At 43.4% G+C, this 72,089-nt stretch overlaps 1 protein-coding gene across 4 annotated transcripts; it reads right to left on the reverse strand.

The window, feature by feature from the left end:
• Window positions 1-29,319: 29,319 nt before the first annotated feature.
• On the reverse strand, window positions 29,320-57,300 carry LOC135504255 (neurofascin-like). 4 transcript variants are annotated; one of them, XM_064922639.1, is made up of 28 exons: window positions 57,151-57,300; window positions 47,978-48,161; window positions 47,298-47,432; window positions 47,062-47,167; window positions 46,752-46,942; window positions 46,362-46,484; window positions 45,916-46,134; window positions 44,623-44,734; window positions 43,026-43,210; window positions 42,604-42,735; window positions 42,297-42,440; window positions 41,120-41,231; window positions 40,882-41,045; window positions 40,613-40,760; window positions 39,759-39,883; window positions 39,469-39,570; window positions 39,112-39,309; window positions 38,872-38,942; window positions 38,521-38,743; window positions 38,264-38,379; window positions 37,824-38,034; window positions 37,578-37,700; window positions 37,276-37,449; window positions 37,035-37,166; window positions 33,551-33,620; window positions 33,102-33,113; window positions 32,767-32,805; window positions 29,320-32,663 (listed from the first exon to the last, which is right to left on the reverse strand). In XM_064922639.1, the coding sequence occupies exons 3-28, from the start codon at window positions 47,371-47,373 to the stop codon at window positions 32,408-32,410; spliced, it is 3,564 nt and encodes a 1,187-aa protein (XP_064778711.1). In that variant the 5' UTR covers window positions 47,374-47,432; window positions 47,978-48,161; window positions 57,151-57,300; the 3' UTR covers window positions 29,320-32,407. The 4 variants fall into 4 exon arrangements, with proteins under 4 accessions (XP_064778711.1, XP_064778712.1, XP_064778714.1 ...); XM_064922640.1 differs by lacking the exon at window positions 33,102-33,113; XM_064922642.1 differs by lacking the exons at window positions 47,978-48,161; window positions 57,151-57,300 and having other exon boundaries at window positions 47,062-47,163; window positions 47,298-47,373.
• Between the last annotated feature and the right edge of the window lie 14,789 nt (window positions 57,301-72,089).

The following is a 72,089-nucleotide window of genomic DNA, read 5'->3' on the forward strand; positions in this document are numbered from 1 at the left end:
ATTGCTGCTCAGATAGCTAATGTTTAAAGTTAGTGAGGGAAATATAATTCTCCAGCTTCGGCGATTTTTGCAATTCGTTCCAGTCACTGGCAGCAAAGTACTGGAAGGAAAGGCGGCCAAGGCAGGTGTTGGCTTTGGGTGAGCTATACCTGCTGGAGCGCGTGCTATGGGTGGGTGTTACCGTGACCAGTGAGCTGAGATAAGGCAGAGCTTTACCTAGCATAGACTTAGATGACCTGGAGCCAGTGGGTCTGGTGACGAATATGTAGCGAGGGACAGCCGACTAAAGCATACAGTTTGCAGTGGTGGGTGGTATAAGGGACTTTGGTAACAAAACGGATGGCACTGTAAACTGCATCCAGTTCGCTGAGTAGAGTATTGGAAGCTATTTTGTAGATGACATCGAAGTCGAGGATCGGTAGGATAGTCAGTTTTACTAGGGTAAGTTTGGTGGCGTGAGTGAAGGAGGCTTTGTTGCGAAATAGAAAGCCGACTATATTTTATTTTGGATTGGAGATGTTTAATATGAGTCTGGAAGGAGAGTTTACAGTCTAGCCAGACACCTATGTATTTGTAGTTGTCCACATATTCTAGGTCAGAACCATCCAGGGTAGTGATGATAGTCAGGAGGGCAGCGAACGGTTGAAAAGCATGCATTTGGTTTTACTAGCGTTTTAAGAGCAGTTGGAGGCCACGGAAGGAGTGTTGTATGGCATTGAAGCTCGTTTGGAGGTTAGTTTACACAGTGTCCAAAGAAGGGCCAAATGTATACAGATTGGTGTCATCTGCGTAGAGGTGGATCAGGGAACCACCCGCAGCAAGAGCGACATCGTTGATATATACAGAGAAAAGAGTCGGCCCGAGAATTGAACCCTGTGTTACCCCCATAGACTGCCAGAGGTCCGGACAACAAGCCCTCCAATTTGACACACTGAACTCTGTCTGTGAAGTAGTTGGTGAACCAGGGGGGGGCTGTTGGCCAGGGTTGGGGTAGCCAGGAGGAAAGCATGGCTAGCTGAAGAGAGGAGGTGCTCTTGTTCTCCATGGACTTTACAGTGTCCCAAAAGCTTTTGGAGTTAGAGCTACAGGATGCAAATTTCTGTTTGATAAAGCTAGCCTTTGCTCTCCTGACTGACCGTGTATTGGTTCCTGACTTCCCTGAATAGTTGCATATCGCGGGGACTATTTGACGCTATTACAGTCCACCACAGGATGTTTTTGAGCTGGTCAAGGGCGGTCACGGCTGGAGTGAACCAAGGGCTATATCTGTTCTTAGTTCCACATTTTTTGAAAGGGGCATGCTTATTTAAGATGGTGAGGAAATTACTTTTAAAGAACGACCAGGCATCCTCGACTGACGGGATGAGGTCAATATCCTTCCAGGATACCCGGGCCAGGTCGATTAGAAAGGCCTGCTCGCCAGAAGTGTTATAGGGGAGCGTTTGACAGTGATGAGCGGTGGTTGTTTGACCTCGGACCCATAGCGGATGCAGGCAGTGATCGCTGAGATCCTGATTGAAAACAGCAGTGGTGCATTTGGAGGGCAAGTTGGTCAGGATAATATCTATGAGTGTGCCCATGTTTACGAATTTAGGGTTGTACCTGGTGGGTTCCTTGAAGACATCTAGCTTAGATTGTAGGACTGCCGGGGTGTTAAGCATATCCCAGTTTAGGTCACCCAACAGAACCAACTCTGAAGATATGTGAATTGATTGCCCCTCATCCATGGTGTCCAGGGCACAGCTGGGAGCTGAGGGGGTCTATAACAGGTGGCAACAGTGAGACTTATTTCTGGGGAGATTCATTTTTTAAATTAGAAACTTGAACTGTTTTGGCATAGACCTGGAAAGTATGACAGAACTTTGCAAGCTATCTCTGCAGTAGATTGCAAATCCTCCCCCTTTGGCAGTTCTATCCTGATGGAAAATGTTGTAGTTGGGTATGGAAATCTCTGAATTTTTGGTGGCCTTCCTAAGCCACGGCAAGGACATCAGTGTTCAACGGGGTGTGCTAAAGCAGTGAGTAAAACAGACTTAGGGAGGAGGCTTCTGATGTTGACATGCATGAAACCAATGCTTTTTCGATTACAGAAGTCAACAAATGCGAGTGCCTGGGGACACGCATGGCCTGGGTTAACCTCCACATCACCCGAGGAACAGAGGAGGAGTAGGATGAGGGTACGGCTAAAGGCTATCAAAACCGGTCGTATAGTGCGTTGGGGACAGAGAATAAAAGGAGCAGATTTCTGAGCATGGTAGAATAGATTCAGGGCATAATGTGCAGATGGGTATGGTGGGGTGCAGGTACAGTGGAGGTAAGCCCAGGTGCTGAGTGATAAGAGGTTGCATCTCTGGACGTGCTGGTTATACTGGGGGTGTGACAAAGGAGGACTCTAAGGCATGTAGAGTGGGACTAGGGGCTCTGCAGTAAACTAAAACAATGATAATTATCCCAAACAGTATACAAGGCATATTGACATTTGAGAGAGACATAAAGCGAGACATAAAGCAATCAGGTGTTGATTGGGAGAGCTAGCTAAGACAACAACAACAGGTAAAATGGCGATGAATGGGCAGAGAGGGTCGGTTAACTCCACACGGCCTGAGTTTGGGGCTAGGGCCGACACAAACGAGCAAACAATAAACAAAATGGATTACCATGATAAATGAACAGTCTAGCAGGCATCAGCTATGTCGCCAAGTGATCATAGGGTCCAGTGAACAGCAATCGATGGAACAGGGAAGCCGCGGGGTAGTCGTTAGCACGTGGTGGTGAAGGTAGGAAACAACACCTCCACTTCACTGATCCTCAACACAGGGGCCCCACAAGGGTGCTTGCTCAGCCCCCTCATGTTCACCCATGACTGCGTGGCCACGCATGTCTCCAACTCAATCATCAAGTTTGCAGACAATACTAGTAGGCCTGATTACCAACAATGACGAGACAGCCTAGGGGAGGAGATGAGGGCCCTGGGAATGTGGTGCCAGGAAAATAACCTGTCACTTAACCCAGTCTGTGTGGGTGGACCATTTCAGTTTGTCAGTGATGTCTGTCTCCACTGTGGTCCTGTCGATGTGGATAGGGGGCTGCTCCCTCTGCAGTTTCCTGAAGTCCACGATCAGCTCCTTTGTTTTGTTGACGGCTTACCTCCATTTGTGGATTACCACATTAAACCGATAGTTGAGAATCTCCCATCTTATGTCAAAGACAATAGTCATATGATCTCATTGATAGAGGGCTTAAGAAGTATACCAGAGGGCACCCTGCTGGCCACTTTTGATGTGGAGAGCTTGTACACTAACATCCCAACACTGGAGGCTTGCAGGCGCTACAATACTTCCTTCAGCAGAGAGACTCTACCCTTGCTCCATCCAATGATTGCATCTTACAACTTACTGAACTGGTATTATCCCATAACTACTTTGTCTTTGAGTCAGACTTTTTCCATAAAATTTGCGGTGTAGCCATGTGCTCCCCTTTTTCCCCAACTATGCAAACCTGTATGTGGGACAATTTGAAGAAGCATTCCTTTTTAAAACAGAAACACAACCCTTACTTTCTAAAGTATTTCTATGGAAGAGATACATAGATTATGTCTTTGTGCTCTGGGAAGGAAGTCAGCAGGAACTAAATTAATTCTAAACTCTACTAAACGAGAGCTCTGAATACCTCATTCACCATGCAGACTGATGAGAGAGAAATAAATTACCTGGATTTATGGATTATCAAAGAGAATGATGCATTACACACAGACTTATACACAAAGCCCACAGATCTCAATACCTTGCTATTTGCTGATAGTATGCATCCCCTTCCCCTCAAGAATGATCTATCATATAGCCAGTATTGCAGGGTTAAATCGAATCTGTGCCCACCAGTCAGATTTTGACAGCAACGCTAAAAAAAAATGACAGATCAATTCAAAATGAGAGGCTACAAGGACGAAACTTGATTGATGCTGCAATGAAAATATCTCAAAAACCAAGAGCGGAATTACTAAACTCAAATCAAAGAAGAAAAACAACACAACTGTCTTTTACACCAAAGGTTCAGAGAAATTTAAAGCAATCCTCAAAAAGCACTGGCATATTCTGCAATCAGACAAAAATAATAATAATAATGGCACACCTCTTCAAGGAAACCCACTGGTGGTCTATAAGCGTGGTCACAATATTGGAGATAGTTTGGTGAGATCTGACATGCCCCCTGAGCCCACTCAGACACTCTTGACACCTATCCCAAATGGAAACTACAAATGTGGCTCATGTGCACAGTGCAATAGTACTATAAAAACGTCTTTCTTCAGACACCCACATACAGGTGGAAAGATCCCTGTTAGGGGTATCATCTCATGCAAGACCAAGGGAGTAATCTATCTCATCACCTGTTCATGTGGAAAAGCTTATGTAGGACAAATGAAAAAAGACAATTAAAACAACGCATAGCTGAACACTGCAGCTCAATCAGGTGTAAGAACATTGACTATCCAGTAGCAGCTCACTTTGTTGAAGCCAACCATCCCATCTCCTCCCTCAAATACACAGGCATTGAGCATGTTGCTCTACCAAGGAGAGGAGGTAACATGGAGATCCTACTACAACAACAGGAGGGTTACTGGATATCCTGTCTAAAAACATTGACCCCTTGTGGTCTGAATATTGACTTTGATCTCTGGCCCTTCTTATGAACACATTTTCCTTTATGAACAAGTCTTATAAATTGATATATTCTTTCTACAGCTTATTAGCATACACCTAATATGTTCCCTCTGTTGATGATGTTCATTATATATTCAGGTTGAACCAAAAGATTACATATTACAAAAATGAAATGTGAAATTGAATGAAACAATAATGTTGATGCTAATATGATATACAATATTCCATTATGTTTCTATATGATAACAATAGTGTAATATATTTAATATTCCATATACTATTTTTTAACAGTTTCACTAATTCATTTTAATTAACTTAATAATTATGCCACGCCCCTCACTATTGTCATTGGTTACACTAATTGCACTGTGAGTCTACATAACCTGGTTCAAGTATTCATGACATTACCCTGAGGAAAGCACAGTGATGCCGAAACGTTGGTAAATACCCATTAAATTGCTGGGAGACTATACATGGAGTGTGCGACTTTATTTTGATAGTTTATCCGCCGTTAGTCAGCACCTCCACACAAACTATTATTCTGGGTGTGCGCCAGCTCATGTTTCTTTTATCCATGAAATAATATCATGACAATGTTGTGCTGGATCAGTTAAGTTTGAACGTAATCATTATGGAGGACCCATTAAATACTGCTACTCAGGATACAAATATAATGCTTTCCAGATATTTGTGATTATTACTACTGTGGCTCTGAATGCCAAACTGACCCCGCACAGCAATGTGAACCTATTCTTGTCCTCTGGGCGGCTCCCTCGTGCTCCAGGGTATAACAGTAGATTATTAAGAAATGTTCTCTTTCTTTCCTACTGCTGTAACATCTCCTAAAACATGTCAAACTTAATCATTGCTTTCTGACAACAATACTTACTGAGTGGTTCCAACTGCCAATAATGTCTTCAGAGCAGGATTTCTGTCCAAGACAAGAGAGATTAATTAATTAGCACACCCAATGTCATGCATTTAAATAAATTAAAGAGAAATGTGACTGTATGTAACACTTATTGTAAATGCAAGGATTGCTGTTGGAGGCCCTAAGAGATCATAGACATATAGCTCAGCATGTAAAACTCCCTGGGTCTTGAGCCCATTGAAAGATGTGTAGAGAACATTATTTTTCCACTCATAGGTGACCAGCTGGTTGTTGTGGCTGAGGATTGAGAAGGCGTAGATCAGATGAGTGCAGAGGTTGGGGTCCACGTTAGCAGGCAGGTATTTCCCAGAGCCTGGTCTGTACCGAGACCAGGCACTGGGAAATTGCACACCAGTTTTGTTGATGACACTGTTGAGGAATTAAAATACTGGTATCGGGCGTTCTGTCAGAACAAGGTTAAAGAATACATGTATGATTGTACTGGGCCATGTTATTCAAACTATGAATGTAACCAACAAACAGCATATTTTTGGTATAGCTATTGTACAGACAAGGTTTGAATTGACATTCAATAGTATAATAAGCACAATTCTTACCCATTTGAAGGTACATCAATAGAGACAGGCCTAAAACAGGAACAAAACATTTGTTCACTAGAAAAACCAAACAAGCTTCATTGTATGCAGTCATTGAGGAATCTAAACTATGGTGTCATAGTAACACCATACACGATTCTGTTAAATTGATCACAATATTTCATTGTCAGAATTTGACTTACCAGCAAGGAGTGTTAGTTTGACGATGATGAGTTGCACAGCCTCTCCTTTCAAAATCAAAGTTGATCATGGAAAAATTAATACTTTTTTTCATTAAACAAAGCATGGTGGTAAAAATGTGTTTGTATATTGTGGCTAAAGTTTTTCTGATTGCACTTCAAATCAGTGGAGCATAGGCAATATATATTTTGCTATGATAGTACCAAAAATGTTATAGTTTAGAATTGTAAACCTAGCTGAATGAATGGTAATAGTATAACTATATTGTAATGATAAAAACATAGAGCCCAAGTCCTACCTCTTCCTCTGTGAAAAGCTAGATCCGTGTCTGGAGGAGAACACATCTCACCCTTTATACCGCTCTGATAAGCCTGGGCCAAAGGCTAAATACCATTTTTGTCAGGTCATAGCCTTAAGTGACATATCTGAACTGTACCAGAGATTGAGACACATCTTTATGGTCTACCTACCTTGGATGATTAGTATCTAAAATAAACCGTCTCTACCCTCTGTATCAGCAATGTAGAATTGGGACTTTCAGTTGTTCAAATATTGTACAACAGCCGCAAGGCCAGCTCCAGGCATAAGCGGTCGCTTAGGATCCCAGGCCGCTAGGGAGCCCCTGAACTAAGTCATTGTGTCAATTTACTTTTGAGAGTTAGAATAGTTGAATACACAAGGTTGGAAATTTGGTTTTGCATCAGCAATTTTTCTGTTTTGTCAATCAATTAAGACACATGTCAGTTGTACAACTGACTAGTGTGACGTCCGTTGTTAGAAGGAAACCAAGGTGCAGCGTGGTAGGCGTACATTATACTTTTATTTTAAATGACACCAACAAAATGCAAAACAAATGTAAAGCTATATGCAGTGCAGAAAGCAACTACACACACAAGATTCCACAACTGAAGGTGGGACAAAGGGCTGCCCAAGTATGATCCCCAATCAGATACGATAGACAGCTGCCTCTGATTGGGAACCATACCTGGCCAACAAAGAAATAGACAAACTAGAATGCCCACCCAAACCACACCCTGACCTAACCAAATAGAGAAATAAAAAGGCTCTCTAAGGCCAGGGAGTGACAACTAGGTATTCCTTTTCCATGTCAGCTAAACATTTTCAGATTGGGAAGTTAGTCTAGCCAGCAATCTAAACTTGTAGTAATTATGGCCGAATACTGACTGGACATGCAGGGCACGTGCACAGGGCCCTGACCACTAGGGGCCCCCATTAATTTTGTTAGTCACTCAGATATCCTTAAAATAAGTCATGGCAACATTTTTAGAATTGCAGGCAATTAGCTGTGAAACTGAAAACTTTTCTCTCCACTCCATGGCAAAATGGGTAGAATGGCAGGGAATTAGCTGTGAAATTGCACACACACAAAAATTCTTGGCCCCATGGCAAAATTGCTAAGTGTTCGCTACACTCCATGGAAAAATTTGTAGAACGGCAGAAAAGGTGCTTTGAAAGTGCTAAATTTTCTCTTCACCCGATGTCAAAATGTGCAGAATTTGGGGGGCCCCCAAAAGGCTAGAGCCGGCCTTGAACAGTCGTCTTGAACTAGTTAAGAAATACAATTTGTCCAGGATCTGGACCCTATTGTAGTATTCCTCATTCATTCACACATAACAGCTACTATAGGCCCAGAGTGTGAGTTAAGGAAGAGCCGTGAGACCCATGAGACATGAGCTCCTCTAAAGGCAACAAAAGTCCAACTTTGGTGGGGTCTCAATATTGATAATTTGACAGAGACGCCAACAGCAAGACGCATCAAACTCGTCAGAGAAATCTTTAACTCTGAGCGATGTGGATGCTTACTACGGTGAGATAGATTCAGCCTCTTGTGAAATGATGGAAAATTATGAAATATTATTATCTTCTTTATTGTTCACATTTTTGGGGAAGCATGGCTTCCCCGTTATATTCATCAAATGTCATGTTTGGACATTGGAATTATTTTGGAGTGGATGTACATGCACAGCCGCAGGTAGTCTACTTTTTGAAGTGATTTGTATATACCAAATCAAATCAAATCAAATTTTATTGTCACATACACATGGTTAGCAGATGTTAATGCGAGTGTAGCGAAATGCTTGTGCTTCTAGTTCCGACAATGCAGTAATAACCAACAAGTAATCTAACTAACAATTCCTAAACTACTGTCTTATACACAGTGTAAGGGGATAAAGAATATGTACATAAGGATATATGAATGAGTGATGGTACAGAGCAGCATAGGCAAGATACAGTAGATGGTATCGAGTACAGTATATACATATGAGATGAGTTTGTAAACAAAGTGGCATAGTTAAAGTGGCTAGTGATACATGTATTACATAAGGATGCAGTCGATGATATAGAGTACAGTATATACGTATGCATATGAGATGAATAATGTAGGGTAAGTAACATTATATAAGGTAGCACTGTTTAAAGTGGCTAGTGATATATTTACATAATTTCCCATCAATTCCCATTATTAAAGTGGCTGGAGTTGAGTCAGTGTCAGTGTGTTGGCAGCAGCCACTCAATGTTAGTGGTGGCTGTTTAACAGTCTGATGGCCTTGAGATAGAAGCTGTTTTTCAGTCTCTCGGTCCCAGCTTTGATGCACCTGTACTGACCTCACCTTCTGGATGATAGCGGGGTGAACAGGCAGTGGCTCGGGTGGTTGATGTCCTTGATGATCTTTATGGCCTTCCTGTAACATCGGGTGGTGTAGGTGTCCTGGAGGGCAGGTAGTTTGCCCCCGGTGATGCGTTGTGCAGACCTCACTACCCTCTGGAGAGCCTTACGGTTGAGGGCGGAGCAGTTGCCGTACCAGGCGGTGATACAGCCCGCCAGGATGCTCTCGATTGTGCATCTGTAGAAGTTTGTGAGTGCTTTTGGTGACAAGCCAAATTTCTTCAGCCTCCTGAGGTTGAAGAGGCGCTGCTGCGCCTTCTTCACGATGCTGTCTGTGTGAGTGGACCAATTCAGTTTGTCTGTGATGTGTATGCCGAGGAACTTAAAACTTGCTACTCTCTCCACTACTGTTCCATCGACGTGGATAGGGGGGTGTTCCCTCTGCTGTTTCCTGAAGTCCACAATCATCTCCTTAGTTTTGTTGACATGGGGTGTGAGGTTATTTTCCTGACACCACACTCCGAGGGCCCTCACCTCCTCCCTGTAGGCCGTCTCGTCGTTGTTGGTAATCAAGCCTACCACTGTTGTGTCGGCCGCAAACTTGATGATTGAGTTGGAGGCGTGCGTGGCCACGCAGTCGTGGGTGAACAGGGAGTACAGGAGAGGGCTCAGAACGCACCCTTGTGGGGCCCCAGTGTTGAGGATCAGCGGGGAGGAGATGTTGTTACCTACCCTCACCACCTGTGGGCGGCCCGTCAGGAAGTCCAGTACCCAGTTGCACAGGGCGGGGTCGAGACCCAGGGTCTCGAGCTTGATGACGAGCTTGGAGGGTACTATGGTGTTGAATGCCGAGCTGTAGTCGATGAACAGCATTCTCACATAGGTATTCCTCTTGTCCAGATGGGTTAGGGCAGTGTGCAGTGTGGTTGACATTGCATCGTCTGTGGACCTATTTGGGCGGTAAGCAAATTGGAGTGGGTCTAGGGTGTCAGGTAGGGTGGAGGTGATATGGTCCTTGACTAGTCTCTCAAAGCACTTCATGATGACGGAAGTGAGTGCTACGGGGCGGTAGTCGTTTAGCTCAGTTACCTTAGCTTTCTTGGGAAAAAGAACAATGATGGCCCTCTTGAAGCATGTGGGAACAGCAGACTGGTATAGGGATTGATTGAATATGTCCGTAAACACACCAGCCAGCTGGTCTGCGCATGCTCTGAGGGCGCGGCTGGGGATGCCGTCTGGGCCTGCAGCCTTGTGAGGGTTAACACGTTTAAATGTTTTACTCACCTCGGCTGCAGTGAAGGAGAGACCACATGTTTCCGTTGCAGGCCGTGTCAGTGGCACTGTATTGTCCTCAAAGCGGGCAAAAAAGTTATTTAGTCTGCCTGGGAGCAAGACATCCTGGTCCGTGACTGGGCTGGATTTCTTCCTGTAGTCCGTGATTGACTGTAGACCCTGCCACATGCCTCTTGTGTCTGAGCCGTTGAATTGAGATTCTACTTTGTCTCTGTACTGACGCTTAGCTTGCTTGATAGCCTTACGGAGGGAATAGCTGCACTGTTTGTATTCAGTCATGTTACCAGACACCTTGCCCTGATTAAAAGCAGTGGTTCGCGCTTTCAGTTTCACGCGAATGCTGCCATTAATCCACGGTTTCTGGTTAGGGAATGTTTTAATCGTTGCTATGGGAACGACATCTTCAACGCACGTTCTAATGAACTCGCACACCGAATCAGCGTATTCGTCAATGTTGTTATCTGACGCAATACGAAACATGTCCCAGTCCACGTGATGGAAGCAGTCTTGGAGTGTGGAGTCAGCTTGGTCGGACCAGCGTTGGACAGACCTCAGCGTGGGAGCTTCTTGTTTTAGTTTTTGTCTGTAGGCAGGTATCAGCAAAATGGAGTCGTGGTCAGCTTTTCCGAAAGGGGGCGGGGCAGGGCCTTATATGCGTCGCGGAAGTTAGAGTAACAGTGATCCAAGGTTTTTCCACCCCTGGTTGCGCAATCGATATGCTGATAAAATTTAGGGAGTCTTGTTTTCAGATTAGCCTTGTTAATATCCCCAGCAACAATGAATGCAGCCTCCGGATAAATGGTTTCCAGTTTGCAAAGAGTTAAATAAAGTTTGTTCAGAGCCATCGATGTGTCTGCTTGGGGGGGGTATATACGGCTGTGATTATAATTGAAGAGAATTCTCTTGGTAGATAATGCGGTCTACATTTGATTGTGAGGAATTCTAAATCAGGTGAACAGAAGGATTTGAGTTCCTGTATGTTTCTTTCATCGCACCTTGCCTCGTTAGCCATAAGGCATACGCCCCCACCCCTCTTCTTACCAGAAAGGTGTTTGTTTCTGTCGGCGCGATGCGTGGAGAAACCCGTTGGCTGCACCGCTTCGGATAGCGTCTCTCCAGTGATCCATGTTTCCGTGAAGCACAGAACATTACAGTCTCTGATGTCCCTCTGGAATGCTACCCTTGCTCGGATTTCATCAACCTTGTTGTCAAGAGACTGGACATTGGCAAGAAGAATGCTAGGGAGTGGTGCACGGTGTGCCCGTCTCCGGAGTCTGACCAGAAGACCGCCTCGTTTCCCTCTTTTTCGGAGTCGTTTTTTTGGGTTGCTGCATGCGATCCATTCCGTTGTCCTGTTTGTAAGGCAGAACACAGGATCCGCGTCGCGAAAAACATATTCTTGGTCGTACTGATGGTGAGTTGACGCTGATCTTATATACAGTAGTTCTTTTCGACTGTATGTAATGAAACCTAAGATGACCTGGGGTACTAATGTAAGAAATAACACGTAAAAAAAAAAACAAAAAACTGCATAGTTTCCTAGGAACGCGAAGCGAGGCGGCCATCTCTGTCGGCGCCGGAAGTTTGATCAAATATACAGTATATATATCACAGTAGGTTGGTGGCACCTTAATTGGGGAGGACCGGCTCATGGTAATGGCTGGAGCGTATTTCCATGTGTTTGATGCCACTCCATTCACTCTGTTTCAGCCATTATTATGAGCCATCCTCCCCTCAGCAGCCTCCAATGATATATATACACTGCTCAAAAAAATAAAGGGAACACTAAAATAACACATCCTAGATCTGAATGAATGAAATATTCTTATTAAATACTTTTTTATTTACATAGTTGAATGTGCTGACAACAAAATCACACAAAAATTATCACTGGAAATCAAATTTATCAACCCATGGAGGTCTGGATTTGGAGTGACACTCAAAATTAAAGTGGAAAACCACACTACAGGCTGATCCAACTTTGATGTAATGTCCTTAAAACAAGTCAAAATGAGGCTCAGTAGTGTGTGTGGCCTCCACGTGCCTGTATGACCTCCCTACACGCCTGGGCATGCTCCTGATGAGGTGGCGGATGGTCTCCTGAGGGATCTCCGCCCAGACCGGGACTAAAGCATCCGCCAACTCCTGGACAGTCTGTGGTGCAACGTGTCGTTGGTGGATGGACCGAGACATGATGTCCCAGATGTGCTCAATTGGATTCAGGTCTGGGGAACGAACGGGCGGGCCAGTCCATAGCATCAATGCCTTCCTCTTGCAGGAACTGCTGACACACTCCAGCCACATGAGGTCTAACATTGTCTTGCATTAGGAGGAACCCAGGGCCAACTGCATCAGCATATGGTCTCACAAGGGGTCTGATGATCTCATCACGGTACCTAATGGCAGTCAGGCTACCTCTGGTGAGCACATGGAGGGCTGTGTGGCCCCCCAAAGAAATGCCACCCCACACCAGGACTGACCCACCGCCAAACCGGTCATGCTGGAGGATGTTGCAGGCAGCAGAACGTTCTCCATGGTGTCTCCAGACTGTCACGTCTGTCACATGTGCTCAGTGTGAACCTGCTTTCATCTTTGAAGAGCACAGGGCACCAGTGGCGAATTTGCCAATCTTGGTGTTCTCTGGCAAATGCCAAACGTCCTGCATGGTGTTGGGCTGTAAGCACAACCCCCACCTGTGGACGTCGGGCCCTCATACCACCCTCATGGAGTCTGTTTCTGACCATTTGAGCAGACACATGCACATTTGTGGCCTGCTGGATGTCATTTTGCAGGGCTCTGGCAGTGCTCCTCCTGCTCCTCCTTGCACAAAGGCGGAGGTAGCGGTCCTGCTTCTGGGTTGTTGCCCTCCTACGGCCTCCTCCACGTCTCCTGCTGTACTGGCCTGTCTCCTGGTAGCGCCTCCATGCTCTGAACACTACGCTGACAGACACAGCAAACCTTCTTGCCACAGCTCACATTGATGTGCCATCCTGGATGAGCTGCGCTACCTGAGCCACTTGTGTGGGTTGTAGACTCCGTCTCATGCTACCACGAGAGTGAAAGCACCGCCAGCATTCAAAAGTGACCAAAACATCAGCCAGGAAGCATAAGAACTGAGAAGTGGTCTGTGGTTACCACCTGCTGAACCACTCCTTTGTTGGGGGTGTCTTGCTAATTGCCTATAATTTCCACCTGTTGTCTATTCCATTTGCACAACAGCATGTGAAATTTATTGTCAATCAGTGTTGCTTCCAAAGTGGATAGTTTGATTTCACAGAAGTGTGATTGACTTGGAGTTACATTGTGTTGTTTAAGTGTTCCCTTTATTTTTTTGAGCAGTGTATATATATATATATATAGTGCCTTGCAAAAGTATTCGGCCCCCCTATTCGGCCCCTTTCTTTCCACAGATTCTCGATTGGATTCAGGTCTGGACTTGGCCATTCTAACACCTGGATATGTTTATTTTTGAACCATTCCATTGTAGATTTTGCTTTATGTTTCGGATCATTGTCTTGTTGGAAGACAAATCTCCGTCCCAGTCTCAGGTCTTTTGCAGACTCCATCAGGTTTTCTTCCAGAATGTTCCTGTATTTGGCTCCATCCATCTTCCCATCAATTTTAACCATCTTCCCTGTCCCTGCTGAAGAAAAGCAGGCCCAAACCATGATGCTGCCACCACCATGTTTGACAGTGGGGATGGTGTGTGTTCAGCGTGATGAGCTGTGTTGCTTTTACGCCAAACATGACGTTTTGCATTGTTGACAAAAAGTTCAATTTTGGTTTCATCTGACCAGAGCACCTTCTTCCACATGTTTGGTGTGTCTCCCAGGTGGCTTGCAGTAAACTTTAAACGACACTTTTTATGGATATCTTTAAGAAATGGCTTTCTTCTTGCCACTCTTCCATAAAGGCCAGATTTGTGCAATATACGACTGATTGTTGTCCTATGGACAGAGTCTCACACCTCAGCTGTAGATCTCTGCAGTTCATCCAGAGTGATCATGGGCCTCTTGGCTGCATCTCTGATCAGTCTTCTCCTTGTATGAGCTGAAAGTTTAGAGGGATGGCCAGGTCTTGGTAGATTTGCAGTGGTCTGATACTCCTTCCATTTCAATATTATCGCTTGCACAGTGCTCCTTGGGATGTTTAAAGCTTGTGAAATATTTTTGTATCCAAATCCGGCTTTAAACTTTTCACAACAGTATCTCGGACCTGCCTGGTGTGTTCCTTGTTCTTCATGATGCTCTCTGCGCTTTTAACGGACCTCTGAGACTATCACAGTGCAGGTGCATTTATACGGAGACTTGATTACACACAGGTGGATTGTATTATCATCATTAGTCATTTAGGTCAACATTGGATCATTCAGAGATCCTCACTGAACTTCTGGAGAGAGTTTGCTGCACTGAAAGTAAAGGGGCTGAATAATTTTGCACGCCCAATTTTTCAGTTTTTGATTTGTTAAAAAAGTTTGAAATATCCAATAAATGTTCTTCCACTTCATGATTGTGTCCCACTTGTTGTTGATTCTTCACAAAACAATACAGTTTTATATCTCTATGTTTGAAGCCTGAAATGGTCAAAAGGTCGCAAAGTTCAAGGGGGCCGAATACTTTCGCAAGGCACTGTGTATATATATATATATATATATATATATATATATATATATATATATATATATATATATATATATACACAAAAATCGAATCTATCTCAAATTTTGTGCACGAATGTGTTTACATCCCTGTTAGTGAGCATTTTTCCTTGGCCAAGGTAATCCATCCACCTGACAGGTGTGGCATATTAAGAAGCTGATTAAACAGCGTGATTGACACAAAGGTGCACCTTGAGCTGGGGACAATACAAGGCCACTCTACAATGTGCAGTTTAGTCACACAACACAATGCCACAGATGTCTCAAGTTCACGCTAATCTGTGTGCTCGTTGTCCTCACCAGGGTCTTGACCTGACTGCAGTCCGGCATCGTAACAGACTACAGTGGGCAAATGCTCACCTTTGATGGCCACTGGTACGCTGGAGAAGTGTGCTCTTCACAGATGAATCCCAGTTTCAACTGTACTGAGCAGATGGCAGACAGCATGCATGGAGTCGTGTGGGCAAGCGGTGTGCTTATGTCAACGTTGTGAACAGAGTGCCCCATGTTGGCAGTGGGGTTTTGGTATGAGCAGGCATAAGCTACGGACAACATTATGAGATCCTGAGGCCCATTGTTGTGTTATTCATCTGCCTCATGTTTCAGCATAATAATGCACTCTCTCTTGTTGCTAAAAATGTCCCAGTTCTTCCATGGTCTGCATACTCACCAGACATATCACCCGGTGAGCATGTTTGGGATGCTCTGGATTGACGTAGTTCCAGCAACTTTGCACAACCATTAAAGTGGAGTGGGACAACATTCCACAGGCTGCAATCAACAGCCTGATCAACTCTATGAGAAGGAGATGTGTCGCACTGCACGAGGCAAATGGTGGTCATACCAGATACTGACTGGTTTTCTGATCCACGCCCCCTAAAAAATATATCTCTGACCAACAGATGCATATCAGTATTCCCAGTCTTGAAATCCGTAGATTAGGACCTAACAAATGTATTTCAATTTCCTTATATGAACTGTAACACAGTCAAATCCTTTAAATTGTTGCATGTTGCGTTTATATTTTTGTTTATACACTGTCACAGGAGGTTGCTGAGGGGAGGAAGGCTCATAATAATGGCTGGAACGGTGGGAATGGAATGGGATCAAACACATGGAAACCATGTGTTTGACTTATTTGATACCCTTCCACTCCAGCCATTACCACGAGCCCATCCTCCCCAATGAATTGTGTCGCCAACCTCCTGTACTGAGTGTACAAAACATTAAGGACACCTGCTCTTTCCATGACATAGACTGACCAGGTGAATCCAGGTGAAAGCTATGATCCCTTATTGATGTCACTTGTTAAATCCACTTCAATCAGTGTAGATGAAGTGGAGAAGCTTTGAGACAGCTGAGATGGATTGTGTATATGTGCCATTGAGAGGGTGAATGGGCAAGACAATAGATTTAAGTGCCGGTTTGTGGCAAGAACTGCAACGCTGCTGGGTTTTTCATGCTCACCAATTTATTATGTGTATCAAGAATGGTCCGCCACTTAAAGGACATCCAGCCAACTTAACACAACTGCGGGAAGCATTGGTGTCAACATGGACCAACATCCCTGTGGAATGCTTTCGGCACCTTGTAGAATCCATTCTCTGACGAATTGAGGCTGTTCTGAGGGCAAAAGGGTGGGGTGCAACTCAATATTGGGAAGGTGTCCTTAATGTTTTTCACACTCAGTGTACATGTATATCTATATCTATATATATTTGTTTTCCCAATAAAGGCTCTGCTGAATATCACAGTTTAATTCGCACTCTGTGTATGCCTATCTGTTGGATATCTTTGATGTGAAGTTTACGCCATAAACAAAGAAAACTGAAAAAGAAATTGCAAAAGGTCATCATAGTAGAACAAACATTATGCAAGATCCAGGCCGTTAACTAAGAGACATGTCATGACTTTACTTTAATTAATCTGATGACTGTTATTTTTTTAATCAACTAAATATGTTTAATTGTTACCCGATTAAATGAATCATGTAACAATTAGGTTTTGGGGCACCACAGAAGAGGTTGTTAAAGAGTTCCCATCTCCATATTTAAACTCTAAAGGTCTTTACCGATCACATCCATAAAACAGTCAACGTATTAATCCTTACCTCGTATCATATCATCATTCTGAGCAGTTGTAATCTCATGCATCTTCAAAAACCCCAGCCTTACTCATGATTCAGTACTACACAAATTAGTTTTAATTATTTATTTACTAGCTAACTAAATTATAACACAGTCCCTAGTGGACTCACAAAATATGGTGGCTTGTACACAACGAATGAAGAAGGGTGGGGAGAGAGAGAAAAATGGACACTTATCTTGGTGTAATGGGTTCGTGTCGGTGGCAGGGAAGTTAGGCGCAGTCGTTTAATAAGTGCTCATACAACTCCAAAAACCAAAATATACAAAAAAATACATATTTGGCTACGAAACCCATCTCACACTGACACATGACTTGCACAAACATACAATAAAACAATCTCCGACAAAACATGAAGGGAAGCAGAGGGTTAAATACATAACATGTAATTGATGAGATTGGAACCAGGTGTGAAGGAAGACAAGACAAAACCAATGGAAAAGGAAAAATGGATCAATGATGGCTAGAAGCCCCCCCCCCTTGACGCAGCGCGGCGGCACCGACCTCGGGGACAACCTGTAGGGCGAGGCGCAGGGCGATCCGGATGGAGACGGTGGAAATCTCGCAGTATAGAAAGATCCAACACGTCCTCCACCGGAACCCAGCATCTCTCCTCCGGACCATACCCCTCTCAGTCCACGAGGTACTGAAGGCCCCTCGCCCGACATCTCAAATCCAGTATGGAACGAATGGAGTAAGTTGGGACCCCCTCGATGTCCAGAGGGGGCGGAGGAACCTCCCGTACCTCAGACTCCTGGAGCGGACCAGCCACCACCGGCCTGAGGAGAGCCAGACCCGGTCCCCCGGTGCGAACACAGGGGCCTCACTGCGGTGGCGGTCTGCGCACACTTTCTGGCGCAGTACGGCGCACTGAAGGTGGACATGGGCGGCCTCCCATGAGCACTGGAACCAGTCGTCCACCGCAGGAGCCTCGGTCTGACTCTGATGCCAAAGAGCCAGAACCAGTTGATACCCCAATACACACTGGAAGGGAGTCAGGTTAGTGGAGGGGTGGCGGAGCGAGTTCTGCGCCATCTCTGCTCAAGGCACGAACACTGCCCACTCCCCCGGCAATAAGACATCAGAAACCTACCCACATCCTGATTAACTCTCTCCACCTGCTCGTTACTCTTGGGGTGAAAACCTGAGGTAAGGCTGACTGAGACCCCCAAACGTTCCATGAATGCCCTCCAGACCCTCGACGTGAACTGGGGACCCCAATCAGACACTATATCCTCAGGCACCCCGTAGTGCCGGAAGACGTGTGTAAATAGAGCCTCCGCAGTCCGTAGGGAGACTGGGCAATGGGAGGAGACGACAGGACTTAGAGAAACGATCCACAACGACCAGAATCGTGTTGTTACCCTGTGAAGGAGGAAGATCAGTCAGGAAATCCACCGACAGGTGCGACCATGGCCGTTGTGGAACGGGTAAGGGTTGTAACTTACCTCTGGTCAGGGGTCTAGGAGCCTTGCACTGGGCGCACACCGAGCAGGAGGAAACCTAAACCCTCACGTCCTTAGCTAAAGTGTGCCACCAGTACTTCCCACTAAGACAGCGCACCGTCCGACCGATACCAGGATGACCAGAGGAGTGTGATGTATGGGCCCAATAGATCAGCCGGTCACGGACAGCAGACATAACGTACAGATGCCCAGCCGGACACTGGAGGGGAGCGGGCTCTGTACGCAACGCCTGCTCAATGTCCGCGTCCAGCTCCCACACTACCGGTGCCACCAGGCAAGAGGCCGGGAGTATGGGAGTGGGATCCATGGGCCACTCCTCTGTGTCATACAGTCGGGACAATGCTTCTGCCTTAACGTTCTGAGAGCCTGGTCGGTAGGAAAGGGTAAACACAAAACTGGTGAAAAACATGTCCCACCTTGCCTGGCGATGGTTCAGTCTCCTCGCCACCCGGATGTACTCCAGATTGCGGTGGTCAGTCCGGATGAGAAAAGGGTGTTTAGCCCCCACAAGCCAATGTCTCCACGCCTTCAAGGCCTTGACGACAGCCAACAGCTCCCTGTCCCCCATGTCATAGTTTCGCTCCGTCGGGTTGAGCTTCTTCGAGAAGAAGGCACAGGGGCGGAGCTTAGGTGGAGTACCCAAGCGCTGAGAGAGCACAGCTCCTATCCCAGACTCGGACGCGTCCACCTCCACTATGAATGCCAAAGAGGGATCCGGATGGGCCAACACGGAAACCTCAGGTGACTAAAAGCCCTGTCCGCCTCAGCTGACCACTGCAAGCGTACTGGGCCTCCCTTCAGCAGTGAGGTAATGGGAGCCGCCACCTGACCAAAACCTCGGATAAACCTCCGGTAGTAGTTGGCAAACCCTAAGAACCGCTGCACCTCCTTTACCGTGGTGGGAGTTGGCCAATTACGCACGGCTGCAATGCGGTCACTCTCCATCTCCACCCCTGAAGTGGAAATGCGATACCCTAGGAAGGAGACGGATTATTGGAAGAACAGGCATTTCTCAGCCTTGACGTACAGGTCATGCTCCAACAGGCGACCAAGCACTCTGCGCACCAGGGACACATTGTCGTCGCATGTAGTGGAGTATATCAAAATGTCATCAATATACACCGCTACACCCTGCCCGTGCAGGTCCCTGAAAATCTCGTCTACAAAGGCTTGGAAGACTGATGGCACATTTTTTCACTCTGGACTCTTTATCTGGACATGGTTCGTCAGGACCTCCAACAGCCAAAGCTAAGTAGTAACATTAACATGATGTCTTCTAATTGTAGTCACTGTACTCGTAATATACAGGAGAACGATCGCCTTGCGGCAAGGATAGCTGTGCTGCAAGCCCAGCTTCAGACACAAGCGGTAGGCAAGGGTAATTTCAGTGTAGGAAAGGATGAAACGGCGTCTGTGCCACCAGTAAGTACAGATAGTAACATTAGTATAAATCCCCTCCCACGGTCCCCGCAGCCGGACAATCTTATCATGGCTTCTGGAGGGAAATGCTGTAGGAATGCTCAACCGGTGTCGCTCATTCAGCCGAAAGAAACTAACAACCGGTTTTCCCCATTAAGCAGCGAGTCAGAGTCTGAGGCTGAGCCTTCTCTGGTCTCTACTCCTCCCATTACGGGGTCTGAGACGCCGAAGGCTCCCACCATTAGCTCTGACAAATTGAAAACCCTAGTCATTGGCGACTCCATTACCCGCAGTATTAGGCTTAAACAAATCATCCAGAGATCATACACTGTTTACCAGGGGGCAGGGCTACCGACGTTAAGGCTAATCTGAAGATGGTGCTGGCTAAAGCTAAAACTGGCGAGTGTAGAGAGTGTAGAGATATTGTTATCCACATCGGCACCAACAATGTTAGGATGAAACAGTCAGAGGTCACCAAGCGCAACATAGCTTCAGTGTGTAAATCAGCTAGAAAGATGTGTCGGCATCGAGTAATTGTCTCTGGCCCCCTCCCAGTTAGGGGGAGTGATGAGCTCTACAGCAGAGTCTCACAACTCAATCGCTGGTTGAAAACTGTTTTCTGCCCCTCCCAAAAGATAGAATTTGTAGATAATTGGCCCTCTTTCTGGGACTCACCCACAAACAGGACCAAGCCTGGCCTGCTGAGGAGTGATGTACTCCATCCTAGCTGGAGGGGTGCTCTCATCTTATCTGGGCTCTAACTTCTCTAGCTCCACAATGAAATAGGGTGCAGGCCAGGCAGCAGGCTGTTAGCCAGCCTGCCAGCTTAGTGGAGTCTGCCAATAGCACAGTCAGTGTAGTCAGCTCAGCTATCCCCATTGAGACCGTGACTGTACCTCGACCTAGGTTGGGCAAAACTAAACATAGCGTTGTTCGCCTTAGCAATCTCACTAGGATAAAAACCTCCATTCCTGCCATTATTGAAAGAGATTATGATACCTAACATCTCAAAATAGGACTACTTACTGTTCGATCCCTCACTTCAAAGGCAGTTATAGTCAATTAATTAATCACTCATAATCTTGATGTGATTGGCCTGACTGAAACATGGCTTAAGCCTGATGAATGTACTGTGTTAAATGAGGCCTCACCTCCTGGTTACACTAGTGACCATATCCCCCATGCATCCCGCAAAGGCGGAGGTGTTGCTAACATATCACTTTTTATAGCTACTGTTTACAGGCCTCCTGGGCCATATACAGCGTTCCTCACTGAGTTCCCTGAATTCCTATCGGACCTTGTAGTCATAGCAGATAATATTCTAATTTATGGTGATTTTAATATTTCACATGGAAAAGTCCACAGACGCACTCCAAAAGGCTTTCGGAGCCATCATCGACTCAATGGGTTTTGTCCAACATGTCTCTGGACCTACTCACTGTCACAGTCATACTCAGGACCTAGTTTTGTCCCGTGGAATAAATGTTGTGGATCTTAAAGTTTTTCCTCATAATCCCGGACTATCGGACCACCATTTTATTACGTTTGCAATCGCAACAAATAATCTGCTCAGACCCCAACCAAGGAGCATCAAAAGTCGTGCTATAAATTCTCAGACAACCCAAACATTCCTTGATGCCCTTCCAGACTCCCTCTGCCTACCCAAGGACGTCAGAGGACAAAAATCAGTTAACCAACTAACTGAGGAACTCAATTTAACCTAGCTCATTACCCTAGATGCAGTTGCACCCCTAAAAATTAAAAACATTTGTCATAAGAAACTAGCTCCCTGGTATACAGAAAATGCCCAAGCTCTGAAGCAAGCTTCCAGAAAATTGGAACGGAAATGGCGCCACACCAAACTGGAAGTCTTCCGACTAGCTTGGAAAGACAGTACCGTGCAGTATCGAAGAGCCCTTACTGCTGCTCGATCATCCTATTTTTACAACTTAATTGAGGAAAATAAGAACAATCTGAAATGTATTTTTGATACTGTCGCAAAGCTAACTAAAAAGCAGCATTCCCCAAGAGAGGATGGCTTTCACTTCAGCAGTAATAAATTCATGAACTTCTTTGAGGAAAAGATCATGATCATTAGAAAGCAAATTACGGACTCCTCTTTAAATCTGCATATTCCTCCAAAGCTCAGTTGTCCTGAGTCTGCACAACTCTGCCAGGACCTAGGATCAAGAGAGACACTCAAGTGGTTTAGTACTATATCTCTTGACACAATGATGAAAATAATCATGGCCTCTAAACCTTCAAGCTGCATACTGGATCCTATTCCAACTAAACTACTGAAAGAGCTGCTTCCTGTGCTTGGCCCTCCTATGTTGAACATAATAAACGTCTCTCTATCCACCGGATGTGTACCAAACTCACTAAAAGTGGCAGTAATAAAGCCTCTCTTGAAAAAGCCAAACCTTGACCCAGAAAATAGTAAAAACTATCGGCTTATATCGAATCTTCCATTCCTCACAATAAATTTGGAAAAAGCTGTTGCGCAGCAACTCACTGCCTTCCTGAAGACAAACAATGTATACGAAATTCTTCAGTCTGGTTTTAGACCCGAACATAGCACTGAGAATGCACTTGTGAAGGTGGTAAATGACCTTTTAACCTCTTGAGACTCTAGGGGCAGTATTTCATTTTTGGATGAAAAACATTCCCATTTTAAACACGATATTTTGTCACGAAAAGATGCTCGACTATGCATATAATTGACAGCTTTGGAAAGAAAACACTCTGACGTTTCCAAAACTGCAAAGATATTATCTGTGAGTGCCACAGAACTGATGCTACAGGCGAAACCAAGATGAAACTTTGAACAGGAAGTGAGCAAAAGTTTTGAGGCGCTGTGTTCCAATGTCTCCTTATATGGCTGTGAATGGGCCAGGAATGAGCCTACACTTTCTGCCGTTTCCCCAAGGTGTCTGCAGCATTGTGACGTATTTGTAGGCATATCATTGGAAGATTGACCATAAGAGACTACATTTACCAAGTGTCCGCCTGGTGTCTTGCGTCGAAATTGGTGCGTAATCTCCAGCTGCAAGTATTCTTCCATGTGATTCAGAGGAGAAACCAAACTTCCACGAACGATATATATCATCGAAGAGATATGTGAAAAACACCTTGAGGATTGATTCGAAACAACGTTTGCCATGTTTCAGTCGATATTATGGAGATAATTTGGAAAAAAGTTTGGCGTTTTGATGACTGAATTTTTTTTTTTTTGGTAGCCAAACGTGATGAACAAAACGGAGCGATTTCTGATAACACAAAGAATCTTTTTTGAAAAACTGAACATTTGCTATCTAACTGAGAGTCTCCTCATTGAAAACATCCGAAGTTCTTCAAAGGTAAATTATTTTATTTGAATGCTTTTCTTGTTTTTGTGAAAATGTTGCCCGCTGAATGCTAGGCTAAATGGTATGCTAGCTATCAATACTCTTACACAAATGCTTGTTTTGCTATGGTTGAAAAGCATATTTTGAAAATCTGAGATGACAGTGTTGTTAACAAATGGCTAAGCTTGAGAGCTGGCATATTTATTTCATTTCATTTGCGATTTTCATGAATAGTTAACGTTGCGTTATGGTAATGAGCTTGAGGCTGTATTTACGATCGATTCCGGGATGGCTAGTATCAGGAGGTTTTAATGGTGTCAGACCGAGGCTCTACATCTGTCCTAGTGCTCCTAGACCTTAGTACTGCTTTTGATACCATCGATCACCACATTCTTTTGGAGAGATTGGAAACCCAAACACGTTCTGGCCTGGTTTAGATCTTATCTGTCGGAAAGATATCAGGTTGTCTCTGTGAATGGTTTGTCCGCTGACAAATCAACTGTAAATTTTGGTGTTCCTCAAGGTTCTGTTTTAGGACCACTATTGTTTTTACTATATATTTTACCTCTTGGGGATGTCATTTGAAAACATAATGTTAACTTTCACTGCTATGCGGATGACACACAGCTGTACATTTCAATGAAACATGGTGAAGCCCCAAAATTGCACTCGCTAGAAGCCTGTGTTTCAGACATAAGGAAGTGGATGGCTGCAAACTTTCTACTTTTAAACTCAAAACAAAACAGAGATGCTTGTTCTAGGTCCCAAGAAACAAAGAGACCTTCTGTTGAATCTGACAATTCATCTTTATGGTTGTACAGTCGTCTCAAAAAAAACTGTGAAGGACCTCGGCGTTACTCTGGACCCTGATCTTTCTTTTGACGAACATATCAAGACTGTTTCAAAGACAGCTTTTTTCCATCTACGTAAAATTTGAAAAATCAGAAACTTTCTGTCCAAAAATGATGCAGAAAAATTAATCCATGCTTTTGTTACTTCTAGGTTAGACTACTGCAATGCTCTACTTTCCGGCTACCCAGATAAAGCACTAAATAAACTTCAGTTAGTGCTAAATACGGCTGCTATAATCCTGACTAGAACCAAAACATTTGATCATATTACTCCAGTGCTCACTTCCTGTTAAGGCTCCTGTCTCAGCCTCCAGTATTTATGCTGCAGTAGTTTATGTGTCGGGGGACTAGGGTCAGTTTGTTATATCTGGAGAACTTCTCCTGTCTTATCCGGTGTCCTGTGTGAATATAAGTATGCTCTCTCTAATTCTTTCTCTTTCTCGGAGGACCTGAGCCCTAGGACCATGCCTCAGGACGACCTGGCATGATGACTCCTTGCTGTCCCCAGTCCACCTGGCCGTGCTGCTGCTCCAGTTTCAACTGTTCTGCCTGCGGCTATGGAACCTTGACCTGTTCACCGGACGTGCTACCTGTCCCAGACCTGCTGTTTTTTCACTCTCTAGAGACAGCAGGAGCGGTGGAGATACTCTTAATGATCGGCTATGAAAAGCCAACTGACATTTACTCCTGAGGTGCTGACTTGCTGCACCCTCGACAACTACTGTGATTATCATTATTTCACCATCTTGGTCATTTATGAACATTTGAACATCTTGGCCATGTTCTGTTATAATCTCCACTTGGCACAGCTAGAAGAGGACTGGCCACCCCTCATAACCTGGTTCCTCTCTATGTTTCTTCCTAGGTTTTGGCCTTTCTAGTGAGTTTGATTTGATTTGATTCATCAACACGTACGGCATGACGAGGTACTCATAGTGCCCAGAGGTGGTACTGAAAGCCGTCTTCCACTCGTCTCCCTCTCGGATACGCACCAGGTTGCAAGTGCTCCTGAAATCTAGTTTGGTGAAGAAGCGTGCCCCGTGCATTGACTCTATCGCTGTGGCTATGAGCGGTAGTGGGTAGCTATTCCTCACAGTGATCTGATTCAGACCCCGATACTCCTGGGAAGTGCAGCGTCTACCAGGAGTTCTATCGCACAATAGATGAGGTGGTAATTGAGTCGCCTTCTTTTTGGAGAAGGCGAGAGCCAAACCGGCATATTCAGGGGGAATGCGCACAGTGGAGACCTGGTCTGGACTTTCCACCGTAGTAGCACTAACGGAAGCCCCTAAACACCTACATGAGCACTCTCGCGACCACCCCATGAGAGCCCTCTGTGGCCAAGAAACAGTGGGGTTATGACAAGCTAACCAGGGTAGAACCAGCACCACGGGAAACGCAGGTTAATCAATAATGAAGAGACTAATTCTCTCCGGATGACCCCCCTGCATCACCATGCCCAACGGTGCGGTGACCTCCCTAACTAACCCTGACCCTAATGGTCGGCTATCTAAGACGTGAACAAGGAAGGGCACATCTATGGGAACTATAGGGATCCCTAAACTATAGGCTAAAGCACTATCAATATTCTTTTTTTATAGCGCCTTATGTGGGGAAAATTCAGGGAACGTAACAGACACAAACATATGTACAACAGAGGGCCCTGGGTGAGAATGGTGCCGGCTCACCTGGGGTGACGCCAGAGCTCCCTGCCTGCTGCCTCGATTCCCAGAGGAACCAACCTGGCACTGACCGGCAGTGTGACCTCTGCGGCCACAGATGGTGCACGAGTGGGAACCCCCTCCGGTCTCCCTGTGCACCGCCCCTCCCAGCTCAAAGGGGATTGGAGAGGGAGTGCGGGAGGATGGAACCACCAGACCCCAATCTGAATGTCCGCGAGTGGCCAGCAGGTTGTCCAGCCAGATGGACAGGTCCACCAGCTGGTCAAATGTGAGGGAGTTGTCTCTGCAGGCCAGCTCACGACGGACATCCGCGCGCAGAATGCAACGATAATGGTCGATCAGGGCCCTGTTGTTCCATCCCGCGCCGGCAGCCAGGGTCCTAAACTCCAGGCCGAACTCCTGGGCGCTCCTCGTCTCCTGCCTCTGATGGTAGAGGCGCTTACCCGCCGCTCTATCCTCGAGTGGGTGGTCAAAGACTGCCCAGAAACGACGGGTGAACTCCTCAAACTGGTCCAACGCCGCATCTTCCTCTCTCCACACGGTGTTGGCCCACTCCAGGGCTCTCCCGGTGAGGCACGAGACGAGGGCGGACACCCTCTCACAGTCCGATGGAGCTGAGTGAACCATGGCCAGATAGAGATTTAATTGAAAGAGGAACCCCTGACAGTTGGCAGCCCTCCCGTCGTACTCCTGTGGCAAGGAGAGGCGGATCCCACTGGGTTCAGGCGGGAAAGGGGCGCTCAGGGGAGATCCCGGTTGTGCTGGTGGAGGCGCTGGAAGAACTCCCTGTCTCTCCCAGCGGTCCATTGTCTGGACAACGCGATCCATGGCGGCACCAAGATGGTAAAGTAAAACTGCATGCTCCTGGACACGCTCCTCAACCTCAATGGCCGGGGTACCCTCTCCTGCTGACTCCATAGTAGAGGTTGGAGATTCTGTAATGGGTGCGTGTCGGTGGCAGGGAAGTCAGGCACAGGAAAATGAACTTGGTATAAACGGAGTCATTTAATAAGTGCTCATACAACTCCAAAAACCAAAATATAAAAAAAATAACATAAGTGGGTACAAAACCCGTCGCACACCGACACCTGACTTGCACAAACATACAATACAACAATATCTGACAAAACATAAGGGGAAACAGAGGGTTAAATACACAACATGTAATTGATGAGATTGGAACCAGGTATGAAGGAAGACAAGACAAAACCAATGGAAAATGAAAAATGGATCAATGATGGCTAGAAGGTCAGTGACGTCGACTGCCGAACACCACCCAAACAAGGAGAGGGACCGACTTAGGCGGAAGTCGTGACACTTGGATACATTTTCGAAACTATTCTCTCATTTATCATATACTTTGCACACGAACCGCCACCCATTTGGAACAAGAAATCATTAATGTATTTACATGTGAGTGCCTTTGTTCACCATTTATCTCTGTTGGAACCAGGCCTTCTTAGGAAGGATGTGGGCTGGCCTTTCAGCGGCACGCTTGTAAGGCTCTGATTGTCTGGAAGGGTCCGCACCGTCTCTTCTACTATTGTTCACTCTGGAAGATAGCCAGCCATTGGTGATGAGCGTAGTAGGATAGTCTCACTTAGATTCGCTTTTTTCGATATCTGACTTAGGACAGCTAATCATCCATACCAGTGATTGTCTGGGAGGTGAGCTTCTCGCCTACACCTCATGTGGATTATTCAGGGTTCAGGATTCAGACCACTTTACGCACACAGCTGCAACCTGGCAATGTTCTGGTCTAAAAGATGGTGAGTTTATTTCTTCACCTCGTGTTGAGTTTCAAAGTTCCAACCATTTCAAATGTGTAGCTCCCGCCACCCATTTCCTGGTCTCTGAGATTCAGTGTTTAAACCTGTTAAGGGAATTTTTATCAATGATGACTTATTATGAATACATTTCAATCAGGACTGACTAGTCCAAATGCTATTATGTACTGTACATGTATGTATTTTCTCTCTTTGCTCCCATTCCCAATTGTATATAATATTGTATGGAGTTTAGAACAATGCCTTGATACAAATGAATGAACTATCTCCAGATGGCAGGGACGGACTATCTCCAGACTGTCTAGAATGCTTATCTACACTGACTGACCTTGGCTTTAGGCGAGGAGGGAAGGCTCGAGAACTATAGGGCCTCTCTACCAGTGTCAAGAAGAGATAGAACATTTAGAAAACGCTGACATCATTTTCAGTTTATAACCTGTGGTAAAATGTGTATGAAGGCAGTACTCTCTTGAATTAAACGCTGTTACCTGACTTTTAAGACCGGGGCTCTGTCCTTTCTTATAAATTAAGGGTCTTACAAACCTCTTAATGCATTGACAGAGTGTCTAATTTTGATTGGGAAATAAAACAGAGGAATTTAGAATTCCTTAAACAAAACCACTTTAGATGTGGGCTGCAATTGCCCATCTTTCCAGGTCTGAAAGGTTAATTCTTAGCTAGTCCTTTTAAGCACTCTGGTCAAAAAGGACGGTTCCATCAGGCTGACATGATCTTCTGACCTCACTCCTGGCGTGGCTACTTAATGTGCAAAGGATATGATGGGAAGTTATCTCTTATGCCTTTTAAAACCACATTCCTATCTTAACAAAAATGCTTTCATAATTGTTCATATCATATGCACAATGCATTGGATGGAAACTTGACATATAAAGGGGATATACTTTCCAAGTTACAGTATTTCATCCATACAGTTTATAATGACATGACAAAATGAAAGCCAATATGACATTAGTTTCCTGTAGCTCCCCACTAACTATTCACCACATTCTTACGTTAGAATTATTGTTCTAGTATTCACTTTTGACGTGTTACGAATTTCGGCTGGAAAACCTCTGTGAAGCAAAGAATATTTATTGGGTTAGATAATGGAGGGGAAGAGAAAGTATCCTTCTCCTGTAATTTACAACAGGGTGTGAACTGTCAACCCCCCCAGCAGCTCCCTCCCCCCTCTATGGATGAGAGAGGGCCTGGTTACAGTCATCCTTTCAGATCCACACAGGACAGTCATGACACATGACAAGATAAACTAGTCATAAAAATGCCAGTATTGGATTTAAGATTTTATTTTCTTCTTTTGTTGAAACTGTAAAAGTTTGTCCTTGGATTAATAACACAATATGATAATACACTCAATGTTATCTTGTACAGGGGTGTACTGATTCATTGAGGTCAAGAAAACAGAACAACACCGTAAATGAAAAAACATGACAATGCCTGGAGAGTCTACTGTCAGTTGGGTGTCTACTGTGTGAGGATTTTACTGAGTGTGACCCGTTTGCTCCACCCGGCAGGAAGGCAGGAAGTTGACTACATTTCAAAATCACTTACAACCATTCACACTGGTTCAACCTGGATGTCAGTCTGCCTCTGCCTTAGCCAACTATTTTGTTGTCATCATGCCACACATGTATGCAAATCTGAAACTAGATTTTAATAAATTAAATGTAAACAATGTATACTAAATGCATTACAATACTTGAGATTGAAAAACAAGCACTTTATTCATGTAGCAACACTTGTGATAGCATGACACAACATAATAAGAGCTCTATGAACTAAATAGACAATCAATTAGATATTTACAGTGCCTTCAGAAAGTATTCACACCCCTTGACATTTCCCACATTTTGTTGTGTTACAAGGGGGAATTCAAATGTATTTGTCTTTTATATTATCATCACAAAAAAACTGCAATGTCAAAGTGTAAGACAAATTGTAACATTTGTAAAACAATAAAATACTAATATCTCTTGATTAGAAAGTATTCAAACCCCTTAGTCAATACATGTTAGAATCACCTTTGGGAGCGATTACAGCTGTGAGTCTTTTTGGGTAAGTCTCTAAGAGCTTTGCATAGCTGGAATGTACAATATTTGCACATTATTCTTGACAAATTCTTCAAGCTCTGTCCAGTTGGTTGTTTATCATTGCTAGACAGCCATTTTCAAGTTTTGCAATAGATTTAAGCCGATTTATTAAGTCAAATCTGTAACTAGGCCTAACATTCAATGTCGTCTTTGTAAGGAACTCCAGTGTATATTTGGCCATGTGTTTTAGATTATTATCCTGCAGAAAAATTGAATTTGTCTCCCAGTGTCTGTTGGAAAGCAGACTGAACCAGGTTTTTCTCTAGGATTTTGTCTGTGCTTAGGTCTATTCTAATTATTTTTATCCTAAAAACCTTCCTACTCCTTGCCGATGACAAGCATACCCATAACATGATGCAGCCACCACTATGCTTGAACATATGAATAGTGGTATTTAGTGATGTGTTGTGTTGGATTTTCCCTAAACATAACGCTTTGTTTTCAAGACGTAAAGTTGATTTCTTTGCCTCATTTCTTTCAGTTTTACTTTAGTGCATTATTGCAAACAGGTTATATGTTTTGGAATATAATTCCTTCTTTTCACTCTGTCATTTAGGTTATTATTGTGTAGAAATGACAATGTTGATCCATCCTCAGTTTTCTCCTATCACGGCCATTGAACTCTAACTGTTTTAAAGTCACAATTGACCTCATGGTGAAATCCCTGAGTGGTTTCCTTCCTCTCCAGCAACTGAGTTAGGAAGGACGCCTGTATCTTTGTAGTGACTGGGTGTATTGATACACCATCTGAAGTGTAATGAATAACTTCACATGCTCAAACAGATATGCAATGTCTGCTTTTACATGTTTTACCCACCTACCAATAGTTGCCCTTCTTTGCAAGGCATTGGAAAACCTCCCTGGTCTTTGTGGTTAAATCTGTGTTTGAAATTCACTGAAACGCTCAACTTAGGGACGTTACAGGCAATTGTGTACAGAGATTTAGTAATCATTAAAAAATCCTGTTAAACACTATTATTGCACTCGAGTCCATGCAACTCATTATGTGACTTGTTAAGCAAAATTGTACTCCTGAACTTATTTAGGCTTACCATAGCAATGAGGTTGAACACTTATTGACTCAAGACATTTCAACATTTTCATTTTTAATTAATTTGTTGAAGAAACATTTCCACTGACATTATGGGGTGTTGTGTGTAGGCTAGTGACACAACATCTCAGTTTAATCCATTTAACATTCAGGCTGTAACAACAAAATGTAGAAAACTCAAGGGGTGTGAATACTTTCTGAAGGCACTGTACAAGTGCTGGGTTATTAAGGGGAGAGACAATTTACAGTTAAAAAACTAAACTATGTCTGAAATACAGCTCTGAATCACCTGTCAGCTTTCCCCCACTAATGTTACTGATGATGTTGCAGATGTTACAGTATGCCGTGTGCATCATATCATTTGAGAACATGATGATACTGTATTGCTGCTCCTCCATATTGTACTTTCAACACTATTACTCATGATGGGAAAATGCAGCTGGCCTTGAGCATTTCATGTCATTAGAACAGTGTTTTAATCTATTTGTGTATTAATTAGAGTACCAAGAGTACAAGGTAAATCTCTATCAGTTAATATTGTCAAAATTACAAGGAACATTAATAATAAGCAGAAAGTAAATAAATGATTAAATAATATCATAGCATTTACAACTTCTAAATACTGTAGCTCACCACATTACAATTACACAAATTCCTTGTAAAAATAAAAGTGCACAGGGGAAAAAAAGGTACGGTATGGTCCTAGAGACATTGATTAGGGATATGTTTAGGGATATTACGGATATGTCTGTGTTTACACTTTCTGCTCACACCCAAAAGTAGACCATTTGCTGTCCAGACATTTTCAAGGCTACAGATGACATCTGTCTAGCTTTGAAAGATGTTGAAACAGCCCACAGTCATGAAATGTGTGTACACAATGACAATGTGTCATCATACCAATAACAACGTCAGCCAAGATTCACAGAACAATGTTTAGACAAAGCAACAGACAAACAAGTCAAGGGCACAGAGCCCTAAAGGTGGTACTATATTTACTGCCATCAGGTGGAGATAAAGTTAAAAGGATCCTTAGCAATCCTGCCAGGCCTAAACCAGTGACTTAGCAGTGAATCGTTAATTAATATTTTTCTCCCACTGTCATATAAATCATCATATAAATAATATTTATCATATAAATAGTTTCTCTACCAGGTGTCACTGCTTTTATCAACATGATAAACTTATCAATGTATCCCTCTGCCTAATGTTCAGTCAATATCTCTCCATTAGTAGGAATATTACACATGCACATCAACATGTACGCATGCACTTCCACACCCACAAAATACACCTGAAAAGCATGTACTTTTTACAACTTCATAACTGTAACTGTAACCAGACTGTAACTGTAACCTTCTTATTTTTGTTAAATTGCTGCTGTATTGCATTTACAGCACCAACCCAGTGTCAATGCAGAGCATGAGAATAGAGGAACACTACCAGGATCCAACCACATCATCTTGTGTGCCTGGATTGAAGAAGATGGTGGATTTGTTTGGGAGCACCTGTGTCCCCCAGGTAGTGGGCAGTGGGCATTCCAGACCCAGTCTGATCCGCATATACAACTGTTTATAGAGGCGCTAGTGGGCAATGTTCATTCCGGACCCAGTCTGAGTGTAACACCCATTGTACGTCTTGCTTCCTTATGCAAATGAATAGATGGGGCTCATGGGGGAGTTGGCCATCGGGGAATGGGCTTCCTGGCTCCTGCTCTCACTGAACTCTGTGTCTCTGTCATCCCTCTCCTTGTGTCCAGTGTACTGGCCAATGAAGGAGCCGTCCTCGTTGAACTCAATCTCCTGTCCATCACCATAGTCCACCAGACTGTCGTCACTATCTGTCCGTTTCATCATGGTGTCTACTGTCGTCTGGCCCCTGCCAACTTTAGTCTCTTCCTCCCTAGAAGAAAAAGGACAATAATAGAGGATATGCTTCAGCAGCTGTGGTTATAGCTTCACAGCTTTCTGCATACAGTTCTAGACTAACTGGTTATAATATTTACCGTCGGGCAGAGTAGGGAATGGTGGTGACACGACTTATCCTGAAACATTAAAATAGATTGTTAAGGAATTGTGTTGAGAGAGAGTGTTGAAGAACTTTGCTATAAAATGTCCTAAAATGGTTGATCATTCAATCAAATCACTTAAACCATTCATTTGTTTCAACAATGACAACATGTTGAATTGTAGACACAGACCTTTTTTATGTTGTTTTTTGTTGTTGTTCAGATTTCTGATTATTGGTTATAAATATGAAATAAAGTCATTATATAAGTAAAATAATACAAAATAATAGAGTAAAAATGGTGTAAACTTGTCAGTGTTAGTCTTATCATACCTTTCCAGAGACCTTCAGTAGTCCAAAGGCGAAAAGAACAAGGATGAAAATTTGAAAACATTAGTAGTCAGAATAGAGAGATCAATTGGGGAGTATTGGGGAGTTACCAGGAAAAATACATTATTCTGAAATAATGACAACACCAAATGGTACAATATTGTTAGGGAATTAAATGATTTTTTCCCCCAATGTTGAATATTATTACCATGACATATTACAGTATGAATACATGTTTATATGACTGTAGATCACTGTTCATGTGGAATTATTTAGATACCATATCTGTCTTAAAGGGAAACTGACATGATGAGGAATACTTCACAAAATTATTATACATGGTATATGTGGTTTACTTTGACGTACACAAATCTTGCATTGGTACCACTGATACCTATCTCAAGTCAAGGTTTTCTCAGTTGATTTTCAGACAGTTCTGTTAAATTGCTTACCGATAGTCAAATGATCCATCCTGATCTTTGTCATCCACTGGCTCCAATGTCACTTCTTTCTTGTCCCGTACTAAAAATAAAATTCTCTGTCTTGTTACTTTGACCAAATATAATATAAGAAATTGTGATGGGTGAATGCTTCAGCTTAGGTTTGGCGCATTTCCCTTGATCAGGGAGAAGAGCCTTGATCAGGGAGGTGACCAAGAACCCGATGGTCACTCTGACAGAGCTCCAGAGTTTCTCTGTGGAGATGGGAGAAACTTCCAGAAGGACAACCATCTCTGCAGCATTCCACCAATCAGGCCTTTATGGTAGACTGGCCAGACGGAATCCACTCCTCAGTAAAAGGCACATGACAGCCCGCTTGGAGTTTGCCAAAATGCACCTAAAGGACTTTCAGACCATGATAAACAAGATTATTTATTCTGATGAAACCAAGATTGAACTCTTTGGCCTTTGGCTTTAAATGGCGCCAGAACAAATGGCAGCAGTTTTACGGACGCCCAACCAATTGTGCTATTATGTGTTTTTCTCCGCGTTATTTGTAACTTATTTTGTACATAATGTTTCTGCAACCATATTTTAAGGCAAAAAAAGAGCTTCTGGATATCAGGACAGCGTTCACTCACCTCGGATTAGATGAAAAAAATTTATACGACAAGGACGACACACAAGACATTCTCCAAACACCTCACAGGGCCGACATCCCCGTTATTTGCAAGAAGAAGCGACGCAGGTACAGAGGACAAAGAGCCGGATGCCTGGTCAGAACCCAGAGAAGGCAACTGGGAAAGCTGCCGTTACCGTCAATACTACTTGCCAACGTGCAATCATTGGACAATAAACTAGACGAGGTACGATCACGAATATCCTACCAACTGGACATCAAAAACTGTAATATTCTATGTTTCATGGAATCGTGGCTGAATGACGACATGGATATTCAGATAGCGGGATAAACGCTGCACCGGCAAGATAGAACAGCACACGAGGGGGAGGTCTGTGCATATTTGTCAACAACAGCTGGTGCACGAAATCTAAGGAAGTCTCTAGAATTTGCTCACCTGAAGTAGAGTTTATTGTGATAAATTGCAGGCCACACTACTTGCTGAGAGAGTTTTAATCTACACTTTTCGTGGCTGTTTATTTACCACCACAGACAGATGCTGGCACTAAGACCATACTCAGTCAGCTGTATAAGGAAATAAGCAAACAGGAAACTACTCACCCAGAGGCGGCGCTTCTAGTGGCCGGAGATGCAGGGAAACTTTTTAATGCAGGGAAACTTAAATCAGTTCTACCAAATTTCTATCAACATGTTAAATGTGCAACCAGAGGGAAAGAAATTCTAGATCACCTGTACTCCACACACAGAGACCCGTACAAAGCTCTCCCTCGCCCTCCATTTGGTAAATCCGACCACAACTCTATCCTGATTCCTGCTTACAAGCAAAAATTAAAGCACGAAGCACCAGTGACTCTGTATTTTAAAAAGTGGTCAGATGAAGCAAATGCTAAACTACAGGACTGTTTTGCTATCACAGACTGGAACATGTTCCGGGATTCTTCCGATGGCTTTGAGGAGTACCCCACATCCGTCACTGGCTTTATCAATAAGTGCATTGAGGACATCGTCTCCACAGTGACTGTACTTACATACCCCAACCAGAAGTCATGGATTACAGGCAAAATTCGCACTGAGCTAAAGGGTAGAGCTGCCACTTTCAAGGTGCGGGACTCTAACCCGGAAGCTTACAAGAAATCCTGCTATGCGCTGCGACAAACCATTCATGTACATACTACCTCAATTGGGCCGACCAACGAGTGCTCCCGCACATTGGCTAACCAGGCAATCTGCGTTGTGTCCTGCCACCCACCACCCGCCAACCCCTCTTTTACGCTACTGCTACTCTCTGTTCATCATATATGCATAGTCACCATATCTACATGTACATACTACCTCAATCAGCCTGACTGGTGTCTGTATGTAGCCTCGCTGCTTTTATAGCCTTGCTACTGTATATAGCCTGTCTTTTTACTGTTGTTTTATTTCATTACTTACCTATTGTTCACCTAACACCTTTTTTGCACTATTGGTTAGAGCCTGTAAGCATTTCATCGTAAGTTCTACACCTGTTGTATTCGGTGCACGTGACAAATAAACTTTGATTTGAATGCCAAGCGTCATGGAGGCAACCTGGCACCATCCCTATGGTGAATTATGGTGGTGGCAGCATCATGTTGTGGGGATGTTTTTCAAGCGGCACAGACTAGGAGACTCTGGAGCTCTGTTAGAGTGACCAATCAGGATTGAGGGAAAGATGAACGGAGCAAAGTACAGAGAGATCCTTGATGAAAACTTGCTCCAGAGTGCGATAAATGTGAGTAAATGTGAGTAAATGTGATATTAAAGTAGATTTTTTTTATTGTAAATTTGCAAAAATGTATTAAAAAACGTTTTTTGCTTTGTCATTATGGGGTATTGTGTGTAGATTGATGAGAAGAAAACAACTATTTAATACATTTTAGAATAAGGCTGTAACCTAACAAAATGTGAAAAAACGGGTCTGAATACTTTACAAATCCACTGTATGTTCCGGCCCCACAACCATGCGCTCAAGGAGAAAAATTGACCCACGGCTTAATGTAATTGGGGACCCCTTCTTTAGAGTAAAGACATGTAATTTAACTGTAAAAATGTATTACCTTTTAATGAGTCATGAACACAACTAGTCATGATGTTGTCATCTGATTGTCAAACAAATCACTTAAAAAACTAGGCCAGCCTCCCTCAAAAAATGTACAATAAAAAAGAAACTAAACGTATAATGATTTCTTATTCATGACGATCCGTGTTTCATACTTTTCCAGTCAATTCGTAAGAGGCTGAATCTATTTCACTAGAGAAAGCATCTGAGTGAGGCAAACAGCACCCCTCTGTTGTAGTATCTGTAGCCCAGCCTAGTGGTTAAGATTGTTGGGCCGGTAACTGAAAGGTTGAGGGTTTGAATCCCTGAGCCGGCAAGGTGGAAAAAATCTGCCGATCTGTCCTTGAGCAAGGCAGTTGCTCCCCGGGCGCCGATGATGTCAATTAAAGCAACCCCCTGAACCTCTCTGATTCAGAGGGGTTGGATTCAATGCAGAATACAAATTTCGGTTGAAAGCATTCAGTTGAACTCTTTTTGTCCAGACAGCATCAGATATATGGGCTACACATACTAAGAAAAAAAGGCACTGTTTTGCTCAAATGCTTTCTCCGGTGAGACCGATGAATCTTGCTGTTTGGTTATTTTTCTAGGTAAAAATGATAAATATATTCTGAGACAACCTATCAGATCTGAATTTCTGAGGGGGCCACTGGGGTGGCCAATTAGATTTCAGGGCACCCCCTGGACATGCCACTGAGTATTAAGTCTGTCTCTCCATCTAAGAATGTTAGTCCTTTAATGGAGAAGTCTTGTGGACTACAGTATTGCTACAGTACCTGGGTATTTGCCCCCTCGGCTCCTTTTGATAAAGCAGACGACCAGCAGGATGAGCACGAAGAGAGCCACAGCACACATCACACCAATTACCCAGCCCTGAGTGGAGAGGTCCACCTGCTCCCGAGCATAAGCTGTATGTAAACACACACACACATGATTAATTGTCATGATCAAATCTGCAGATGTGTGGATGTTTAATGGCTTGTAACTGTGTGCTGTGGTTGACCTGCAGTGTTATACCTTCAGTTGTATAATGGGGTGATTCCTCTGTGTACCACTCTCCTACCCCGATTCTAGTCTGTGCTGCTATGGTGAATCTATAGCGGGTGTAGCGATCATATCTGCGAACAGCAAAACTGGTGGTGTTTGGGGGAAATCTCTCAACGTGCAATTCTTCCCCCTGAGTTGCGTTCACTGTAGAGAGAGAGAGAGTGCACAGTGGTGAGCCATGAGAACGTATGGTTAAGAGACATGCAGCTACTGTACTTACTATAGATACTGTACCTTATTTGCTCACCTGGCTTATGAGTAAGGCTTCCTACCTGTCTGATATTTGAGTATGTATCCGGTGACGATGCCATTGGGCTCTGCAGGAGTGTCCCAGTCCACCCAGATCATGTCCAAATGTCTCTGCTGGATTCTGAAGGATCTTGGAGCAGAGGGTGCTACAGACATAGATCAGAGGTCAAGTCTGAGAATAAACACTGGGAAATACATGATTAGGAAAAGAACCCTGACAGAAAAAGTGTCTGACACATCTAATACAGCACCGCAGTGCTCTTCCTTACTTCCCTCTGTAGTGGAGAACTCTATGGTGTTACTGGGATGTCCCTCGTATCGGTTGTTGGCCACCACTATGTACATCTTGTAGTTGCTGTAAGGGATGAGTCCCGGCAGGACACCAGAGAATGGCAGCCCGCTGGCTGGTAAGGCTTTAGACTTCATGGCCCTGCTCACACTCAGCCACCTCAGCTGGCTACTGTCTCGCCAGAAGTAGACCTGGGATAGGGGGGACACAGCACATGCATTCGTTTCCTGTTTTGTTCTGTCGTTTATTCCCTCATTCATTCATTCATTCATTCATGCAGCCAGTGTGTGAAGGGCTCTTCCTCCACCTCTCTCCTAATGAATAACAATTTCGCCTGGATCTCTACTTGTCAGAACAGATTGTCACACTTGGAATTGAAAACCAGAAACTAAACAGGCCACCTATTCCTATTAGTCTAACCTTGTATTCCTTCAATTCTCCCATGATGCTGATGTTAGCTACGGGGTCCCAGTGCACGGTGACCTTAGTGGCCTCTATCCTGGACACACGCAGGTTGAGGGGGGCAGCAGTGGGACCTGAGAGACACCAGGAGGAAGTTATAATTTACTACGGTATGGCTAAGTATGATATGGATCGATCTAGGTCTATAGCTACCTGTAAATGTATATAAAAAAGTGTCTCTGTATCTGCAGGAAAGGATGGGAGGTCATACTCACGGTCTTCTCCTGAGTAGCCTATGATGACAGGGGACTCTGGGCCCATCCCAAAGTCATTGACAGCCTGGACCTTTATCTCGTATGGTGTGAAGGTGTCTGTGTCGTAGATGTAGTATTTACACCACCAAGTGGTAGCGTTCTTCCACTCCTCCCTGGAATCCTTCCGTTTCCACCACACCAAGTATTTCAGGTGGGGACCGTTCCACTCTCTGTTGTTTAATGCCTTTTTCCCATACCAGACACGGAAGTTCAATTGTACGGAATAAAAGTTGTTATTCTTCATTGAATAAACATTGAGTTACAAACAAATGAATGGAGAATTAGCTTTTGAAAACACTTTGAATGTATCACCTCCCAGCTGATCATCATGTTGTTTCTCCATGTTCCCACTCCCTGGATGTTTTTAGGGATGGCGTCTGGAGCTGAGAATCATAGCAAGTACACATATTATTTTGGGAAAGCTCATGGTCCAAGTTTTTTAATATGAAAGATAATTGTCACCTGTGTTCCTGTTCAATACAATTAATGAAGCCAATGAGAAATCCATTATTCATATCACATTATCAAACTCATCAAGAATGAAATACTCACGTGCTCCACCAGTCTGGAAGTTGGCTGACGAGCGACTGGGTTTACTCATACCAATGTCATTGATAGCAATGACCCTAAACTCATAGATAATGAATGGTGACAGTTGCAGAATGACAGAGTTCAGGTTTCCAGGGTACGTGGAAAGGTTTCTCCACTTGAAAGGTAACCAGTCGTCATCATCATACTGCACCAGGTTTTCTGGAGGAAAAGCCCAGAAGAACACACTGATTCCTTCAGTTGATGGTAGCTAACTGACTATTTCAATGAAACTATGGCGTATACGTGGCCTGAATCCAGGCCTATGTTTACTCTGGATGTCCTGCTCCTGAGGTGTAGACAGTAGGGTAGAGCTGTTACCTTTGATAGGACTGTGATTGCTATCTCCAGGGGTCCAGGTAAGCCTGACGCTGCGCTCAAAGGGGTCCGACAACTGCAAGTTTGTAGGGGGGTCTGGACGATCTGGGAGGAAGGTAAGGAAACTTTTGATGCAAATTCCAAAAACATACAGCATGCTTATGAAGTATTTATCTGCTACTCTTACATAATGCAATGTAATTAACATTACATAACATGTAATGCAATTGCTGAAACACAGTGTATGTACTGTTGCTATGTATGTTAACTAAGTGTCAAGTTATAGTCCTTACCCATCACCACCAGGCGGGCGGAGGCAGTGTTCTTGTCCATCTCAGTCTTGATGATGCAGGTGTAATTGCCCTCGTCTCCTCTATTGACGTTTGTAATGACCAGAGTTGATTCATCCAGCGACAGCCTGGGGATAATTATAATGACACAATACTGTTATTATTACGAAGTCATCTTGACAAATTCAGTTGAACTATTCACCATTTAGCCTTTAGTTATACTCAGATATAGACTATAACTCTGTTAATTTGATGTTAGCTACAGTCATCAAAATCCACTTCAATCAGTGTGAAGCCATTTCCGGTCACAACTTGCAGACTTGTTTACGTGTTGCTGTGCGTTTTGTGCGTTTTGTTGCCAACCTTACTTTGCTACCTGACAACTTTACGGTTTTTACTTTTTAATTACTATTTATATTTTAGATTTTTCCCTCACTCAACTTTTTTTCATTCAACTTTTTCACTCAGGACGCTTTATCTGGACGTGGTTCATCAGGACCTCCAACAGCCGAAGCTAAGTAGTAAGTAGTAGGCAGAAGGGATGACCAGAGATGTTCTCTTGATAAGTGAGTGAATTGGACCACTTTCCTGTCCTGCTAAGCATTGAAAATGAACGAGTACTTTTGGATGTAAGGGAAAATGTATGAAGTAAAAAGAACATTGTTTTCTTTAGGAATGTAGTGAAGTAAAAGTAAAAGTAGTCAAACATATAAATAGTAAAATAAAGTACCTAAAGAAAACTACTTAAGTAGTACTTTAAAGTATTTTTACTTAAGTACTTTACACCACTGGTTAGCTATAACTATAACCCCATTGTTACAATGGTTACAAGGACAAGTAGTCATATTCAGGCTCACCTCCAGCCTATGATGAGGAACTGTTTGTTCTTCAGCCAGGTGGTGGTGACGGCGACCGTGGGGTCATGTTGGGCCTTACACTCCAACCGGACATCAGCCCCCCGGAGGACTCTCATATTATCTGGGCGTTTGAGAATTTTGGTGGACTCTGAAAAAGAGAGGATAAGGATCATGAGAACACCTGCAATGTGATCCATGAGCAGAGTAACTCTGGATTGAACGACATGCAGAAGCAAAGTGTTACGGTAAATCTATTATTGGGCATTCACCTTTGACTTCTAGTTTGACTTGGTTTTCATCTCGTCCTGCTACGTTGCTGACAATACACAGATATGTCCCCTGGTCATCCTTACGGGTGCCTTTGATCTGTAGTGTCCCGTTGCTGTGTACTTTAAAGCGATTCCCCTCCAGGTTGCCAAGTCCATACTTAGACCTGTGAAAAAACAGGTAGTCAGTTATACACATGCATACACACACGAGAGAAGAGCATCATAAACATGTTCTCACCAGCGCAGATCAGGCACGGGCGAGCCAAAATAGCGGCAGTCTAGCCAGGCGCGTCTGCCCTCAATGACCTTCACCAGGTCAGTCCTAGGCCTAAGGATACGTGGTGTTGCATCTGCAGATAAGAAGATGAGACATTAGACAACTCACATATACTTTTTATCTTCATTCCTGGCTGTGGAGCGATTTTAGTGCCAACAGAAATTGTATAATTTTGAATTTTGCACAAATTAAATCACAAAATTTCTAAATTTATCTTTTGTTTCATGATTTGAAACTGAATTTAATGAATGACAAATTGACGTTTAAATTCAATATTTATACATTTAGTTGTCTGCATATCCAGTTTACAAACTATAATTTCAAATGTATCTAAGTTTCATATATTCAACTTCTCAAACGCATTCAGATTCCGTTTTAAAATGCAGTTCTCTAAATTCAGATTTAAAACCAAAGACAACATCCTGGTACTTTGCCAGCCAGGAAAGTTAAAGGAGAACAGATAGAATCCAACTCTCTATGTTCATAGGTAGAAAATAAATTCAACATGACACATTGGCTTCAGAAACGGCCAGAGGTTTCGGTTTGTTTGATTCTATTTGTTCTCCTCTACCTTTCCTGGCTGGGAAAGTATCAGGATGCTGTCTCTGGTTTTGAATCTGAATATAGAGAACTGCATTTGAAAACGGAATCTGAATGTATTGAATATATGAAACTTTGATTTTCTTGAAATTATGGTTTGTAAACTTGATACACATACAATGAATGCAATATCTATCATCCACCATATTTACAGTATAAATATTGCATTTGAATATTCTATTAAATTGAAATTGAACTTTAAAACTGAATGTAATATTCATTCAATTCAGTTTCAAATCATGAAATACAAGTTCGATTTATGAATTCAATGATTCAATTTGTGCATTACAAATTCAAAAATGTTACATTCAAATTCAATATCCTAATATTCTACATTAAAATAACATTTCTGTTGGCACTGAAATCTCTACATACGTGTCTCTGAAAATACTTGGTGTTGCATCTTGAGGAACAGAAAAAGAAACTGTATCACACTAGAATCCTGCACTGGTGACCTGATATCTGCATTTACATATACAGTATGCCAATAGATAAAGAGGTTTAGGGTTATTTTCTGCAAACAAATGTGATATCTTACGCAGTACGTTGATGTAAGCATTGGCAAACAGGTAGCCATACTGGTTAGAGGCATTGCACTGGTAAACACCAGTGTTCGCCACAGTCACAGAACGGAAGGTAATTGTGTCTCCGGACACCTCCCTGTTTGGGACTGGAGTAGCATCTGGAAAGGATAGAAGAAGAAGAAGTAAACTATTATTTCCTAGTAGTTCAATTTACTTTATCATATAACCTTTTCAATTAAGTGACAAAATGGCTGATATTATTCATATCATTATTGAAAAATGTGAGTGGCTTCTATAATTGTGCTTAGGTTAGCTGCTTACCCTCCATTGTATCTCCGTTGATGAACCAACGGATATTGGGCCGGGGGATGCCGTCAGAGCGGCACACTAAGCGTGCATTCTCCTCTGGGGCCAGCACCAGGTTACTGGGCTTTTCCAACCAGAACGGAGCAGCTGTCATGGAGATCAGGTCAGCAGAAAAAGACAAACATATCATATCACATAAATCTACATAAAATTAAATATTTCCGTAATATCAAATTCCATACAAGGACAAGTAACATTGTCCAGGCTATATCAAACTACTAAATATCAAACTAATGGGCTATTTCCTTCCACGGGAAATCAAACAGTGAAATGTAAAGTTCAAATCGAAATCCTTGTGAGAGTAAATATGCTGAACATGTCCCAGTATCTGTGTGTTGGTGTGATGAAGGATGACGTGATGTAGATGATTGGCTGACCTTTGATCCGGACAGTGATGGTGTGTTCCAAGTATCCAATCTTGTTTGTGGCACTGCACGTGTATTCACCAGAGTCCTCAAAAGCGGCCTTGGGGATCTGCAGTAACTTGTTGTAGTTCTTCACCTTCATGTTGGTCGTGTCCAGTTCCTCTCCATCTTTGGTCCATGTGATGACAGGGGTTGGACTATTATATGGTAATTATAATTAAAACCAAATAAAATCACAAGTCAGGTGTATTCAGAATGATTTGAATGTTGAATGAACATTCAAAACTTGACGACTTGGTTTGAAGAAGTAATAGTACAAAACAAGATACTTGAGGCATTTCAATGTAGCCTTTTATGACTTACAACACTGTCCAGGACAGCTTAAAACAAGTACAGTAGTTGCACTGGCAAAACTGGGAAGTGGAATAGTAGAAGAAGTATGGAGAATAAGCACATTAATTACCATATATGTTTTGCCCATTATAAGCAATCAGAATTGTTCCACTGACTTGATTAGCTATTGTGAAAGACCAAATAAATTAAACAGATGTGTGAAATATGACCGGTGCCTTCATTTGGTCCTATTTTAATTATTGTTCATTGAGATACAGTACGTTAAATATACCACCAACAGTTGGTTTTGTTCAATTCAGGGCCCTAAAAACAATAACTCGAAAGCATCACGATACTGTACAAGCCTCTTGTTCACCACAAGGGGCTTATTGGAGCTGCCATTGATGAAATAAGAATTTGTTCTTAACTGACTTGCCTAGTAAAATAAAGGTAAGATTAAAAAAAAAAAAAACTGCTTCAAACAATGTACAGTACAATTGTGATTGCTAGGTATACATTTTTAGATTATTTCTTGATACATTTGAATTTTGAAACGAGGTCTAGTTGCGGCCATAACCGGAATAGATTGTGAACGATCCTTGGCGGAATTCAATTGCTTGACTGCCGCGGGGGAGATTAGCTTGACTGCTTGACTGCCGCGGGGGAGATTAGCAATGATTTGTTCTCGAGTTCAGTTTTGTTTTGAGTGTAGGTTTTGGTTCTATAAAGCTATGTTCATGCATTCTTTTTAGCACCATGCAATCAATGTTCAGTTCTAAACATGTATTTTCCTTCCCTATACTGTCTGCAGCATGATCTATTTTCCTAGCCTCGGGGAGAAAAACATTGTTATAGATCGTTTAGGCCTATAATCGGGATCCATTTTTCCCCCTTCAAATGTTTAAATTAAAAAGGGGTGCGCTTTTTGCCCTTTTTTCTAAACCCTCTCAATTCGAGCACTGCTGGTACTCCTATATTTGAACTATTGTGTTGTCCCATGTTTCTGTTTTTACTGTGTTATTGTGCTGGCCTTTTGGTCAAGTCGTGGTTGTAAATAAGAAGTGGTTCTCAACTGACTTGTCCCAAAAAGTTTGTGGTTGAGAGGATCATGGCTATATCGTAAATATTAATGAAAACAACTATTTGCATTTTGGTCTTGATTTAAGGTCAGGTGGAAAAATCTGATTTTAATAATACATTTTTTTAAACAGGCGGGGTTTAGCCATAATGATGACTTTGTGCCTGTGGTAACTAGTGATGCCCGAGGATCACTCACACTCCAGCAGCGATGCACTCGAGAAGCAGCTCCTCCCCCTGCAGGACAGTCTGGGAGCTGGACCTCCCGGCTGGAGACAGGAAGGTGGGAGCGGCCTCTGACACCATGCGGGCTGTGGAGGAAACACAACACACCACACAGAGTTAGAACCACAGAGATAGATAGAGGACTCTTTACCACAAAAGCCCGTTTTAGAATGGGAAGCACCATTATGGACTTTCACCATTTTGAAGTCGTCAACTGGGTGGGACTTCCTATGGGTTAACGCTGCAATTTCTAACTTTTTGGGCGACCTGACCCAATTCACATAGAAATGTGAGTTATAGCTCTATCATTCTCATTGAAAGCAAGTCTAAGAAGCGGTAAATCTGTTCTCCCCTAATTATATGATTCCGGTTTTGTACACCAGCTTCAAACAGCTGAAAATACAATATTTTTGGTTATTGGAAATACATTTCACAGCGGTTTAGATGGTACAATGATTCTCTAAACCCTGAGTGCTTGTTTTGTCACAAACTGAAATTTGGGACAAATTACATCTGCGTTACCTATCATATGTAAAAGAATTTTAGCGACCAGGAAATGGCGTAGCGATTTAGGCATATTGCACCTTTAAGGAAGGATCATATAATTCCATCCAAGTCATCAGGAGGGATCAGCCAATGAATTATACTTGTGAGGAAACATTCCATAACTGCAGATGGCAGTAAATCGGCAACCTTGGCTTTATACCAGTTCCAACAACACACTCTAGGTGGCAGTGTGCACTCTTTCAGTTTGTTTGCCAACTCATAGAAGTAGTAGAAGAAGAAAATTGGCCTCAATGCGCTGCCCGTGTTCTCAGAGACATCATAATGGGACAGATACAATGACGCAATGTCTATGGTTAGAACTTTTCTCACTTAAATATCCTGACAGCATGGACTACGACTGTGGTTTGACTATGACTGGTACTTTACACTGGGTACAGAAAACAGTGGTGCCTAACTCATCCTGGGCCTAAAGACTGTGTCAAGGCAGACCATTGTTAAAGAAGGGTCAGGTTGTTAAGACGAGGTTGTTCATTCTTGACAGTATACTTAGTAAAAATTAAACAAAAGTAGCAGAGCACACACTCACCACTGCACTAGGTCAGTAAGATCGGAGAAGAGCTATGGTGAGTCGTATTAGGGATAGTCTGAAATAAAACAATGTGGGGCAAACCAAAGCAACAGTTTAATAAGGAAGGCCAGTTAGGACATGGTAAGTTAAGTAAATGATGCAACATCCCTTGTGCTACATACCAATACTTACTTGTAAGGACTCTAACGGTAATAGGCATCTTCTGTTGAATGATGTTTTTGTAGGGGAAGCGCGCGTTGCAACAGTAGTCGGTGGCAGAGTCATTGACGTAGACATTAGAGAAGTAGAGATCTCCATTCACCCCCATAGACACTCTACGGTCTTGTTTGATAGGCAACATGACTGGGGGGTGGGGCTGGTGAGGCCAGTTGAAAGGTCTCCCTGATGAACCTGAAATAAATACAAAGTTATTTATGCATTTCCTATTAAGGTCATCTGGAGTTGATAGGATAAATACAGATAATGTTTGGGATAAGTGCCATATTACAAAAACATGAGCAAAATAAGCTTGTCAGTTCCGAACGAGAGACAAGTGGTTGTCATTAATTATAGAATATCAATGCCATTCCTAGATATGATGTACTTCTGATTTGAGAATAGGAGGTAGGCCTACTCACACTTGCTCATCCAATAGGTCTCAGGTTTGGGAGGGCCTGGAGGAGGGCTGCAGTCCAGGACCAGAGGAAGACCAACACTCACCGTTACCGGTTCCAAAACCTCTCTGGGCCACAGAGGGGCCCCTGACATGAAAACATAGGGTTAAGAAGATGTGGTTAGTGGCATTTAACACAGAGAGCAGAATCTTGCCGGGATATGGACTTATCTTAACACAAGACCACTTTTGAGGTCTGAAAATGGCTGACAAAATTAGATTTTGTACAGATTTGTCAGTTTAAGCTTTGCTTGGTTCTGCCACCAAAGTTGAGCAATTTCAAGGTTTGAGGCTCTAGTTTTCAAATGTACTCTGTGACAATGGACTCAAAAGCCTGAATGGAGTGGCAGCTTACTAGAGATGCGAAGGTTGATCTTGTTTGAGTATGCAGTGCCATACTCATTGGTGGCAACACACTGGTACTCCCCCTCATAAGCCTCCGGGTCAGCCCAGGCATAGATGTCCAGCGTCCCCGAACGTCTCCTCATCGAGGCCTGAGTGTCCCGTGCCACATTGAAATACTTCCCATTACGCCTCCATGAGAAACTTAGGGATAAAGGCAAGTAATTTGGTTAAAGTAGTTAAAAGAGTTGTACCATAGCTACTCACCATTTTTATACGGTTTTGAACTATAAAGAAAGTGTTTTTGATTTGTCAGTTCTTACATTGGGTGGGGGGTGCCTTTGGCTTCACACTCAATGACCATGTTGTCTCTGGGGTCCACGACATGATCCTTCAACGACTGTTTTATAATGGTGGGGGGCTGTCTGACTTTAAGTCAAAATGAAAGACCTGATTGCATTAGGATTGTACATTCATTTACATACTGTATTTGACAATATACAGCACTGTAAACTATTATCACCATATTGCAGGGACACAATAGGTTGTATTGACTTACTTTCCAGTGGGACGTCAATGGCAGACAGTCCTTGCCATAACAGTAGTAATATTGTGGATCTGGCCAGCATCCCCATCTCTACAGTGAATGACCTTCACCGATCCTGTTGAACTGCCGGACGCCTTTATCTAGGAACTGTTTTATTATTTATCAATTAAGCAATTCAAATGTTTCACGAAATCAAATTAAATATCATGACATTTATGGGACCAATTGCTTTGTAAGACAATATTTTCTAGCGCAAAACAACAAAATAAAATGAAATGCCATTTAGTATCCAAACAGCAGTATTTAATCTCTGTCCCACTCAACAGTCTGCGCTGTCACATTCTCTGACAGAGTCTCTTTGTCACTGTTTCCAAACAATAGATCCACCAACGCAACACATGCCCAGGACTCAACTCCAGTCTCAAGCCATTATGAAAAACTTACCTCCTCCACAGGACTACATTAATAAAGCTTTTGTTGGTTGCTGTGTAGGAAGTACTTGAATCCCAAAGAAATACATTGTTATAATGTAATTAATATGTCACTACTATATTACCCTGTTAGTTATAAATATATATGATACAAAGTGTAACAAAACAGATCATTGATCAGACTCATTGATCAACTCATCTACAACAATTATCAGAACTTTTCTTCCTCTAGAACACATTAGCTCATTACATCTGCGTTACCTTTCATAAGCACAATCCTTCAAGTGGAATATCATGAGGTTTCCCTTTTCCCCATCATCTCCATGGCACTCCAATGCATTGAGTTTCTCCACAATTCCAATGTCCAGTTAGTGCCGTAAACAGATCAAATCCTTGGTGGTCAATCAGTCAATTTTGTTTCCTTGGTCAATAAAATAGCAGGAATCTGGAGAGGTAGAGCAGAGTGAACATCTCAGTAATAGACTTTCTGTCTGTGCCATGGCCGTTCTGCACTCTGCCCACCCATCTCATGAATAATGTATGAGCTCCCCCCTCACCACCCACATCTCTGTGCATTCCAAGCTCCCGCTCTCTCGCTCTCTCGTGTACACGCAAATGTTCGTTCAAAGAAATTTGTGAATAAGTTTGTTTTAACAATGAGATGCTAAAATGTGGTTTGAGTGGAATTATTGAGCACTGCTTGGAATTGGAATGATTGGCATTGTTGAGGTTTGGACATGACATAATTTGTATGGAAAGAAAGATGGTTGTCACAATCATAGATATAGAGCCTTGATACATGGTCTGTGGTCACAACCTTGTATGCTGACTCATTTGATGATGCCTATCTGGGGAAACTTATGAGGGAAGCAGGACAGAATTGTTTGTATTTACATCAAAGCTGTGTAACAACAAAGCTTTATCTCTATTGCATTCCCACACTCTGCTTATGAGCTTATTCATATTGAGCAATTTCAGTGCCTAAAAGAATTTCACAGAAATACTCTGTGTACTCAGTGGAAACACAAGCCAGCCCATAGTCTGCACATGGTTAGCATTTTTATTGGTTTTGATGACATCAATGATGTGGGCCTTATTGTTGGTTGCTGAAAACCAGGGAACAGAGTATGAGTGCAATGTTTGTCTCAAATGAATTTCATATGCAAGAAAAAACCCTGGCAAAAGAACTCATCACAAAGGCTGTTAGAAGGAATGACTGTTTTATCAGCAAAACAGAGGCATATTTGTAGCAAGAAATGTCTGTTGTGTCTGTTTGTGAATTGTGTTGAAAGCGATTTTATGGTGTCTAACCCTCTGGCCAAATTAACTTCCTTTTGTATGAAAACAAAAAGAAACACTTCACTTGTTGGCACTCTGGCCACCTTCCCTCTATTGTCTCCTTCCAATGTGTAGCTCATCAGCATTTTCTATTCCCATTCTATTCTGGCTGGAACAGAAATGAATGTAATGGAATCAAACACATCAAACACATGGTTTCCATGCCTTTGATAACACTCCATTCACTCCATTCCAGCCTTTGTGGTACACCTAAGCAAGAACAATCAATCATGCTGACTGACATCCTCAGAAAGGGCACAGGTCAAAGCCGTTCAGCGGAGGACTCTTCAGGAGAATAAAATGCTTTTTTTTCTAGAAACAGCACAGAACTCTAGAAGAGGCCTCTGTCTCTGTGGCAGTCTTAAGCCTCTACATAGTTCTGACCCAAGTAGGCTAGGGGCCCAGGAATGCAGACACAGCACTAATTCATGGATGTGTACTATACTCTATGCTAAAATGGACTAACACGACTGGTGAGGTTAAGATGAAAACCAAACCAATTAATTATCTCTGCCTGTTTTTTCTAAAGAATCCAAAGGGTTTCACTGTAAGCAATTGTTTGGAGATGTCACACCCTGATCTGTTTCACCTGCCTTGTGCTTGTCTCCACCCCCCAGCAGGTGTCTCCGGATTCCCCTTTCTCCAGTTCTCTAGTTCTTGTTTTCTAGTTTACCCTGTTCCAAACATTCTGCCTGCCCTGACCCTGAGCCTGCCTGCCATTCTGTCCCTTTTGGACCCTGCCTTGGATTACGAACCTCCGCCTGCCTGCCCTCGACCTGCCCTCTTGCCTGCCTCTTTGTTATAATAAATATTCTGAGAACAGAACCATATGTCTCCTGTGTCTGCATCTGGGTCATATCCTGAGTCGAGATACTACGAACTGGCCATGACTGACCCAGCAGACTCGGACCAGCTTCACAACGCTGTCTGCCTGCAAGAAGACACAAGGAGCTACTTTTGAACCTTATGGAAGGACTCCATACCTTGGTGGAATGCCATGACCAGGGTTTCAACTCATTACTGGAGCAATTCCGCTGACTATCTATCAGGCAGCAAGTCATAACGGAAACCTCCCAGAAGCTCAGGAACCCTGATACCAGGGGTGCTTTTCCCCAGCCTACCCCGGCTTCCCGAGAACTCCACTTACCTCCTCCGGAGCGCTATGTTGGGGATCCTGGAGCCTGCCGGGCATTCCTCTCCCATCTTTGAGCTGCAGCCCTCTTCGTTTCCTTCAGATCGTTCGATGATAGCGTCTCTCATAACTCTCATGTCTGGAAGGGTGCTCGCCTGGGCTACAGTGGTGTGGGAGCAACAATCCGCCGTTTACCTTCGTCTGGAGGATTTTGTAGTAGAGTTGAGGAAGTGGTTCAATTCGGGAGAGAGTCGGTTCGGAAACTACTTCAGCTACATCAAGACTCCCATAGTGTGGCAGACTATGCGGTAGACTATACCATGTTGGCCGCCGAGAGTGCCTGGAACCCGGAGTCCCTCGTTGACACCTTCCTTCGTGGATTATCGGAGGAAATTAAAGATGTTCTCGCAGCTTGGGAGTTACCCATGGACCTTGACTCCCTCATAGCGTTGACTATAAGGATTGATAGGCGCCTACGGGAATGCAGGAGGGAGAGGAGGTCTGTTCTTGGCCACACTCGCTCATCAACGGTTTCTGCCTCACCTCCGAAGAACCCCGGATGTCCCCATTGCCTGTATTCCGGAGAGAATCTGAAGTCACCCAAGTTCCCTCGGGAATCATTGAGGACTGGCGACTTGTCTCCTCCAGAGCCCATGATGCTGGGCAGGGCTAGACGGTCTCCTTATGACTGTTTATGCAGGCTGAGCTCCAACAGTTGCCTGTATTGTGGTACTACAGGACATTATATATCCACCTGTCCAGTAAAAGATCAGGCTCATAAGTAGGTACGAATACGCTGGTGGGCCTTACTGGAAGTCTCCAAACTCCTTTTAATTGTACACCTCTCCATGCTATCCTGCTGTGGGGTGACGGGTCTAAATCTCTCCCGGTCATCATTGACTCTGGGGCTGACGAGAGCTTCATGGATGCTATCCTGGTATCTGAGCTGGGTCAATCATCTTTTCAGAGTTGGACCTTCGGAACGCCTACCACCTAGTTCGGATACGGGAAGGAGACGAGTGGAAGACAGCCTTCAACACGTCTAGCACACACTACGACCTGGTTAGGCCGTTCGGACGGACCTACCCTCCCGCCATGTTCCAGGCCCTGGTCAACGATGTGCTTTGTGACATGTTAAACTGGTTTGTGTTTGTCTACCTCGACGACATCCTTGTCTTTTCCCGTTCGGCTCACGAGTATGTCCTCCTCATCCGACAAGTCCTCCAGCGCCACCTGGATAACCATCTGTTTGTCAATGTGGAGAAATGTGAATTCCATTGCTCCACTATCTCCTTTTTGGGAGACGTCATCGCTGCATGGAACATTCAGATGGATCCTGACAAGGTGAGAACAGTAGTGGATTGGCCCCAACCCACATCCAGAGTGCAGATGTAACGTTTCCTGGGATTTGCACATTTCTACCACAGCTTAATTTGGGGCTACAGCACCCTGGCTTCCCCCCTTTCTGCACTCACCTCTCCCAAGGTTCCGTTCACGTGGTCCCCAGCTGCTGTTTTTGAATCTTAAGCATAATTACATCACTGCCCCCATCCTAATCCATCCGGACCCGTCCTGTCAGTTCGTGGTGGGGGTCGACGCCTCGGACGTTAGAGCGGGGGCCGTTCTGTCCCAACGTTCTGCCCAGAACAAAAAGTTGCATCCGTGCGCTTTCCTGTCCCATCACCTTAATCCCGCTGAGAGGAATTGTGACTTTGTTAATTGGGAACTTCTCACAGTCAAGATGGCCCTGGAGATGTGGAGGCACTACCTTGAAGGGGAAGGAACACCCATTCTTGGTGTGGACCAACCATAAGAATCTAGAATATCTTGGCACCGCCAAATGCCTCAACTCAAAGCAGGCTCGTTGGGCAATGTTATTTACTCGGTTCCATTTTACCATCTCCTACCACCCTGGGTCCAAGAATGTTAAGCCTATCTAGTTCTACGGCTACACCCTCTGACCCACAAAACATCCTCCCTACCTCCTGTCTTGCAGCTACACTTGTCTGGAGTATCGAGAGCCTGGTCCACAAGGCGCAACGTTCACAGCCAGAACCAGGGGGCGGGGGCCCTGGCTAACCGGATGTTTGTCCCTGATTCGGCCCGGTTCCCGGTCCTGGAATGGGTTCATTCCTCTAAACTTACCAGTTATCCCGGCTCCTGTCGGACCCTGGCATTCATCCAAAAATGTTTTTGGTGGCCCACCATGGTTCCTGACATCTCCGCATTCATCGCCGCCTGCACTATGTGCGCGCAGCACAGAACAAGACTCAGCGGCAAGCTCCAGTTGGCCTTCAACCATTCCCTGTTCCTCACTGACCCTGGTCCTATATATCCCTGGAATTTGTCACTGGTCTCCCCCCATCAGATGGCAACACCACCATCCTTACGGTTGTGGATAGGTTTTCCAAAGCCGCACATTTCCTTCCCCTTCCCAAGTAGCCCTCAGCCAAGGAGACGGCCCAGCTTATGGTGCAGCACATCTTCTGGATCCATGGACTTCCGGTCGACATGGTCTCCGATCGTGGTCCTCCCTTCTCGTCCAGGTTCTGGAAGGCATTTTGCACCCTGATTGTGTGATCAACCAGCCAGTTTTCTGGGTTTAATCCCCAATCCAAAGCCAGTCGGAATGAGCCAATCAGGACCTGGAGATGACTCTTTGTTGCCTCGTCTCTGCCAACCCCACCACCTGGAGCCAGCAACTTGTGTGGGTGGTGTACGTCTGCAACCTCTTCCCTGCTCAGCCTGGTCTCTCACACTTTGAGTGTTCCTTCAGTTACTAGCCTTTGCTCTTCCCTGAGCAAGAGGAAAAAGTCAGCATACCCTCTACCGCTGGAAGAGAGCCCGGTCCGCTCTTCTTAAGACCAACTCCAGGTATCTGCGACAGGCGGACCGCCACCGGATGCCTGCTCCCCGCTATCATCTCGGGCAGAGGGTATGGCTCTTCCCTCGGGATCTGCCCCTCAGGGTGGAGTCCCGTAAACTTTCCCCTTGTTTATCTGCCCTTTCCCCATCTCTAAAATCCCCACTGCTGTTCGTCTTCTGTTGCCCCAGTACCTGGTTGACTGGGAGGGTTATTGCCCAGAGCAGAGGTGCTGGGTTCCCGCTAGAAGCATCCTGGACCCAGCCCTCATCGCTGTGTTCCGACACCAACACCCCAATCAACCAGGTATGGGCCCGGGTAGGACCACCCTCATCGCTGGGGGGGGGGGGGTTCTGTCACACCCTGATCTGTTTCACCTGCCTTGTGATAGTTTCCACCCTCCACCTGGTGTCTCCGATTTTCCCCATTATCCTCTGTGTATTTATAACTGCGTTTTCTGTCTGTCTGTTGCCAGTTCTTTTGGTGCACCACCAGCATGTTTTCCGTTTCTCCAGCCTCCTGTGTCTGCATCTGGGCCATAGGGCTCCCGAGTGGTGCAGTGCACTGCATCTCAGTGCTAGAAGTGTCACTACAGACCCTGGTTCTATCCCGGGCTGTATCACAACCGGCCGTGATCGAGAGTCCCATACGATGGCGTATAATTGGCCCAGAGTCGTCAGGTTTAGGAGAGGGTTTGGACGGGGTAGGCCATCATTGTAAAATAAGAATGTGTTCTTAACTGACTTGCCTAGTTAAATAAAGGTTAAATAAAAATATCCTGAGTCGTGATAGGCGAGCCATTGCAATCGGGGCTTGGAGTCACAGATCACTACCAGTTTTGACCATGACTATGATGTCAACCACTAAGGCCCCTGCAATAACAGACATATAACAGTGTCACAGGAATGAGAATAGAACTTAAGCATGAACTTAAGCATCCACTTGTACTGATCTGGGCTTTTCCCCCCACGTCATCTTGATTGAAACAGAACTTGAGTCCCCTCACAAAGGAAACAAAAGCAAAAAGTATGTTCAGCTTGGCTCTTGGCATGGCCTCTTTCTTCCCATGCATTTGACTTCAGCAGGGTTTCAGTCTGACCAGTGCCATGCACCAGATTGCACAGTGTGAAGGGCTCGAGAGGCGGGCGGAGGCAGCTCTGTGAGGACAACAATGTCTCTATGTCCCGTGGGTCCCCTTTGGCACGTGAGGCTAGGGCTTGGCTAGGAGCAGATGGCATGTGGGAGGATTTCTCCATCTCTACACAAGCTGCCTGTTCAGGAACGGAGTCAGAGACAACCCATCACTCAATGTACAAGTAGTGTCACTAGGCCTACACCAGTGAGGAGGAGGGGTGGCAGTTGCCAGATACAAAGGAGTATTCTTGAGGTAACATCAGGTGGCAGGTGCAATACTAAGCATCATCTTCATTTGGACTGTGCTGAAGTGCTTATGCTCTGTTGCCCCTCTAATGCTCTGTTTAATGCTCTGTTTCTCCTGACTGTTACCGGTAGTTCGAATTTTAAGCCTGGTTTGAGCCTGGACCATTTCAAGTGCCATGAAAATGAAATTAACATGGACAAGTATAAACAATCAGGCTACCAAGACTGTCATTATAACTGTGATCTTCAATCAAAAGCAAATACTGTATGTCCGCAAAAGAGACAGCTAAAATATGGTCAATACCAAAACAGTGAATGCATCTAAATGCATGCCAACAGCTTCTATATGCAATCGTGGGAACCAAAAAATAAAATAAATATATATATATTTTCCACATTTTGTTGTGTCACAGCCTGAATTTAAAATGGATTAAATTGAGAGCATGTGTCACTGGCCTACAAACAATACTCCATAATGTCAAAGTGGAATTATGATTTTAGAAATTTTTACAAATTAATAAACAATGAAGAGCTGAAATGTCTTTAGTCAATAGGTATTCAACCTGTTTGTTATGACAATCCTAAATAAGTTCAGGAGTGAAAATGTGCTTTACAAGTCATATAATATGTTGAACGGACTCACTCTTTGTGCAATAATTTTTGAATGACTACCTCATCTCTGTACCCCACACATACAATTATCTGTAAGGTCGCTCAGTCCAGCAGTGAATTTCAAAAACAGATTGAACCACAAAGACGAGGGAGGTTTTCCAATACCTCACAAAGAAGGGCACCATGGTGCCAAGGGTGACTTTAAAAGCGTTACAGAGGTGAACGGCTGTGATAGAAAACTGAGGATGGATCAACAACATTCCAGTTACTCCACAAGTTACAGAGTGAACATGAGGAAGCCTGTACAGAATACAAATATTCCAAAACATGCATCCTGTTTGCAATAAGGCACTAAAGTAAAACTGCAAAAAAATGGCAAAGCAATTAACATTTGATCTGAATACAAAGCGTTATGTTTGGGGAAAAACCAACACAACACATCACTGAGTACCACTCTTCATATTTTCAAGCATGGTGGTGGCTGCATCATGTTATGGGTATGCATGTCGTCGCAATGACTAGGATGCTCTGTTTCAAGTGCCTAGAAAGTTTTTTTATGATAAAAAGAAACGGAATAGAGCTAAGAACAGGTAAAATCCTAGAAATCCTGGTTCAGTATGCTTTCCAACAGATACTGGGAGACAAATTCACCTTTCAGCAAGACAATAACCTCAAACGTAAGGCCAAATATACACTGGTGTTGCTTTCCAAGACAACATTGAATGTTCCTAGTTACAGTTTTGACTTAAATCGGCTTGAAAATCTATGGCAAGACTTGAAAATGGCTGTCTAGCAATGATCAACAACCAGCTTGATAGAGCTTGAAGAATTTAAAGAAGAATAATGTGTGAATATTTTACAATCCAGGTGTGCAATGCTCTTAGAGACTAACCCAGAAAGACTCACAGCTATAATCACTGCCAAAGGGGATTCTAACATGTATTGACTCCGGGGTGTGAATACTTATTTAAATGAGATATTTCTCTATTTCATTTCTAAAAACATGTTTTCACTTAGTCATTGTGGGGTATTGTGTGTAGATGAGTGTGAGAAAAATATATTTAATCCATTTGAATTCAGGCTGTAACACAACTAAATTTGGAATAAGTCAAAGGGTATGAATACTTTCTGAAGACACTGTATATATATTATAATATATATTGTATATACACTATTCACTGGCTGTCTCATTACAAAACTGCTGATTCAGTGAAAGAACCTCCCTCTTTTAAAGCTTGACCCTGCCTCTGATTCCTTCTGATGAACAGCTAGAAGAGTACTCAGCCATACACAGTAAAACAGAGACACTTGTCATGGAATAAGATCTCAACATCTATCCACGACTTAAAGGTGCAGTCCGTACGATGTGCACAACTCTCGTTTCAGGTCTATAAAATACAAATAAATGTAATGAAAAAAATAATAAATTGTAAGTCTTCAGAGACAACTAAAATATCAACAACGGTGAAGGTAAGAGCCATATTCTTCAACAATCACAGGGTAACCTCTATTAGTAGTCACTAATGAGCAGCAGAAAATCTTTTGCACCAAGATTGCAGCAATAATTCTTGCATTTAAATTAAAAGGCATTCACACTTGCCAAAAGTCATGCAGTACAAGAAAATAAAACAAAAGTTATCTGGAGAATTAGGTTGCTGTATTTGTTCAGTCTCTTTCCACCTACAGTTGCAGCTACGGTGCTTCTCCTCTGCTGCTCTCTTAGTGAACTCAGAGCAGCTACTCTGGTCTTAACATCAGTCTACAATCAGCTTCTGAAAGTTAGTGTGAGTGTTGTGAATTTTAGTTTGCATTATTTCCAACCACATGCGGGACAAAATTAGGTCGAACTCTCTGGTCACACGACATGTCAAATGGGCACCATAATGTGTCCTTTGTGTAATAGGGATACAAAGATAACGTCATCTCCGTCCATTGTGATAGCAAAAGTGATGGCAGACTTCACAAGTCAATAGAATGGAAACAAAGGTCATAACATGTAATTTATTTATACATCAACTTTAATAGGGGAAAAATGTCAATTGGATAAAATACATTTCATGCCTTTTGTTATCTGTGCTATTTCAGAGTGAAAGGCGGGGGATTACTGACCTTACTGTGTCTTCTCTCTGGCTGGCACGGACACACTCATTCCCTCTCTCACAAGGCCTTTCTGTCCCAAACAAAGTGTGTCTTACACTGACTGACCACGGACCAGGGAGGGTACAGCCTCTAGATGCAGGCAGGCTGCCGTTAACCCCTCACACTCCAGCAGAACACAGTCAAAACTATACATGACTTACTGCTTTTCATTGCTCAGTTGTTGCATCACCAACACCAATCCAAGTCTGGGATGGGAATGACTGGGTCTGAGAGAAGTGAGATACTACTTGAATGTAAAGGCTTCAGCGGAGCACAACAGACCAACAGAGGCCAGACATTTCACAATTATGTGCGAGACCAATTTGTAAGTCGCTCTGGATAAGAGCGTCTGCTAAATGACTTAAATGTAATGTAAATGAAAGTTGTTGTATACATCAGAGTAATTCATAGCTTTGAGAGACTGAAGCTAATTGCACATTGCCACAAATATCATAACAAAAAAACACATTATATAATTTTAAAATAAATAATAACCCTAACCCTTCCCCTAACTCCAACCCTAACACGAACCTTAACTATTTAACCTAACTCCTAAACTTAACCCTAACCCCTATCCTAGCTAACGTTCGTGAGCTAGCTAACGTTATCCACCTAGCTAGAATTCATGCGTTTTGCAAATTCGTTATAGGGATGCTAATTTCTGTACATTTTGCTGCCGACTAACTGACCTTCATTAACCGGTCAACAAACTGTTACATTTTTTCCAAACACTAAAGTGACGTGACCAACAGACAACATTATCAGAGATCTGTACATAATGACGAGATGCTTTCATTATGAGCTTAATGGAAACATGCAACAATAGCACGCCTATTATCTTACAGTCAAAAGGCTATATAGAGCCTATTATAGAACATGCAACTCCTGTAATGAAGCAGCTAATAAAACACAATTTTCTAAATTTGCCAAAATACAATTAGCGGAAAACACAGTTATAAACAGCAAACCGAATGCCAGCAGTTGTGACAGAGATGAAAATCTCAGTTAGAAACTTAGAAAGAGGGAGAATCTACACTGAACAAATATATAAACGCAACATGTAAAGTGCTGGTTCAATGTTTCATAAGCTGAAATGCACATAAATATTATTTCTCACAAATTTGTTTCCATCTCTGTTAGTGAGCATTTTTTCTTTGCCAAGGTAATCCATCCACCTGACAGGTGTGGCATAAATGATTAAACAGCATGATTGATACAAAGGTGAACCTTGTACTGGGGACAATACAATGCCACTATAAAATGTGCATTTTAGTCACACAACACAATGCCACAGATGTCTCAAGTTTTGAGGGAGTGTGCAATTGGCGTGCTGACTGCAGAAATTTCCACAAGAGCTGTTGACAGATAATTGAATGTTAATTTCAATACCATATGCTATTTTAGAGAATTTGGCAGTACATCCAACCGGCCTCACAATTGCAGACCATGTATAGCCACGCCAGCTCAGGACCTCCACATCCGGCTTCTTCACCTGCAGGATAAATTCTAAATAAATTACATTTAATTACCACACAAATTCCATGAAATATGATAGAGTGACAAACCAAATAAATATGTAGTCTACAGCAGCCTAGAGGTAGGTAAATAGTGGTTTCTTCCCTGTCTTCGCTCTGACGAATGATGAAGAACTGTAGGCTACATATGAGCGAAAAAAATGTACTGGTCTGCCTTGATGTTCATAAAACTCCACCCACCTGCTCTTGCGCAATGGAACCCAGAACGATATGTGACCACTTGGTTACAGTGATACCATTCTACTGAGGACACCCAAACCAGATGGGCCACCTTAAAGCTCAAAAGCCTGACCCTCTCTGGAAGTTGATGTAGCCCTGCTTGGGATCGTTAGGCTATAATGACTGTGAATTGGAGGTAATGATAAATGTAGGTAGATTCATGAATACCCCATGATTTTATGACTCTATTAAAATGAATATGCTGCAGTTCTAAGTAGTAATGATTTATATTTACTACTTGGTCAACTGATTTGATGATTAAAATCTATGAAAATAAATTATATGAATTGATAGTTCTGCCCTCTGTTTCCTTTTACTTATTATATTATTATTATTTCAACAAATAGAAGATCATCACTTCTCACAATGGCGCTTGTTTAGTAAAGTTAGATCAAAGCTGAATCAATGTCTTGCAAGATCACATAACGTTTAATTGGATTAAATATAACAGAACCCGAATAACTCTACAGGACAGTAGCACTCTGGAAACAGGGTTGGAGAGCAATGATAGGCTATTCAATAGGCTACATCTGTCTGTACCAAAGTTGATTGAAGAAATGATGATGTAATTTACACATTTTTTTGCGCACCGTCATCTAAACAGAAATACCACTACACTACTGCAAGCAAAATTTGTGGTGGGACTGTAGGCGGTGGTGTCTGTGTGCTGCATGTACACACCACTGGCTTCATCCATATGCACAGCAGCCAAAATGCAACCGTCCAGTGCTCAATAAGAACAGGGCAAATAAAGGACCTTGAATGACAGCACCATGGACAACGCCTCCGTTCACCCGGAGTCTTAACAACACTATTTTGATATGCCACGGGCCCCGTTTTAGCATTGTTCTCCATTTACATTGTGTCATAGCCTACACTTGGATTAGCCTACACTGTAATTCATTAAACTGGACTGGATTATTTTACTGCACCAGCATTGCAATCTAATGGATGCCGATTTATGCAATAAACTGGGATACAGTATATTGCGGTGCTACATGTTTTTTGGGGCTCTGCTACAGAAGGCTATATTGGTCCGCTAATACAGGACTAGTAAAGGCCCAGTGCACTACTTTGCGCAATTTTTTATAATAAAAAAACAATTCAGGCGATGCTGCAGCAGCCTCATCTCCCCTACTTCCTGCTGCTATGGGCAAATGCTCACCTTCAATGGCCACTAGAACGCTGGTGAAATGTGCTCTTCACTGATTAATCCTGATTTCAACTATACCGGGCAGATGGCAGACAGCGTGTATGGCGTTGTGCAGTTTGCTGATGTCAAAGTTTGAACAGAGTGCCCCATGGTGGCGGTGGAGTTATGGTATGGGCAGGCATAAAGAACACAATTGCATTTTATACTGTGATGAAATCCTCAGGCCCATTGTCGTGCCATTCATCCGCCCCATCACCTCATGCTTCAACATGATAATGCATGGCCCCAAGTCGCAAGGATCTGTACACAATTCCTGGAGGCTGAAAGTGTCCCAGTTTTTCCATGGCCTGCACTTTCCAGACATGTCACCAATTGAGCATGTTTGGGATGCTCTGGATTGAAGTGTACGGTAACGTGTTCCAGTTCTCCCCATTATCCAGAAACTTCACACAGCCATTGAAAAGGAGTGCGTCAACATTCCACAGGTCACTATCAACAACCTAATAAACTATATGCAAAGGAGATGTGTCGTGCTGCATGAGGCAAATGGTGGTCACACCAGATACGGACTGGTTTTCTGATCCACTCCCCTACTTTTCTTTTTTAAGGCGTCTGTGACCAACAGATGCATATCTGTATTCCCAGTAATGTGAAATCCATAGATTAGGGCCGAATTAATTGATTTCCAATGACTGATTTCCTTATATGAGCTGAAACATATTTGAGACTGTTGCATGTTGCGTTTATATTTTTGTTCAGTATAAATGGAGTGTCTCGGATTTACATACAGAATAATGCAAAATTCTCTGAGACCAGGTTGTGTACATACACAGTAACAGAAAGGTGTATATGTACAGTGGCAAGAAAAAGTATGTGAACCCCTTGGAAATACCTGGATTTCTGCATAAATTGGTCAAAAAATTTGATCTGATCTTCATCTAGGTCACAACAATAGACAAACACAGACTACTTAAACTAATAACACACAAACAATTATACATTTTCATGTCTTTATCGAACACACTGTGTAAACAATCACAGTGCAGGGTGGAAAAAGTAACCGGTTGAACCTCCTTTGGCAGCAATAACCTCAACCAAACAATTTCTGTAGTTGCAGATCAGACCTACAGAACAGCCAGGAGGAATTTTGGACCATTCCTCTTTACAAAACTGTTTCAGTTCAGCAATATTGTTGAGATGTCTGGTGTGAACTGCTCTCTTGAGGTCATGCCACAGCATTTCAATCGGGTCATTCTGTTTTTGATTGACTTCTGTGTTTTGGGTTGTTGTCCTGTTGCATCACCCAACTTCTATTGAGCTTCAATTGGTGGACAGATAGCCTAACATTCTCCTGCAACATGTCTTGATAAACTTGGGAATTCATTTTTCCGTCGATGATATCAAGCTGTCCAGGCCCTGAGAAAGCAAAGCAGCCCCAAACCATCATGCTCCCTCCACCATACTTTGCAGTTGGGATGAGGTTCTGATGTTGGTGTGCTGTGCCTTTTTCCCCATACATATTGTTGTGGGTTCCTTCCAAACAATTCAACTGTATTTTCATCTGTCCACAGAATATTTTGCCAGTAGCGCTGTGGAACATCCAGATGCACTTTTGCAAACTGTAGACATGCAACAATGTGTTTTTCTGAACAGCAGTAGCTTCTTCTGTGGTGTCCTCCCATGAACACCATTCTTGTTTAGTGTTTTACGTATCATAGACTCATCAACAGAGATGTTAGCATGTTCCAGAGACTTCTGTAAGTCTTTAGGATTCTTCTTAACCTCATTGAGCATCATGCGCTGTGCTCTTGCAGTCATCTTTGCAGGATGGCCAGTCTTAGGGAGAGTAGCAACAGTGATGAACTTTCTCCATTTATAGACAATTTCTCTTACCATGAACTGATAAACATCAAGGCTTTTAGAGATATTTTTATAACCCTTTCCAGCTTTATGCAAGTCAACAATTCTTAATCTTAGGTATTCTGAGATCTCTTTTGTATGAGGCAATGTTCACATCAGGCAATGCTTCCTGTGAATAGCAAACATACATTTTGCGATTGTTTTTTATAGGGCTATGCAGCTCTAACCAACATTTCCAATCTTGTCTCATTGATTGGAGCCTAGAGGTTCACATACTTTTTACAACCTACGCTGTGAATGTTTAAATTATGTATTCAATATAGACAAGAAAAATACAATAATGTATGTTTTATTAGTTTAAGCAAACTGTTTGTCTGTTGTGACTTAGATGAAGATCAGATCAAATTGGATGACCAATTAATATGCAGAAATCCAGGTCATTCTAAAGGGTTCACATACTTTTTCTTGCCACTGTATGTGCATTTGGGACAAAGGAACAGTTTTTTTCAAAGCTTAAAAAAGTCAAAAAGGATATCAAACTACAGGCACTGAGTAACAAAACCCTACAACTCTCCTCCAGAGCCGAGTTGTGACTGTGCCTGTGCCTGTGTGTGACCAGGACTATGACCTATTACTTTTAGACCCAACAGCTGCTCCACAGCCCTGAAACTGCTCTCATCTTGGGACACATCGGCACTCAGCTTGGGATTGAACATGAAGTAGACGTCTGGGGCCAGCAGGTTATACAGGAGGGAGTGGACACCCTCAGTGTCTGTGGCACTGCAGATCAGGTGGTTGATCTTGTCCCGCAGGCTAGTGGAGGTGCCTGGATGTTTAGCGTTGTCATAGCGACTGGTGCCTAGCAACAGGACACACTGGTAAGGCTGGTTGGGCTAAATGAGACAGTTCTCGTGGACAGTGAGGGCACACGGGTTGTTTAGGATGAGGCCTCCGTCCGACAGAGGGACAGACATTGTGAGTCAGACACGTTCAGCAATTGGATTTATAGTGATACAGCAGTGAGTAGTATAGAAGTGTACAGTGAATTTGATTTTACATGGGAGGTATTTTCACCTCTGAAACTACATTCTCAGCAAATATGACATGAGTCAGACTTGGAGAGACAATCTCCTCCTGTTGTCCTCCTTTCTTCCTTAATGTTTTGCGCTCTATCCTGTCTGTCAGCACTGACTGACTACAGGCTGTGGAGTACATGGAGTAGATGTCTAGAATTAGAGAAGGGGTGATATGGATTTAAAAGTGAGTTAAGGAAGTTGTCATGGATGTCAGTCACACTTTGCATGACACAATTATGTTCTATTGATTTACAACAACGTTTCGACACTTAGGTCTTTATCAGGCATCCATAATCCCAGGTGGGGGTGGAAGGTCCTATATATAGGGGCAGTACACTTCTTGGCCTTAATGAGGAGTTCGACTTGAAACCGTTATTATAGTTTCAATATGTCTAAAAAAAAATGTTTTTAACCTAATTGAATATTGTATGTATGTATATTACTGTAAATATTGATCACATTCCCTGTGTATGATCATATACTTTGAAACATTGAATGTTAATATTGTGAAACTATGTTATACATTTTTTAAAGTTTGCCTACAACTCCAGCACCTGTGGAAAGTACCTGGATGTGCGAATGTTCTTCAGCTTTTGTACAATTATTTTCTACCCAGTACATACTGTGTTTTAGACAGATGTGGGAGTCAAGTGATTATTTGTTATGCTTCTCAGATCTAACGTTTACACATTTACAGTGTATATTTCTCATCCCACTAACATTGTTAATTTACGTTCCAAATATTTGCAATGTGGATTAGCCTTATCCATAAGGCAATACACAGTAGGTCAACAGGTACAATGGCCAAAGCCCAAGAACCTAGAACCAACCCTGTCACATGCCAGGCCCATTTTCGACAAACAACATAGATAATCACTATGCATCTCAACCTTTGTCAGGCACATGATGTACAGTGACTCCTTGCTGAGGAAACAGGTGGCAAGGACTCTGAAGATTAGAAAGAGTTGACGTGCCTCTCTGAAGGGATACAGTCGAGGAATCAAAGTTAACTTCAGCAAATAATTTGTGCATGAGTGAATTACAAACAATAACTTAAAAATGTATTGGGATCTATTCAATATTATTGTCTCAGATAAGGATACCATCTAGTGGTAGCTTTAAGTAGGTATGCCTTATCAGCCCAATGCTTTCAAATTGAAAATATGTCTGTATTGCAAAGAGATAGGGCTTCAAAGGGCATTTATGTAATGTACATTTCTTGCATGTGTTCCAGCTAAAGGAGCGGAAGCTCTATAATTAAGTTCCAGTCAAGAGCACCAGAAATGGAGAGGAAATAGAGTTTATATTAAAGTAAAGTGGTGTCACACCTGTAAAGAGATGCTGTCACAGTCTCGTCTGTGTATGGTTAAATTCTTAAATGCACTGCCTGGTCAAGGTTGTTTCTTTAGACAGCGTCCTGTAGTACAGTCTTCTGGTCCGGTCCATTTCAGGCAGTTTTTGGCAAAGTTGAGTAGACTTTGTCGATGACTGGTCTAACGTGTGACATGAAGCAGCCCAGCCAGCCTAAACCCAATACACTGTACATGACTGTAAAGGCTGGGACTCCACAGTGAACCTGGAGGGAGGTAAGAGGAAGTCGTAGAGTCAGTGAAAGAAGTTAAGGGAGATATATATTGTGGGTGTAAATAACTAATAAAGCAAACAGAAGAAAGACAATCAAATATAGACATGATTCCATGCTTAATGCTGACTATCTATGCATATTTGCTGTGTCATTCCAACTCAAGTTGTTAACCTCGTTCTTCTCATCAATCCCGTGCATCTCGCCCATGGCCATCTCATAGCTGCTCTCTTCATGCTTCTCTTCATCGTATCCTTGCAGGGAGATGTCCACAAAGTTAACTTTCCCTGGTCATGGGCAAAACATATTGGGCACTCTCCATCATATAGCACCTGTGATTGAGCAGAAAAGAGGAAGAATAGTTATTTCCTTAATTATTGATCTACAGCTACCTAGCCAAGTAAGCTCAAAATGTTCCTGTTCAGGTGACAGTCATGTATGCTATGAATGTAACACATACATGCAGCTACATTATTCACATGAGTCTTGTTTGGAGCCTATGGTATGTATAGTTAGTTGTCTTACCATGACACCAACAGTGTTGGTGGAATAGGTCTGATGGCTGCAAAGAGGTCGTGTCAAACCAATCACAGCCCTTGAATTCACATTACTGGCTATTCTAGCCAGATAAATATGTCCTTATTTTTCATATATTACATTTGACATTTTAGTAATTTTGTAGACACTCTCATCCAGAGTGATTTGCAGGAGAAATGAAGATTAATTGCCTTGCTAAAGGGAAAATCTACAGATTTTTCATCTAGTTGGCTCAGGGATTCGAACCAGCAACCTTTTGGTTAGTAGCTTAATACTCTTAACATATCAACGAGAAAGAATCTTCCAAATAAAATAGATACATTTACTGTAGCAGATGTGCACAGATTCATAAGCTGTGTGTGCCTCCAGTTGACTAACTACACTTTCTTCCCAGTTATGCTTACACACAGGTGTTCAAAGCACGCTAGATAGCTAATAAGCACAGGTGCTCGCTTCTGTCTTCAATCTGTCGTTAAAATGTTAACAAGGGCTGTAACATGGAGACATGGTTGTGTGGCAACACTACCCCTATAAAGGTGTGTAGTAATTTAAAAAAAGAAAGATTTCTAGCTGAAATTAAAGATTTGTTCCTTATTTTTCCAAAAACGTACCACAAGCGATGCGTTTTAACGTTCAGAACAAGCGTTGTCAAAACTCTCCCGGCCAGAAGATACTATCTTCTTTTGTTTTCATAACAGGTCGCCAAATGACCTATGGGAACTCCTTCCCCTTTAGGCGATGTGATTGAGATGCTTAATAATATCAAAGATGTTTACAGTCACGCCACACCCGTTACTGTACCCACGTGACCTGTCACTATAAAAGGCAGTGTGGTGTGACATACTGTCTTTTTCTTTACTCTCATGTTTATGTATTTTACATTACAAGATTGCTATTAATCCCCTTTGAATTACTGTTTTACGGAATTATGATTCTTCAACGACTCTACTGCCCCTCTCTCTCTTAATTGTGCTGCCCATACTAGCAAACTGTTATTGCTTTTGCCGGGCATTTTCATCCTTGTGTGTTAGCTTCGGGTCTATCCCGTTACCTCAGAGGTTAGCTCATAGCTACACATAGTTACTGTAGCTAATTAGCTTGTCGTACCTGTTGTTGGCGCTTGTCGACCCGCGGTGTCATGCCAGTCCCACCTTGACTGCCACACCAGCCTATTCATCCAGAATTATCACTCCCTTACTTGAAGTTCAAACAAATAAAATGTATTCATGAAGAGCTTTTTACATCAGCCGATGCCACAAAGTGCTGTACAGAAACCCAGCCTAAAACCCCAAACAGCAAGCAATGCAGATGTAGAATCACGGTAGCTAGGAAAACTCCTTAGAAAGGCCGTAACCTAGGAAGAAACCTAGAGAAGAACCAGGCTCTGAGGAGTGGCCAGTCCTCTTCTAGCTGTGCTGGGTGGAGATTATAACAGTAGATGGCAGTAGATGGCCAAGATGTTCAAACGTTCATAGATGACCAGCAGGGTCAGGTCCGGGACAAGGTAGCACGTCCAGTGAACAGATCAGGGTTTCATAGCCGCAGGCAGAACAGTTAAAACTGGAGCAGCAGCATGACCAGGTGGACTGGGGACAGCAAGAAGTCATCAGGCCAGGTAGTCCTGAGGCATGGTCCTAGGGCTCAGGTCCTCTGAGAGAAGAGAGAGAGAAAGAGAGAGAAAGATAGAAGGTGTCACGATTTACTAGGAGTGGTGGGTGGAATCAGGCGCAGAGAGCAGGGTTCAGTAGATTGTCAATTTATTCTCCGGCACACAAAAATGGTCACGCCAACACACAGGGCGCATACAATTGACCAGCCCAAAACCAGGACCAAAATAGTCCGGAGAATAAACACACGAAAACCACCATACAACAGAGTAACAAAAAACAATCCCGCACAAAACAAGGGCGGGACAACCTACTATATATAAGGACGCTAATTAAACTAAAATACGAGAAAAAAAAGAGAGAAAAAGAGAGAGAGAATTAGAGGGAGCATACTTACATTCACACAGGACACCGGATAAGACAGGAGAAATACTCCAGATATAACAGACTGACCCTAGCCCCCCGACACAAACTACTGCAGCATAAATACTGGAGGCTGAGACAGGAGTGGTCGGGAGACACTGTGGCCCTGTCTGACAATAACCCTGGACAGGGCCAAACAGGCAGGATATAAGCCCACCCATTTTCCAAAGCACAGCCCCCACACCACTAGAGGGATATCTTCAACCACCAACCTATTACCCAGAAACAAGGCCGAGTAAAGCCCACAAAGATCTCCCCCATGTTACGAATCCAACGCGGGCGCCAACCCGGACAGGAAGATCACGTCAATGGCTCAACCCACTCAAGTGACGTACCCCTCCTAGGGATGGCATGGAAGAGCACCAGTAAGCCTGGTGACTCAGCCCCCATAATAGGGTTAGAGGCAGAGAATCCCAGTGGAAAGAGGGGAACCGGGCAGGCAGAGACAGAAAGGGTGGTTCGTCTCTCCAGTGCCTTTCCATTCACCTTCACACCCCTGGGCCAGACTACACTCAATCATAGGACCTACTGAAGAGACAAGTTTTCAATAAAGACTTAAAGGTCGAGACTGAGTCTGTGTCTCTCACATGGATAGGCAGACCATTCCATAAAATTTGAGCTCTTTAGGAGAAAGCCCTGCCTCCAGCTGTTTGCTTAGAAATTCTAGGGACAATAAGGAGGCCTGCGTCTTGTGACCATAGAATACGTGTAGGTATGTACGGCAGGACTAAATCGGAAAGATAGGTAGGAGCAAGGCCATTTAATTCTTTGTAGGTTAGCAGTAAAACCTTGAAATCAGTCCTAGCCTTAACAGGAAACCAGGGTAGAGAGGATAGCACTGGAGTAATATGATCAATTTTTGGTTCTAGTCAAGATTCTAGCAGCCATGTTTAGCACTAACTGAAATGTTTTAGTGCTTCATCCGGGTAGCCGGAAAATAGAGCATTGCAGTAGTCTAATCTAGAAGTGACAAAAGCATGGATACATTTGGATACTGCATCATTTTTGGACAGAAAGTTTCTGATTTTTGCAATGTTATGAAGATGGAAAAAAGCTGTAATTGAAATATTCTTGATATGTTCGTCAAAAGAGAGATCAGGGTCCAGAGTAACACCGAGGTCCTTTACAGTTTTATTTGAGATGACTGTACAACCATCAATATTATTTGTCAGATCCAATAGAAGATATCTTTGTTTCTTGGGACCTAGAACAAGCATCTCTGTTTTGTCAGAGTTTAAAAGTTAAACATTTGCCGCCATCCACTTCCTTATGTCTGAAACCCAGGATTCTAGGGAGATCAATTTTGGGGCTTCACCATGTTTCATCAAAATGTACAGGTGTGTATCGTCCGCACAGCAGTGAAAGTTTAAATTATGTTATTGAGGAACACTGAAATTTACAGTTGATTTGTCAGAAGATAAAACATCCACAGAGACAAACTGATATATTTTCGACAGATAAGATCTAAACCAGGCCAGAACTTGTCTGTGTAGACCAATTTTTGGCAACAACGTGTTGCAGGGCACCACATATGGTTAGCGCAGTACAAGCTCCCTGACAAAGAGAATGCTCTACTCCTATGTGTACCCATATCAGCTGGCCAGACATTTGGCCCAGCAGAAGCCCACCTCCTCCAAGTGTCTAGGGAGTACAGAAAAGCACAGATGTAGCTTCAGCGCTTCATTCCAAAGCCTAGAATGATCAGCCAGCAAACCATTACTTCTGTCTCAGGCCCCCAACTGGGATGCCAACAAACCTCAGAGCTCTGAGCTCAGGCTCAGACTCACACTGTACCTGCTCAGGAGTGGAGGAACAGACATTCTCAGCCCCGCCGAAGAGGTGGAGCGTAGCATCACCCATGAGGCAGAGGCGCACCATATGCAGGCCGTATACCCTCTGCACCTCAGCACGCTGAGACTCAGTCCTGTTTGGACCGACCCTCTAGCGCAACACCGTTTTCTCAAGCACCACCTTTCCAACTGGAAATGGTCAATGGCCAACAAATGGGTGTTACACACGCTCACACAAGGCTACGCGCTACAATTTTGTCAGCAACCCCCACGCTTCAGCTGTGTCTTGAAAACAACAGCTCGCAACCCTGCTGAAAAGCAAAAACTCTGCTCAGAAATCTCCTTGCTCCTGGAAAAGCATGCAATGGTAGAAGTAGAACCAGCGTAACAAAACTGCAAGTTTTACTCAATCTATTTTCTGGTGTTTCAAAATATCATCAAAACCATCCTTCAGTCAGTACAACTCGGCTATTGGTTCACCACATTGGACCTGAAAGCACACAGTAAATATCTGAGTTTTACCTTTAAAAAAACATTTTTTTCAGTTTAGCGTTTTACATTTCAGCATGAGAGCAGCACTAGCCCCCTTTTGCCTCTTCAAGCGGACCTCCTGTCACAAGCAAACGGCAAGCTTTGGCACCCCAAACCCAGCATACTGAAGTTGTTGGTGTGGCCCCTGAATGTGACCTCCTTGTAGCTGCACGGTTGCCCTCCATGGTAATTGATACAATTGAGGCAGCCATGGCATTGTCTACTCAAACCCTGTATTCCTACAAGTGAAATGTGTTCAGGAAGTGGTGTGTCGACCATACAGAATCATCATCTTCATACCCAATTTCTGTCATTTTTATTTTCCTCCAGGAGCTTATGGCAGCAGGGAAGTCCCCATCTACATTGAAAGTGTATATGGCAGCCATCTCTATGGGTCATGACCAGATTGCGGGTGCATCACCAGGGGTACACCTTCTAGTATCACAATTCATGAAAGTTCCCACAGGCTATGGCCCCCCCAAGGCTCCTTCAGTACCCTCATGGGAGTTAGATGTTGTCCTACGATCACTTATGAGCAATGTTCCCTCTAAGCTGTGTGTGTTCGCAGCCCCACACATCCTCCAGTACTGCAGTGCAGAAGAAAATCCCCATCCCCACTGGTGTGACTGTAAACATATTATATAATAAGCATCTCAATCACATCGGATGAAGGGGAAGGAGTTCACCTGTTGATTGAAACCAAAGAGGAAGAGGTGAAGCGAAAGGTTCACCTATCTTCCTGCCTTGTGACAACAACTCCCACTATTAGGGTGGAGGCATAAGCATCTTGTCAATATATACAGATCTCTGATGAAATCCAAACCACCAACACCTGTGTATCTCACATTTCCAACAAGTCATTTCATCAAATTTCTGAACTGCTACAGCTGCCCCGGTCAATTGTAAGTGCTGTTATTGTGAAGTGGAAATGTCTAGGAGCAACAACGGCTCAGCCGCAAAGTGGTTTGGCCACACAAGTTTACAGAACGGGACCACTGACTGCTGAAGCTCGTAATGCGTAAAAATCATCTGACCTCGGTTGCAGTACTCACTACCGAGTTCCAAGCTGCCTCTGGAAGTATCATTAGCACAATAACTGTTAGTCGGGAGCTTCATGAAATGGGTTTCGAGCAGCCGCACAAAAACCTAAGATCACCATGCGCAATGCTTGAGTGATGTAAAGCAGTTCTCTGGAGTGATAAATCATGCTTCCCCAACTGGTAGTCCAACAGACAAATCTGGATTTGGCAGATGCCAGGAGAATGCTACCTGCTCCAATGCATAGCGCCAACTGTAAAATTTGGTGGAAGAGGAATAATAGTCTGGGGCTGTTTTTCATGGTTTGGGCTAGGCCACTTAGTTCCAGTGAAGGGAAATCTTAATGCTACAGCACACAATGACATTCTAGATGATTCTGTGCTTCCAAATTAGTGACAACATTTTGGGGAATGCCTTTTCCTGTTTCAGCATGACAATGCCCCCTTGCACAAAGCAAGGTCAATCCAGAAATGATTTGTCGAGATCGGTGTAGAAGAACTTGACTGGTCTGCACAGAGCCTTGACCTGAACTCCATCGAACACCTTTGGGATGAATTGGTATGCCGACTGCGAGCCATGACCTAATCGCCCAACATCTGGGACCAACCTCACTAATGCTCTTGTGGCTGAATGGAAGCAAGTCCCCGCAGCAATGTTCCAATAATCTTAGTGGAAAACCTTCACAGAAGAGTGGAGTCTGTTAAAGCAGCAAAGGGGGGACCAACTCCATATCAATGCCCATGATTTTGCTTGCTTGGATTGTCTTGCCAGCTATTTTCTATGAGGGGGAACTGCCCCAACGAAATCGTAGGATTTCATAGCATAATTTATAACAGCACAAAGTAAATGGGCTGTCCTGGTGTGTTCAAATGTGTGACCAGTCAGAACTTCTGGATCTGCTCTAGTCTCCTCCCAATGAGTCTCTCACGCCAGACAGCTGGCTTACTTCTGCACATGAGACTAGACTGGACTGCTCTATCAGGTACATATGGTGCTAAAGCAAAAAGCTAATTGTAATTTACTTGTAAATAAATAATCACAACAGTCATGGGAGCCTGGGACCTGATAAACTGGACAACTATAGTACATCCAACAAGAGTTGAAGGACAGAGGGATACACTAGCTAGGAACCTTCTCATCCCAGCTCTGGTAGGACAAAAAAGCATGGCCAATTTCATTCTCCCCATGTTGTTCATGAGGTTTTAGGGTGACAGGGCATCGTGTTGTGTGGATTCAAACAGCATAAACCTGGTGTATCACAAAGCAGGATCAAATTAATTAGCCAACTACAGTAATTTAAAGAAACAATTAGAAATAGTTTGGTAGATGTTCTGGTCAAATAAGCAGCTAACTAGTTAGCTAGCTATAACTAAATGATAGCTCACTAGCTAGTTAGCTCCCATATCAATTTAAAGTATTTCTAAACTAATATCTAACTAATTCGGGAAATATGAAGTTATTTCAGAATGAATGTTACCTGGCTAACACATTATGCTTTGTGACATTATGTTAGCTAGCTATCCCCAGTTACATAATGTGTTTTCACTTATTGCATATA

The sequence above is a fragment of the Oncorhynchus masou genome, chromosome 18 (assembly GCF_036934945.1).
Source record: "Oncorhynchus masou masou isolate Uvic2021 chromosome 18, UVic_Omas_1.1, whole genome shotgun sequence".
NCBI classification, from domain to species: Eukaryota; Metazoa; Chordata; class Actinopteri; order Salmoniformes; family Salmonidae; genus Oncorhynchus; species Oncorhynchus masou.

Coding starts and splice junctions, on each gene's coding strand:
- LOC135504255 (XM_064922639.1), bottom strand. CDS start 47,373: ATGGGGATGCTGGCCAGATCCACAATATTACTACTGTTATGGCAAGGA. Junction 46,943..47,061: donor AAAGGCACCCCCCACCCAAT/GTAAGAACTGAC, acceptor TTTATCCCTAAG/TTTCTCATGGAGGCGTAATG. Junction 39,884..40,612: donor TTCCTCATCATAGGCTGGAG/GTGAGCCTGAAT, acceptor AATTATCCCCAG/GCTGTCGCTGGATGAATCAA.